Consider the following 72,089-nt stretch of genomic DNA (forward strand, 5'->3'; position numbering starts at 1 on the left):
CCACTTAGCTTAATTTTAAATTCGCGCGAACTGATTGCAACTTTAGTCTATAACAGTACAGTAAATAGTTTTCACTAGTAGGGGCATTCCAAGGTATTTTTGACATTTATATAGAGTCCGTAACGTGACCTTTTTTGCCATAACTTTTTAATTTACTGTTTGATTAGCAAGTTATTTTATTTTGATCTTTTCCTACCAACACACTAGCTGAAATTAAAATAATTTGCAAATCAAACGGTAAATTAAAAAGTTATGGCAAAAAAAGGTCACGTTACGGACTCTACATAATGTCCAAAATACCGTGGAATGCCCTAGTAAATACGCTTCTTTTTTTTAAATTGAAGCCAACATTCAACGTATTTTGCAGCCAACAACATAATAAATAAGCTTTTAGAAGAGTCAAAAAAATGCGTAACGGTTTTGACAATAGATAGAATTTGAACACGAAATGAAAATAACAAAATACAGTACTTACATGATTTTTGAGCAGACTATCTGATAGAGGTTATTACGTTGAGTATATTTTCCACATAACTGTTCCATGTTCTATAAGTTTCCCAAAACAATGCTACTCAAGATGTCGCGTAGAAAAATGCAGTTACTGTTTTCAACAGTGACAACAGTTTGTACCATTTTCTGTTTTTGCTTGAAGAAAATTAAATGTTTACAGGATCCCTTTAACTGACGCGACTGTACAAGTGATGTTTAATTGTTTAGGTTTATGATGAAAATGTATTCTTTACGTAGATGTAGAATAAGTTCATTGCAGCCAAATCCAGCATTTCGAATCTTTATTTTTATCCTACTTGTTAAAGCTTGGAGCGCAGATGCGCCATCTTGAGTTGAATAGGCGAGATTTCTGTGTAACGCTTGGCATTTTTTTTTTTTTTTTGTACTGGGCGTCAAAATAAATGTAAAACTGTGTCGGAATAAAAATGATCATAGAAAATTTTGTAATAACTATGGTCAAACAGGGAAACAATTATTCCAGCAGTGACTTTATCCGAAGAAATCCGTTGATAAAATATTTTCAGATTGAAATCTTCACTTTAAATCTACAAAAGGGAAAATTGATAACGAGATAATGAAATGTGAACTTTGATAATTAATATTTAACGCTAGTTCTTAAATTTTCATAAAGGAAAATACTTTCCCGCGTAATGTAAAAATAATCAAAGGTGTTGCTTTTGGGAGTTGTAAAAATATTTTTCTAAAACTTAATAAACAAGCATCGTACGACGCTCGGATATGGTTGACTCAGCCGTTCATCCCTTCAGTAGGTCGATAAAATGAGTACCAAGCGTACTTGGGAATCAAACACGAGGGGTTCCGCGTTAGGCTGACCACCTAACCGGAATTGGTGGTAACCCATGTGCCTTGCACCCCAGAGCCCCTGGTCAGGAAAACTGAGTTGGGCAAAATAGGCCTTGGCCCTCACGGACTGTCGTGCCACAGGGTTTGGTATTTAAAAAGACGTTTAGTGATTTTTTTAAATTGTTTGATTGCAAATTTCTAGCCTTTTTGTGGGTCGGAACACTGACAGAGCTGTATTGCATACTGCATTGTGAACAATTCTACATTCGATACGGAATGAAAATGATCCTGGTCAAGAATTAAAATACATTGGAATTAATTTGACAGGAAGTTCTTCCAGAATTGAACGAGCCTACTCTCTCGCATTCCAACTTGAATGTTTTCGTAATATAGCTACATATCTGTTAAAATTAATATCCCAAACATTGCACTCACTTCCAAAAGTTAAACAATGAAAAAAAAAAAAAGATTAATTTCCGGAAGCAAATATGAATTAAAGAAGCTGCAATTTGCTGTAGAAATGAAGTGAGTAATGCATCTAGTGATCCGTGCTTTTGGAAGTCAGTTATCTTTTTGACATTTTCGTCGATTTTTTTCCCAATTATGTAATAAATGCAGAAAATAAAAGTACATTGTGAGATACTAATATACATAGGGGAAACAGGTGCTAGTGGGATATTAATCTTTTGGTTAAACATTTTAAGGAAGTTTAACTGTAACTTAAAGACACACAAATTTGGCCATATATACCTCCCGAATTCTCAGTTTGTATAGCTTTAGTAGTTTTTTGTTTAGGGGAAACCTGAAGTGAGAGAGACCACATCTTTTATTTTCGAGGCAACGCCGGGTAATGCTGCTAGTTACGTAATACAACATACAATGGATATTTTAACTTTTATTTGCTACATTTTGTGAAATGCACCTGAAATATAATGTTCGGGGCAAGAAATCGTACTAAAAATAGAGCTGAGCTTTTTGTTCATTTCTTTTGAAACCATTTCATGTGGTTAAATTGATCCTTAAACATTCAACTTGAAAAGGCATTGCTAAGAGTCGAGTGTGTTAGCGTCACATCCAAGATTTGAAAAAATACAAAATGGAAATGAAACACAAAAGTTACTTACAACGTAAGCTATAAGTATGACCTACATCCAACAGAGCAAGGAACGTTTCGAGTAAAAAAAATATACTTAAAGTAGCGAGAGCTAACGCATCATTGTCAGTTATTTCCAAATAGCGTGGAGGGAGATAGCAGGTTGAAGAGAGATAACTGTATATTATTAACTAATTGTCTTTGTAGCTGTACCAGAAAGAGTCAAATGCATACATGTATAAATAAACAAATTAGACGTCACATATGTTACTAGCACTACCCGCACGGCAATGCCCGTGCTGAGAAGTTAAAGGAAGTCCGTTGAACAAAACAAATCCACGCCTCCCTTCTGATGTGAAATGACCATTTTTTTTCAACTAAAATGCGTACACACCTTTTCAAAAGACCTATTAAAGTATCTTTGGAATTTATAAAACTATACACCAAAACACATAAAAATATTAATAGTAGCTTTAAAACTCAAAATAATCCTTCAACTATATAGTTCATCGCTTAACGCGCCAAACAACCACGCTACCGTAACCCAGCCCTTTAGCGAGTGAAGCGGTTTTTTCCCCCTACAATTTAAAGTGTTTCGCCAAATAAACAATACTATAATAAAAACGTTATAAAGAACAATCACAATTGAATACGACAAATCAAATTATTTACTTAGATAAGTAAATAATCTACTGGTTTTTGTATAACAAAAACAAATGTTACAGAAGTAAGGAAAACAAAACCCTTTACTAATAATAAAGCTGAAAGTCTCTCTGTCCGAAGGATGTCTGGATGTCTAGATGTCTGTAGGATGTCTGGATGTCTGTAGGATGTCTGTAACGCGCATAGCGCCTAAACCGTTCGGCCAATTTTCATGAAATTTGGCACAAAGTTAGTATGTAGCATGGGGGTGTGCACCTCGAAGCGATTTTTCGAAAATTTGATGTGGTTCTTTTTCTATTCCAATTTTAAGAAAAAAAATATCATAAGATGGACGAGTAAATTACGAAATTATCATAACGTGGAACCGTAACATGGGCACAAGCCAATTGGCGAGATACGAAATTATCATAACGTGGAACCGTAAGATGGGTACAAGCCAACTGGCGAGAAAATTCACCATACATTATTTGTTAATATACAGGTGAACCAAAAGACCTTTTGATTTTTCTATTACGGGCAAAGCCGTGCGGGTATCACTAGTATATAATAAATTACTTTAAAAATGAGTGTAATGTTTTTTGAATCATGATACCCCGCATGAAATATACAAAAAGATATAGTTGAAAAACTTGAAGGTCAGCTTTATGTTTGTCAAGCTACTCTGTTAGCAAGTATTTTTAGTAGAATATGACATTAATAAAGATAAACTATTAGTTTGTACGATTTCGTTTCGTAAAATATTAACGTTGCCTTCGCTGGAGAATTGCACATACCGTTTTTCCTCGCTTTTCTTTACTATTAACAGTAGTCAATGTGTAGATTTTTTTTTTCGACACGTTGAAATTATAGATTTCCTCACAATTCATTCAGCCCTGAGAAAAAAAAACTCAATGTGTTCGAAAATGGTCAAAAAGCAATGCTCATCTACCAAACACACACACAGTCTCTTTCAACAAATTTTTATGCACGCCTTAAATAATAATCACCCATACTATAGCACGAGTTGTTTTTATAAAATGCGTTACAAAAAAAAATATTTATTAAACTCGATTGAAGGGAATAAATACGCTTTTGGAATGCCGATTAAAAGCTGATCTAGTATCCCTTCCTTAGCTAGAAGTGTGTACTTCATTTTTTACTTCCTTTTACAAAAAAGGAAGTATTGTATTCGCGAAAAAATTTCACTCAAAAATCGGCCTTAATTGCCATTTTTCTCACCCCTAAATGAATGTTGAGTTTTTTTTCGACCCGACCACAGGTGGATATATGCCTAGGAATGTACAGACACCCGAAATATCCATTTTGACGACTCCCGAGTTAATTACAACGAATTTTCTCGTGACGTCCGTATGTACGTATGTATGTTCGTATGTGTGTATGTATCTCGCATAACTTAAAAACGGTATGTCCTAGAAAGTTGAAATTCGGTACGCAGACTCCTACTGGGGTCTAGTTGTGCACCTTCTTTTTTGGTTGCATTCGGATGTTTCTAAGGGGGTCTTTTGCCCCTTTTTGGAGAGAAATCATTGTTACTCTTCCTTTTACAAAAAAGGAAGTATTGTATTCGCGAAAAAATTTTCACTCAAAATCGCCCTTAATTTCCATTTTGCTCACCCCCAAATGAATGTTGAGTTTTTTTTTTTTCGATTCGACCACATGCGGAAAAGTGCCTAAGAATGTATAGACACGCGAAATATCCATTTTGACCATCACCGAGGTAATTACAACGACTTTTCTCGTGACGTCTGTATGTATGTGCGTATGTGTGTATGTGCGTATGTGCATATGTATCTCGCATAACTCAAAAATGGTATGTCCTAGAAAGTTGAAATTTGGTACATAGACTCGTAGTGGGGTCTAGTTGTGCACCTCCCCTTTTGGTTGCTTTCGGATGTTCCCAAGGGGGTCTTTTGCACCTTTTTGGGGGGAAATCATTGTTAATTTCGATGTAAACTCAAGTGGCGTTATAATTTGTCGGACACTTGGCGATATATCGCCAGTCTTTTGGTCGCCAAGTTTTGTCGCCAACTTGGCGACAAATTTGGCGGAGTTTTTTTTTTTTTTTTTTTTTTTTTTGGGTTTCAATTTGGCCATTGTTGGTGATATTTAGAGAATAAATATTGAATCACATTAAAATAGCGAATAATGGGGAAATGACATTAAATTGGAGTAAAAGGAAGTCATGTGATGCACACATCAGCTCGTTAATTTCGATGTAAACTCAAGTGCTTTTATAATTTGTCGGACACTTGGCGATATATCGCCAGTTTTTTGGTCGCCAAGTCTTTTCGGCAACTTGGCGACAAATTTGCCGATTTTTTTAATTTTTTTTTACATTTGGTTTCAATATGGCCACTGTTGGTGATATTTAGAGAGTAAACAATTGAATCACATTAAAATTGCCAATGATGGGGAAATGACATTAAATTGGAGTAAAAGGGAGTCATGTGATGCACACATCACCTCGTTTTTTCTTAAAAGAGTTGAGCATGAATGGCCACTTCAACATAGCCTGCTATGTTGCTAAATAAAAATAAATGAGGGTCATCTCAGTTGCTAGGGCCCAAACACTTTTTTTTAACAGCAGGAGAAATACGCATTAATGAACATATTTATGGGCAAAACAGACTTCAGCTATTCTTATTTAGGATGAAATCATAATTGCCCTTTTCCACTTATAAAAGACAAATACTAAAATCCTCTAATAAATGCTAATTCCCCGTGTTTTGAAGTAAATATTATAAACAGAAATCCATAGTATTTTCAAAACAGAGTGGAAAACTTTGTGTAATACCAGAAAACAATCACCTCTGCTACCAACGGAAGCTTTTCTCTTTCTCTCAAATTCATTTTTAAAGAGATTGAGCTCTCATTCATTTCTCAACGACGTTACTAACCATTTAATATGCTTCACGTATTTGATAATTTTATGCACAGTTTTACAATGTTTTCGCTCACACTTTAGGCCACACTTTACTAACACACATAATGGCATGTAGCTGCAAAATGTCGATCATTTACACAAAAAATGGAGGCCTATCTTGCAAGAAATGCAGAAGATATAGTTTTCTCATTCGAAAAAGCTCAAATAAAAACTCTTAGCCCACAGATTCGTCTCTAGAAATAGAATCAAATGGCACTGAGGGGAGGGGAGAGAGTGCGGTGATGTCATTAACAATTACATAGTATAAAAATATTAATATATTGCAAAACCATTCGCAGAATATGCGATGACAAGTAAACTGAAGCAAAACTCCGAGACAAAAGCAGGGGATATCAGGGGTGCCCACCTAGGAGAGTCATGGTGTAGACAGTCATTGAAATTTTTAGTGGGGGGATGTCTTGAGGGGCAAATTTCTCTTCTTAGGAGGAGGGCTCTCGCTCTTGGGGGGGGGGATCCTCGTGATATCTGGGATGCGCCCTTGCAGTTGGGGGGGAAGCACGCCTGGGGGAGATTGAGGGGGACATTTTGTTTTTACCAAAATTCGCACTCGTGTTTTCAAAGAGCTGAAACAGAAGTAGTGATAATTTTGATACTCTTGCTCTATAACTGAATCCGCAATAATGAAATTGATCACTAAGAACATTTTAGTAAAATATAAAATGTACCTCGTGGGCCATTAGCAGGAACTGGAATCACGATGAGCTCCCCACCAAAAATGTAATTGAAATTCGACAGGGAATAACAATATTTTGTGCTTCTATTTTAATGTTGATTCCTCATCGACGATGACAGCAAGATGAAATCTTGTCGCAAACTTCAAGCGAACGTCATTGTTTCTAAATAACTCAGTGAATACTGTAATGAGTCAATCGACAACGCAAAGGCCTTTTATCTTCTATTCCTTCGGTAGCAAATAAAAACTTATATCTGAAGACAAGTGTGTTTGAGTGGGACTGCGTTCTTTTAAAGTAGGGTAATCTTGATCAGTAAGTGGACACTTAAGCTCAATTTCATTAAACTCCATAATATTATTAGTCACTGTAGTATTTGTTACAGGACATCAAAAACTATTGTAACCGATACGCGTAATTAGTAAAAATAAACTGAAGAAAACTATCTGGTTCAATTTCAAGTTTTTGGGGGGATTTAAATGAAATGTGATGCAGTAAAACAGAAATTGCATAGAAGAAAATTACTGTGGCCAATTCATGTAACACGAATAGTGTAATAATGAAACAAATTGAAATAGGTAGCAACACAGACAGTTTTTTGACGCACAAACATTTTGCTCTCGTTCCTCCCCCCCCCCCCTCCTTTATCGAGATGAGGCTTTTAAGTCAGCCGAATTTTAAGAAAAGTCGCCGAATTTAAGAACTTGACAAAAAAAAAAAGGAAGCTACCACAGGATTTCACCTTTTGCATGTAGCAGAAATCCGTGTTCCATTTCTCACCAAAACTCACTGAATTTGGCGACTTTAAATTTTCGCAGACTTTAAGATCTCGTATTTTTTGATAACGGAGACACGAGGGCAAAAACATTATGCGTCCAAAAACATATTTTACTATACGTGAAATACACCGCCAGCTCAGTCATTTCCAGCCGAGGATCGTGCACGAAACTGCAGTCCTCGGCTGGAAATGACTGAGCTGGCGGTGTATTTCACGTATTTCTGCTTTAGCCCTGGCTAATGGGCGGTAATTTACTGAATATATTTTACTATGCTCTTCCGATTGCTACTTATTTATTTTGTCGCATGGTTTTTTTTTTTTTTTTTGATTGGGACAACTTCTGGAACTTTATTTTTCAACACAAAAAGTGAAGACCTGATTATTCATTGGGATGTGTTCATTCATTGGTAGGACGACCCTAAACACGAAACCGGAATACACAAGAAAAATGATTTTTACAAATTTTGCAACTTAACTTGAAGTCGAGAAGAAAACATTTTATTCAACACAACAAATGGACTAATAATGCAAAAAACATTTATCAACTCGAAAAACAATGGTAAAAACGGACGTGCATAACAACTAGTGACAAACACCATTTAGTCCTGGGGTTCTTGACATTTATTGCAACCTTGCATATCTTCCCGATATTCTTCAACTTGAAGTGTTAAATCAAACACACCCAAATCTTTGCGTATGATTCTTGAAGTCTTTTTCAGGATGGTAATTGGGTTCTCTCCTTTCGCTGCAAAGGACAAAACAGAGTATATCACTCAAAATGTGTATAACATTTCAATTTTGGGTATTATTTCGCAAAAAAATTATGTTGTACCAATGCCCAATAAAATATCGTTTAATAGAGTAATGACAACGCAAAGTCTAACCGTCTAAGTTGTACGAAACTAACACACTATTCTTAAAGTATTTTGCTAAAAACACTATTTTCAAAGAAAGTTTGATTCTCCTACAAGACAATCACGACTCCCACCTTTCAAACGAAGGACTTGATTACTGTAAGGAAACTACTATACTATTAAAAATAATAACACTACTGTCTTTCCCACCACATTATAGCCACAAGTTGCAGCCTCTCTATATGAGCCAATACGGCCCATTGAATTCTAGAGTTTCCAATCCCAAAATCCCGATCCCACAGAATATTTAGCGGGATTGATCCCGCGGGATTCCCAATACCGTAAATTTTTTCCATGCAAGCGTTTTCCTGCTTTTGTCGCTCATAAAACTAAGATTTTTCACTACCATCATCTAAATTTTTTGAATCACCTTCCTCGTATACCTGCAAGAAGAGCAAGAAAAAGTTTGTGTCTCATATGATTAACGGTGGATTTACCATTTAAGAACACAATAAAAATAGAATATAATATCAGAGAATGAATTGGTAATGGTATTCACATTCGAGGTTTCAGTTTTCATACATTCAACAATTGAGAAAATGCTTAAAATTTACAAGCCATTTAAAAAACCGTTACTAAAATTTAAAATGCAGTAAATTACGCTTTAGAAAAATAGGAAAAGTACATAACAAATTCCAAAATCCGCTGCAGTAGCCTGAATGTAATGTTGGAGCACTTCTGTAAACATAAGGAATACACGCATAACCTTTAAGTTATAAAAAGTGCACTCCAAAAAAGAAAGCAATCAAAAACATGCTATATATTCGGCACGACTTAGAAAGAGGCGACAGAAACTTGTATGAAACCCAGGATGACTCAAATGGCAGAGGAGTAAGTTCAGATGCTTATGTTTTTGAATTTAACTTTAAAGTGAGAGTTAAAATTAGCGAAGTTATCCAAAAACTTTTGTTGAGACTGCGACTTGGTGAAACGGTGAAATCAAGCAGTATTCACCCCTTGCTGTAATGAATGAAATGCACTGATTCAATGACCAACGTTAATAAAGCAACAAAGGTATTATCAATGCAAGTTAAATTTGAAACGGCAAAACGCATATCCAATAGACATCGTTTTCGCCAGAAATTTGCAGTTCTTGAGCAAAAACCAAGCATAAGAAAAGAAAAATCTAGTTCAGAAGGTGATAAAATTAATGGGAATTTTTTTCTAAATGTCCACCATTATTTAGTTTCAGTAAAACCAACTGCAATGGAGCCACAGCACGTGTTTTTATCAAGTGCATTATTTTTAGAGCAAAAATGCTTCATCCCATTCGAGCAGCACACTCTTGCTTACCAAACAATAATTGCTAATTAGGATCTGACTTTGTAGTGCTCTACAATTGGCGTATGGAATTCAAGTAGACTACTAATTCAAGTAATAAAAGCAGTATTCCCTAAAAAGCACAAAGTTTTCGATTTGACATCAAAATTTAATTTTTAGAAGAATAAGAGTCAATCCCGCTAGTTTACTTTAATAACAAATGTGTCATTTTTACCCCAAAATGTCAAACAATATTAATTTGATAAAAAATACTTGCGGGCACTTCTTGCTAGGCAACGTAGCCAAATCACAATGTCCCTTTCATAATGTAATATAAAAGTTTGATTTTGACTTTATACTCGATGAGTGCAGAATTCTACAGCCGGATCTCGTACTATAACCCTTGTTGTTGTTGTTGTTGTTGTTGTGTCTGATGACGTGCAGAGTTCGAAAGGTTTAGATGTCTCCAAAAGTCTTGATAACAACATCTACTAATTCAGGAGCCCGATGGCTGTACAGGATTTCAATTGGTGGTGCTCCAAGTTGGAGGAGGGAGCGAATAATGGCCTGACAATTAAAAACATGATCCGGGGTAAGTTGTAATTGGGGACAGAGCTTGCAGGTGGGATAGGATTTATTATTAGTTGCCTATAATCCTTATTACTATAAAATGTCCTACCATACTGCGAAAAAATCTCATTGATTATTTTTTTTTGTTCTGGTAAAAATAGCAAAATCAACCTTTACCCCTGACTTTCAAACCTCTTGGAAAAGCTAAACTTTGAAGGAATAGAAACTTTTTTCTTCTTTTAAATAATGAGAACAAATAATCATTGCCATCCCTCCCCCTAAAAAAAGAAAAAATATGTTCAATGCAATTGTGTACAAAACCAAAATAATATTTAATTGAATGATAGGAAAGTTCCTCAGTTTGAATAATTACTTTCGGCTTAAAATTTCAAGAAAACACATCTGCTTACCTATAACAATGTGAGCTGAGAGAGCAGTTTTATCCATGCTCAGGGACCATATTCTCAAATTATGAACTTTCACAACTCCGGGTATTGTATAAATTAACTTCATTACTTCTTGAAAGTTCATGCCTTTTGGCATTCCTGAAAAGAAAAGAATATCAATAAAGTAATAGGGAAGTTGCAACCTATTAAATGTTCATACTTTGACTATTGGATATTGTTAATTGATCCTCCAAACTAAAAAATTCACCGAATTTTAAAACACCGTGATTGATTTTAAATGAATTTTTAAAAATCCACGCGCAAAAGTGCGCTCTTCTGAAACGCCACGAGCTTACGTGTTACGTCACAGGGCACTAATGGGCAGCCTCCCGCCGAAGATCCTTTGTTTTCGCTACGGACATTTTGAGTGCGCTGATATTTTTTTTATTTTTAGAAATTCAATAATCCTTTTGAACACAACATGGAGGCCGGATTTGTTAAAACACAATCTAATAATCTTCCTCAAGTAACATCAATGATGGTATTCGAATATTTCCGAGAGGGATGAGAGGTTTAATGTTCCAGAAACGCGAGGAGTTTAATGCGAGGAGGTAAGCTTTACGTTTCGTTTTCGAAACCAACTGCACGTCCTTCGGCTTCTCCCGCGGCGGAAGAGCGCATGAAGTCACTTCCTGTGCCATTTGACGTCACAAGCCCTTGAACTTTAAAAATTAATTTAAAAAAAACTACTTATCGTATCGCAAAATTTTTTTCACCTATGATGTTCATATATGTTACTCTATCATATAAAAATAAAATTGAAAAATCGAAAACTTCCTTATTACTAAAGAAACCTCCGTATAAATTTTTGCACTCATTTCCGATTTAAAATAGTCAATGACAGTGATTAAAATGTGCTATGATTACGTTTTGCATTTTGTGTATGAATTTCGTTTTCCGTCAACTATTTCACAACAAATGAGTGTTTGAAATTTCAATTTTAAAACATTTTCAATAGATAATATGTTAAAATATTGTAGCTTTGGATGATACAATTTGCTGAATGCAAAATAAGCATGACCCATTATTAACAGGTGCATTACTAGGGTCTTTTTCATTCCCAAAACAAATTATATAAAAGAGCACAAGATATAGTAATGAATTATATATATTTTTTAAAAACCAAGGTTACTGTAATTCATCAACCCATTTTTTTCGCAAAACAGTTAGCAATCAAAAAAGAACAAGACAAAAATGATTGAAAGAATCTTGTAGATGATTTAGAAAGATTTACCAATCTTACCTTCCATGAGAACGTTCAACGTTTCTCTCAAATGGCAAATGTCGTAATAAGCACCAAAACGGAGAAAAAGAACGTGCATATTGGATCCACAATAGCATATTCTTCCTGAAAAACATTACAGAGGTTCAGAAAAGAAACAAGACAACAATGCTTACATATTTTCCAATCATTTCTTGAGATTGAAAATGGTTATTCATCATTTTGTACGTAATCGAAAAAATGATTTGTTTTTCAATAATCAAAGATGTAATTAAAATCATCCTTTTCAAATTTTAATTTCTAACTCATGAGGAAAAAACCATTAAAGTAAATTGATACATTGCTACGTAGGGCATTTTAGAGCAAAGGCTATAGTAACCAATTACTTCAAAATAAAATTAGTTCATTCTAGCTGGTGCATATCATTCAGGGTAGCTCGGAACTAAAGTTTTAGGGAGGACAGAAAGTCTCAGTTTTCGAAATGGAACTCCTAATTTTGTGAAGCATGAAATTCGGGCATGCGCACATAAGTACCACATCTAATGAAAAGGAAAATTAAAAATTGCAATGTTCAATTTCGTCCTCAAATTTGACAAATTGACAAAATTTGCCATTTTTGGGAGGTCACGTTGACCTTCCGTGACCTCCCATTGGGGCATCCCTAATCATATTAGTCGGTGTGTAGCCCAGGGTAAAAGCAAGGGACTTGGAAGGTTCAATGTTTGGAACCCGACGTTACCAAACACCAATCGAATACATGCGGAGTACGAGCTCGTTAAATCTCGGGGTCCAAAAGTCCATTGGTCGGTCTCAAGCAGTTCTCCTAGGTGCAAGAGTTGTTAGAGACATCGGTTCCGAGTCACAACTGACTACAACTGCATTTAAGTGCCTTGCCTCCATTATTTTATATACCGATAGATGGCAGCACCATCACCGGATCGAACAGTTAATGAGAATTTAGAACTAGACCAGGAGCTAATAGCTACCTGGTGCTAGCACCCCCTAGAGGTATCGTTTCACTTGGAGAACATTGAGACCACGAGCATATTTAACGTCGCCCAGTCCCCTTTAATGACGACGGTGGATCGTCGACCATCGAGGTTTGAACTCAGGACCCTCCGGCCCAGAATCCGACACTCTACCGATCGGGCTACCACGGCCACTGTTAGAGACTTAAACTCACCTTTAGAACTATGCCTTTGATGCGGTTGTGGTGATTCCGTCTACCGAGGCCCAAAGACCCATTTGGAAAGCGTACTTTCTTAAGACTCGCTCTCTTCGGCCTCAAACCCTAACTCGCTGCTCGAATAGGGTAGGTAAAATAGGGTACTTTTGTTCATTGATTGAAACGAGATAATGTGTGCATCACATGACTTCCTTTTACTCCAACTTAATGTCATTTTCCCATTATTGGCAGTTTTAATGTGATTCAATAGTTTACTCTCTAAATATCACCAACAGTGGCCAAATTGAAACCAGATTTTTAAAAAAAAATTTAAAAAATCGGCAAATTTGTCGCCAAGTTGCCGAAAAGACTTGGCGACCAAAAAACTGGCGATATATCGCCAAGTGTCCGACAAATTATAAAAGCACTTGAGTTCACATCGAAATTAACAATGATTTCTCTCCTTTGTGTGTGCAAAAAAAAAAATTAATTTGAATTTTGACATCTTGAATTCAAATTATGTTTTCCGCAATCACGAGTGTGTGTATGTAGGCATGTGTGTTTGTGTGTGTGGGGGGGGGGGGTTTGTGTGTACGGGGTATGTGTGTTTATGTCTGTGTGCTGGCATAAGTGTGGGGGAGGGTATGTGTATAGGTGTGTGTGGGGGGGGTGTGTGTATGTGTGTGTAGGTTTGTGCCTGTGTGCAGGCAGGAATGTGTGGGTAGTTGTGTGTATATGTCGGCATATGTGTTTGTGTCTGTGTGCAGGCATGAATGTGTGGGTAGTTGTGTGTATGTGTGTGTATGTATGCGTGTGTGTTTGTGTGTGTATGTGTTTGTGTGTGTAGGTGTATGTGTGTATAGGTGTATGTGTGTATGTGTTTGTGTGTGTGTGTGCAGGCATGAATGTGTGGGTAGTTGTGTGTATGTGTGTGTATGTATGCGTGTGTGTTTGTGTGTGTATGTGTTTGTGTATGTAGGTGTATGTGTGTATAGGTGTATGTGTGTATGTGTTTGTGTGTATGTGCGCGTGTGTATGTGTTTGTGTGTACGGGGTATGTGTGTTTATGTCTGTGTGCTGGAATAAGTGTGAGGGGGGGGGTATGTGTATAGGTGTGTGTAGGGGGGTATGTGTATGTGTGTGTAGGTTTGTGCCTGTGTGCAGGCAGGAATGTGTGGGTAGTTGTGTGTATATGTCGGCATATGTGTTTGTGTCTGTGTGCAGGCATGAATGTGTGGGTAGTTGTGTGTATGTGTGTGTATGTATGCGTGTGTGTTTGTGTGTGTATGTGTTTGTATGTGTGTGTATGTGTGTATAGATGTATGTGTGTATGTGTTTGTGTGTGTGTGTGCGTGTGTGCGTGTGTGTAGTTGTGTATGCATACGCGTGTGTGTAGGACATGGATGCAACCTGGAGACGGCTTTCGCTAGAGGTGCAGCATCGTGAGGAGCCCGCCTGTCCACGGTGATGGTGCAGAGGGTGGCGGTGGGAAAAATCAAATTACGTCAAAAACAGTCAAATAAAAGCAATAAGCAATCGTGATTGCTCAAAAATTGTCCGAAACATCACTTGAGTTTACATCGAAATTAACAATGATTTCCCCCTAAAAGGGGGCAAAAGACCCCTTTAGAAACACTCGAATGCAACCAAAAGGGGAAGTGCACAACTAGACTCCACTAGGAGTCTACGTACCAAATTTAAACTTTCCTCGACATTCCGTTCTTGAGTTATGCGACATACATACGCACATACGTACATACAGACATCACGAGAAAACTCTTTGTAATTAACTCAGGATTTGTCAAAATGGTTATTTCGCGTGTCTGTACGTTCTTAGGCCGTTATCTACATGTGGTCGAGTCTAAAAAAAAAAACTCAACATTCATTCGGCTGTGAGCAAAATGGAAATTAAGGTCGATTTTTGAGTGAAAATTTTTTCGCGAATACAATACTTACTTTTTTGTTAAAGGAAGTGAAAAGAAGAAAATACTTTTGAAAAGAACTAAAAAACTTTTTTACTCTGTCATGTTCAATGTGATGCAGCATTAAAAAAAAAATATACATAAATTTTTTCAGAGACAAATGAAAAGTGCTATATTCGAATGATCGATAGAACGAGACGCGTTACTATTTTTATATGTATTCATGCATTTGCGATCTGCATTCGCAAAGAATTATTTGCATTTATTAAAATAAAATAGTTGTTTCCAAACAACATTATAGCCAAATCAATATTATCCCAGTATTTTTAAAGGTTGGGGGACATCTTGGAACAACGAATACTTCACATATTTGTTATATAATAGGGAAGTTGCAACCTATTAAATGTTCATATTTTGGCTATTGGATATGTTAATTGAGCCTCAAAACTAAAAAATTCACCATCGCCGAATTTTAAAACACCGTGATTGATTTTTAATGAATTTTTAAAAATCCACGGGCAAAAGTGCGCTCTTCTGAAACGTCACGAGCTTACGTCACAGGGCACTAATGGGCAGCCTTCCGCCGAAGATCCCTTGTTTTCGCTACGGACATTTTGAACGCGCTGATATTTTTATTTTTTAGAAATTCAATAATCCTTTTGAACACACTATGGAGGCCGAATTCGTTAAAGCACGATCTAAATAATCTTCCTCAAGTAACATCAATGAGATATTCGAATATTTTCGAGAGGATGAGAGGTTTAATGTTCCAGAAACGCAAGGAGTTAAATGCGAGGAGATAAGCCTTTTACGTTTCGTCTTCGAAGTCGAATGCACGTCCTTCGGTTTCTCCCCTATCGGAAGAGCGCATGACGTCACTTTCTATGCCATTTGACGTCACAAGCGCTTGAACTTTAAAAATTTATTTAAAAAAAAACTACTTATCGTATCGCAAAATTTTTTTCACCTATGATGTTCATACATGTTACTCTATCATATAAAAATAAAACTGAAAAATCGAAAACTTCCCCATTGTGATGACCCAGAAAATAACATTTAAAATAGAGTCAAAGAAAAAGAAATCTAATGGAAAATAAATGAGTGTTTTAAAACGTGCTCGAATGTACCATCTCTTATCTTACATCTGTTGAAACGACTCTTGGAAGGATTGTTTCAGCATGCGGAATGAAATTAAATGCGCAGTTGAGCGGAGTGAAAAAAATCAAAATCTGATAAACGCTAAATAATAGTATGGAGAAGTTTCTTTTTGAAGAAACATTGTAGTTTAGTCACGTAAAAGGATATTAACAGCAAAAAATATCTTGAGCGTTCACTAGCGCCTTGAAAATAAGCTTTATTACATAAAAAAATGGAAAAAAGTTAAAAATTTCTTCAAAACTGAAAAATTTTTAAAATGTAGTGTAATGGCACGTAAGAATAGACTTTTAGTGTAAGTTACACACAGCTTTCAATTTAAGCAATACATGAAAGCGGAAAATATTTAAAAAATGACAAGGAAGAAAAATTATACTATATTTCAATTTTTAAGCATCCAACTTTGGTTAGAATGCGAACTTTTTGCACCCCATGAGAGAGCAACTTCAATATTCATTTTAAATATGGTTGTGAGGGATCCATCAATAATTATGCAAGACAACTGTTCATGAAGTCTGAATATCAGTGTTGATCAAGATTTAAAGAAATTCTTACTTTGTAATAAATGACAAAAGCTGCTACTAAAACTCCTAAGCTCTGAATGAAATCTCCAATGACATGAATGAATGCAGCACGGACGTTGATATTGTCCTTGCCTGCGCCTTCACTGTGCTTGTGACCATGCTTCGGCACATCGCCCGAATGACTGTGGCCATGAGACACGCCTCCTGCTTGCAAAGCTACGCCCATTCTGTAAGAGAGATCGAAGATGGAATCGAAAAAGATTCAATGCTGTCAAAGCAGCATACAAGACCTAATTGCAGAATTTATGCAAAAAGTATATAAAACAGTTAAATAGAAAAAATACTGTTACAAATTCTGTAAATAGTAATTATTTTTATGATTAATTTGTCGTAATCTAGCTAAATCAGGCGTTTACTAAATTATCTTTCATCTAAAATTATTGTAGCAACGTAACCTGTAAATAGTTTCTTGTAATGAATATACAGCCCCCGTACATTCAGCTGAAGTATACGGTCCCCTCATTTCTGAATGATAAAATTTGTGAATGGAAAGAAATAAAATAACGGTCTACGATTTTCTGGAATCTTTTGGAATATTGTGGAAACTTGGTCTATAAAAGCCGTTACGCATGATAAAAAGTCAGTCTCGAGTTAGTTTTTGCTTGTGAATCGTTGCAGCTGCACGCTGGAGAGCATGTATTGCTCTGTTTTGTGAAGCCTTTTGAGCTGTGTTTTTCGTATTTGGATGAAAATACGTGTGTAACCGTTGAGCTTACGGTGTTCATTGATATTTGCTTAATTGCTGATGATTAATTTAGCAGTTGTTAACGATCTTTCCTGTACATAGTGTAAATAAAGCTCCTGTGTTTTTCTCAAGAACTGTGTCTTCCTTTCAAGAAAGTTGAAGTCGCACCGGAACCTTTAACAATACATTCAGTTGGCTCTCTGTTTAACGACTTTCAAGGGACCACAAGAAATCGTCCTTTAGTAGAAAGCGTCCTTAAATAGAATGCTTTTTAAACTACAGTGGACCATCTGAGACCGTGAAAAGCCGTCTTTAAATAGAGAAAGTCGTTAAATAGAGCGTCGTTAAACAGAGAGCCAACTGCATATTTCTTCTAACTGTCGTAAAAATTACGTTGTTTCTGAAGTTGTTCAAACCGAATTGCTTTGTTGGACCACAAGATGGGGGGAAAATACATATACAGCAAATAAAAGAGCAGAGCAAAACATGCGTTTGGATACATAAATCATTTGCTTCATGTCTTCGTAGTCGAAATAAGAGGTTTCAAAATCTGCCAAAATTTTACGAAAAATCTCCAAATTTAGCGAGTTTTGGTTGGTAATAAAACACATCCGTCATATGCTTTGATGGTGAATGTCTTACCACATGCAGACGGTCAAATCTCGAGGTGCATTTAACTTCTCGCCAAGTCTTAAAACTTGGCACTTTTTTTACAATTTCTCCACTTTTAAGACCTTATGTCTCGATAACGAGGACAAGGCTTCTTCAATTGCTGGCAAAATATTTTTCGTTGTTACCCTGTTCGTGTGTTTCTCACGTAAGAATGAACATCTAAGTTCATATTTAAAGCAGTCGTCGTGCACAATCAACAGTTACCTTCGATGTCTTTGCCATATGCGGGGGGGGGGGAGTTTCCCTACTTTCAAATGTTAGTATCGATTCTGAAGCTTAGAGAACAAAGGTAAGTGATAAACCAAAAAAGTCGATGGACCAGTCGACCTTTTGAGGTGAAGTTGTAGCTCCAGAATTCATACAAACATTTGAACACTCCGCTTATTTACCCCGAATATTGTAAAGTCGCTTCGACTTTCGGTAGTTAAAATTCAAAATCAGATTAACATCTCTGATCCGACATTTGGTACATTACGAAAAAATTGTTTAATACTATAATCAATCTTTCTTTCAACATCTCCTCAATACATAGTTGTCTTCAAATGCGAATATTTCGATTTATCGACGAATCTTTCTGTGATAACTTTTCTGTAATAGTGGCTAACATTGAGAGCTGAGGATTAGAAACGCCAGCGATGAGTTCCAACGGAGCAAATACACTGAATAGAATACTTTTGTGTGCGTCATATTCATTTTTAATAAAAATATTAACGAGCTCACAGATTAAGTAAATAAGTGATATCAATATAAATCTAAATAAACAAAAAATAGTGGAATGTAATTTCAACAGGCGTTGCAAAAAATACATACGATACGGTAAATGCCCTAGTGATGGGCCATGGTTAAGGGTTTTCTTTTAATTTGGATTGTTGTTGAACTGTGATGTTGAAGTTCTAGTGCGGAACAAACTAATTCTCACGGTGTTAGAAGTTTAAAATTTTCATTAGTTTTAATCTGCAGTTTATACAGGGTGTTCCGTTTTAACCTGCAAAGACCTTTACTTTCGCAACCGTTAGTCTGAGATGTATACTTCCAATTTCAAAAATGTTCAAAATCAGATGCAGAGTTAAGACATTGAAAATTTGAAGCAAAAATAAAAATGAGTCAAAAAGTACGAAAGTTGACTTTTTATACTGGCCCTAGTTCCCCTAAGTAATATTTAAAGATTTCTTAGAGATTGTTTTCTCTTTTGAAAACTATTACTAACACAAAAAACTTGACATTTGTGCGACCAAAACTCAAGGAGATATTCCAGTTCAAAGTTTTAAGGGACCGTCCAGAAGATGAGATTGGAACTTGTAGCCCTTTCAGAAGAATGACAGGTCGTCAAAAAAAGAAAAACAAGGTCTTTATATTTTTCATTGCTATTCAAAAGCAAATGCAAATGTTATGCCGTGACACGCAAAAACACTCGACAAAATCTCGAATGATTTGAAAAACCATACTATGCACACATGAAATTTTAAATACTTGTTAACCACTATATTTTCCCCATAAAAGTTATTATTGACGGCGAGTGAAAAGTGATGTAAGTCACAAAACGCTGCTTTTAATATCTCGGTGAATATTGGTCGTACGAATTTGAAACTTTTTATGTTGTAATTATTTTTCAATGGAGAGTATTTCCCTAAACATAAGTTAGGGGACCTGGGGCCCGTATAAAAAGTTAAATTTCGTATTTTTTTACTTATTTGTATTTCACTTAAAACTTTCAATGTCTTAACTCTGCATCTGATTTTGAACATTTTTTGCAAGTGGAAGCATACATCTAGGACTAACGGTTGCGAAAATAAAGGTCTTGCAGGTTAAAATGGAACACCCTATACATAGATATTATATATTTGACATAAATTCGAGTAAACTGGTTTGACTAGTTATGGTCACACTCGCTCAGTTACAGCCATATTAAAAAGTAGTAATGGTGATGCTAGCTGAATTCAATTAGTTTCAGGAAACACAGAAGAAGAGTATTCAAGGAATATTCAACAGTATTAAAACACTTATTTTTCTTACAATACTCAAATTTTAAAATATCTTGAGTTACCAATTCGAGCAACATAAAAATCAAAAAATGAGTAACTGATAAATCGCTTTTGGAGAGGTTCGTCTGACAATTAAAATAAATTAGTAAAGAAAATAAACAGAACTATTCTACTGCTGCACATTTTATTTATCGTTTGTCAAATTTAACTTATCCTTTATCATCAATTCTAAACAATAAATTTGAGTAAGAATGGCCAAAAAATCAATTATGGTCACATGTGCTCTTAACTGAAACACTTCCTTTTTAATTGGCTAGCTTCGGCACATTAACTTGAAATAATCTTAATTTTCTTAATAAATGATAAACATATACTTATATACTTAAAATACACCACCAGCTCAGTTATTCCATCCGAGGACTGCAGTTTCGTGCTTTTTAGAGCACGAAAGTTATATTAGCTACCAGTTTGTTTGGCTCTCTTGGCTCCCTTAAGAGGTTTTTCGCCTCCAGCTCATGTGATTCCTATTCCGGGCTGAAGAGTGATCATAGGAATAACTGAGCTGGTGGTGTATTTCAAGTACTTCTGCCTTAGCCGTGGCTTAGGGTGATAACTTACTACAAAATATACTTATATGATGGTAAAAAGCCAAAGAATGAGAACGTAGTTATAAAACTGCGATCTGATAACAAGTGCAATCTCAGGTCCTTAAGAAAGAAATCCTTCATAAACTTAAATGCAAAGAAAAAGCACTACTGGTGACTGAGGAGCATTAATATAATCAATTACAGTAAACTCCCGATTATCCGCGGAATAGGGTGGCATGGTAACCGCGGATAAGCGAAAACCGCGGATAATCAGAATAATAATTAAAAAACGATACTACTGTATACAATAGCTAAAAAATATGAATAACACTTACACATACATTTACATTTTTGTTAAAAACATAGCTACATTCCATTTGCTAACATTGAAAGTAAAAAATATACATATGTAAAATCTAAAAACGAACAATAACACGATCAAAAGTTTTAAAAGCATTTAATGACTGTTAAAAAAAATAGTGAAAAGACCCGCGGATAATCCGAGCAGCGGATAACCCGACCGCCGATAATCGGGAGTTTACTGTACAATGCAGATAAAAACTTATGTTTGCAAAAAATGTGGTGGGTGTGTTCTTGAAAGATGCCATTACGAGAATCCACTGATTGTGTTCCTGGAATACCAATTGCCAACTTGATTTTGACAAGATAAATCTGCCCATTACTAGTTGGGTCCTTTGATTAGTCATTTACCTTGTAAGAAATGTAAACAGCAGAGTTAATCCTAGAGTTAGGTAACAGAGCTTGCTGTCTGACTTTCCTTTATTAAAAGAACTTCCAGCCATTCTCCAAGACTGCTAATCTATATTGTAATTGATTATATTAATGCTCCTAGTCACCAGTATACTGCTCTTTCTTTGCATTTAATTTTATGAAGGGTTTCTTTCTTAACGACCTGAGAGTTATTATTGTTGAAAGGTTGTGTAAAGCAGAGATTCAGACAGCTGAACATAAACAAATACGTTTAATACGAAACATGGGGACACACATACAGCAAGACATATAGAAAAGTAGTGAAGGTCGATAAACAAGACTGCGGCTCTTTAAATAGAATAGAGGGCAGATTTTTAGTATCCAATGATGTTTCTCAAATAGCAATAAGCTTTCTCCAAAGTCCGATGGTGGATTAAAGAAGAGATTTCGCGAACTCCGTGGAAAGCTGCAAATGTCTCTTCCAATAAGATATAAGCACAGTTCTTTCTTTTAAACCAATGGAGAAAGCGATTACATTCAACAATCATTAAGGTGAAATATAGAGATGGAAGTTCCTCCCCTTTGTCTTCGTTTTGACTGTGGAACTTAATCAGTACCGAGAATCATCAATAACTTTCTTTTTTTCACTCTATTTTCTTTGTACAGTATTTTCATGGAATTGAACATCTAGTAACCCCGGAAAGTGCGAGAAATGTTTAATTCCGGATACGCAAATTATCCGAATATTTGAGCACTCAGAAAATTGAAGCTCATTTATAGATAATGAAGGTAATAATGTAAAATAAATCAGTAATGCATGGTTGGTACCGCCAAAGTGTAAGTCCCACATGTTTCAATCATTTTTCATCCATGTACGCATTCTGTGGAGAACCGAGGAAAATATGAAATACAGTCGAACCTCCATATATCGAACTTCCACATATCGAAATTTTCTATATATCGAAATCCCAGCAAATTCCTATGTTCATTATATAGAAAAATTGTCCCTATATATCGAAAAAATCTCCATATATCGAAAAAAAAATTCGAGACATTCGTAGATTTTTTTTTTTCCACTTTAGACTGTTTGTCTCATGAAAAATGAAGGTTAGAGGAGAAAATTACGTTCATTATAGGTTGCTACGGAACTCATAAGAAATCTGGGGTTGAAGGGTGTGTAGTTAAGTCATTGTTCCGTGTTCCGTTCTGAAGTTCTTAAATTCCCTCAAGTTTATTTCAAATCTTAACTGCAATCAGTAACACTGTAAAATCAGTTTCAAAATATCCTTTTTGTTTGTTGATTATCATTTCTAGTCTTCTTAGCTTCAGTAAAAATCATTCAAGTTAAGTAGATTGATTTTTTACTTTTCTTTCGATCAAATTGTTCAAACGAAAATCCCCTCATGTTGCGATCAAGTTGAATTGCCGAAGATTGCAGATGTATGGTTGGCGTAAAAATGCAATTTCTGTTAATTTTTTAATCATCAACTTTCATTTAATCCGACACTCGTATAATTTATAAATTTGGTTTCATACACGAAAATCAGCTTTTATTTTAATGTTTTAGGATACTTTTATGATAAAATAAGATCGTTCTATGTATCGAAATTTCTATATATCGAATTTTTTTCCGGCAATTTGCTACTTCGATATATGGAGGTCCGACTGTATGTAGTAGATTGGTATTACGTTTGCGTATTTGATGTCCCTCTTATAGTCTGATCATTTTGAAATCAAAGGAAGCAGCACATTTTCAGAATTAGCGAGAGGAGTTTAGTAGTACGGTAAAACCTGTAAAGCTGGCCACACTTGTAAATTAACCACCTGCCTAAAAGGACCTCTTTTCTCAGGTTCGTTATTAGAGCTATACAGTGAAACCTGTGTAAGTTGACCACTTATGGCACTGTACTTTAGTGGTCAATTTAAGGGAACGACTAATAGAGGTTTATTTATAGGAAATAGGTTTAATTATGTATCTGACAAAAGCGGTCAACTTATAATGGTGGTCAACTTTACAGGTTATACTCTATCACATAAATCAACCTTTATACGTTGACCACCGGTCTAAGTTGACCACTGAAGTACTGCATCGCGAGTGGTCAACTTTGACAAGTTTCACTGTATATAAAACACTAGCTGTACCCGACGCGCGTTGCTACGCCAATAAAAAAATACATCATTATACTGATTTTCATGACAATCGGTTGAACGGGGCAGAAGTTGCTACTCTGCAGTGCCACCTGGTGGCGAGTGGCTTCAATGAGCATATTATGCACCTTCTCCGTGGAAAAATACATATATATAGCAATTTTCATAATAATCGGTCCAGGTATCAAGTGAAGCCGTGACTATACTCAAATTTTGTACTCACGCAGTTTGCAAGATCAATCAATCGCTAAAAATATCAAATAGAAAAAGTTTTAAATCTCCCCGTTGCATGAAAAGCCATAAAACAATAAAGAAAGAATTTATTTGTTCAAACTCAAGAAAAATGGCAACAGCTAACTTCTTATCAATGAGATCTTTCATGCGAATTAATTTCTGCAGCCGATAATTTTATTCGTATTTATCCAATGGATTGTGACTTAAATTGGAATAAAAAAGGAACTATCGATCGGATTTTTTTCGAACTGGTCTATAAACATTCCCAGTACCAAAAATAACAGACGGTGGAAGTTTCATCCAAATCTGCCGGGTAGTTTTTGAGTTCATGGATGACATACAGATAAACATTCATTTATATATATATATAGATGTGGTTGTGATGATGTTTGTTATCATTTGTATTTCCGTAAAGCTATAGGATTTGGCAATTTGTTTTTTACTACATTTTCAGTAGAAGAAAAAATAGAAAATGATCCGTCATCACTTGCATGACATTCACTCCGACTCCAACAGCAGCAGTGATGAGCATAATGCGTGCTTCTATTTCATAGTCTTGATTTATAATTCTCTGAGCAGCCATGTACACCAGTACACCAGTCACCACCCAGATCAGCAGGACAGACGTCAACGCTCCGATAACCTCTGAAAATTGAGAGAAATTGCCCATAAATATTCCACAACACATTAAAAATTTTATTTTTACACTTACGATGGGTCCACTTTGACCAGTTGAAGCCTGACCTTGAAAGAGCTCATTCATTTTAAAGAGTCCAGTGAAAGTGAGAAGTGTTATTGTTGCCGAATTGAGTTACTTTGCAGTCGCGATTGAGACAATAACTCAATTCAATTCCGTCTCACTAACATGGTTCTTGCGACGTTTTGGGACATCTTGTAACATTTTTCTTTTTTTCTAACATTTTTCAGTGAACTCTCCAACAAAAAGAAACGCACTGAAAGTCAAGCTTCAATTTACTCGAACCCAACCACGCTAGTTTTTCAAGCAATATAGGGAACGAAACATTTAAAAAAATTTAGTTTCACTCAATTTGCTCCAGTGTTTCCAATAACTGAATTTGCCGAGGCGAATTCTTAACTTCACTTAGTTTAACTGTTTTTCATAAAAACAAAGATTAATGATTGGAAAAAATAAGTTCCGAATTCTGTATGACTCAATTATATTAAAAACCTAACCCTACTAAAAAAAATGCGCAATTTTAATATTTTATCATCTCGTGTATAACTGGGACAAAAGTATACACTGTTAAAAATTCAGGAAGATTTTCTGGTAATTGTTACTGTAAAATGACGGACTAACGCATAGCTGATTTTTACGGTAATTTATACCGGAGAAATAAGCGATCCCAGCGCCAATTGGTTGCTGCGGCCTACCGAGGATACCGTAAAATTTTACAGTAACATTTGATTTTTACGGTAATAGTTACTGGCAACATGGATGCCAGTAACAATTACCGTAAATTTTCCGGAAAATTTTTAACAGTGTAAACTCCAAGGCAATAAATCCTGGATAAACGGTATTAAGTTAATTCGGATCCAAAACATGCTGTAACGTTAAAGATGTGATAGTTGCTTTTTTTTTAAAAAAAATAATGACACAAACATCAAAACACACTGCTAGACAAATTTATAAACTCAAATAGTTTTATCTTTTTAACGTAAAGATAAATAACAGAGTACTCCGAAATTCAGTACAATTTTTATTTTACCTAAACAATTAATGAAAATTTTAAAAATAGACAACTTCAATATCTTATCTTTACGTAATACATGAATAAACGAGCTGATGTGTGCATCACATGACTTCCTTCTACTCCAATTTAATGTCATTTCCCCATTACTAGCAATTTTAATGTGATTCAATAGTTTACTCTCTAAACATCACCAACAGTTGCCAAATTAAAACAGATTTTTAAAAAAAATTGCCAAATTTGTCGCCAAGTTGGCGACAAAACTTGGCGACCAAAAGACTGGCGATATATCGCCAAGTGTCCGCCAAATTGTAACACCACTTGAGTTTACGTCGAAATTAACAATGATTTCCCGCCAAAAAAGAGCTAAAGACCCCTTTAGAAACACCCGAATGCAACTGAAAGGGGAGGTGCACAACTAAACCCCACTAGGAGTCTACGTCCTAAATTTCAACTTTCTAGGACTTACCGTTCTTGAGTTATGCGACGCACATACGTACATACAGACGTCACGAGAAAACTCGTTGTAATTAACTCGGGAATCGTCAAAATGGATATTTCGCGTGTCTATACGTTCTTAGGCACTTATCCACGTGTGGTCGAGTCGAAAAGAAACTTATTATTCATTCAGGGGTCAGTAAAAAGGAAATTAAGGTCGAATTTTGAGTGAATATTTTTTCGCGAATACAATACTTCCTTTTTTGTAAAAGGAAGTAAAAAGATAAAACCAAAGTTAACACTTTCCGGGTTACAGTAAAATTATGTTCGAATAAGTCCTTCCATTACATGAATCGATATTACACGTAGCGTTCATTAGGGTTGTCTTTTTCTTTCAAAATTTGTGATAAAAAAATAAAAATATGAATTAAAAATGAAAATTCTTAAGTATGAATTCATAAATTTCCGGTTCTCTCCTCATAATTTAATACAACAATCTGGCCATTAAATATTGTTATTTTCTTTTTTGTAATTATGTAAAACGATAAAATACGACTTAAAAAAAAAACATTTTGTTGTCTGATTTAATTTTAAGAATTGTTTGAGGTTTTTAAAGCCACATTTTCATGAGTAGTTAAATACTGTTCTAGCATTGATGTGCCTAAATTTTTAAATCTTCCTGAATGTGTGGTAAAAAACTATTGCCTGAAGAGATATTGAAAAACCGGAATACCAAAGTCTGCATTTTATCCCAATTCTTCGAAGCATAACTAAAGCAGCAATTTCGCTTTTGGGTTTTTTAAACATCTCTGATGGTCGTAATTTTTAATCAATTCTTGTTTTGTAAACAGTTAAGACTCTAGGCATTTCAAAATCCATTGAACTTCAAAGTAAGAATATAGTGTAGTAACTACTTAACAAGATAGAAAACATGTATTTAAAATTTTAAATCATTCTCTGACAGCAAAAAAAGGGTACAAAAAAGGGGGGGAGGAAATAACAGCTATATAGAAAATAGCAATTTACTAAATTGTTTGGTTCAAGTATTTTATCGTTTGACGTTAAAAAAAAAAAAACTTTTAATGACGCGACTAATTGTTTTATTTTCCATATATAAAATTCATTTTCGAGAAGAAAACTAGAAATTCAGAATTTTACAAATAAGAGTTGTTTTTAATTCATATTTTAATTGCTAGGAATTAATTTCAAAAAACAAAGCAGCGAGCGATCACAAATAACAACTTTGACTCATGCTATGGTTTTAAATGGACTTATTCAAAAAATAAAATTTAATCCACGAATTTTTACCTTTGACTTGATATTTTTGTCCAGGTTTCACGCAAGAAGGTATTAAAATTATCTATTTCTTAAACTGCATTAATTGTTTTATGAAAGTTACGAGTTATACTGTATTTTTGACTATTTTGGCAGTTATTCATCTTTACTGAAACAAAACATTTAACTGGATAAATTTAAAATTCAAGCAAAGTTTTGAGTTTTGTTCAGCAGTGCATTCCAATGGTTTGCATTAATTTTGAAAAATAAAGTAACTACCTATCACTAATGGCAACAATAGATCATAGTTGTCTTTAAATAAACTTATTCGGATAAAACTTGACTGTAACGCAGGATTTTTTTACCTTTGAGTTCATACTTTCGACCAGGTTTCACATAATGATAAAATATTAAAGTTGCATATTTTTCAATAACGCTATTTTAAATTTAAGAATCATTTTTAATTATTCATCTTTATTTTAATGAAAAAAATTAACTGAGTTAAGATTAAAACAATAAAAAAATTTTGAGTTTATTATTTTATCTACCAATGTATGTCTAGCGTTTAATTAGTGTTAAATTCCGAAATCTGATTAATGTCGACAATAGCCAGTGAATATCAACATTCATATGCCAGACACACCGGCAAAAGACAGAATATTTCCGATCAATCACCGGTGAAAGTCTACATTTTCCAATTTCGGTCTTTTGCGGTAACATTTAGATTTCTATGATAGTTTTGGTGAAAGCTGGAATTAAGTTTACGTAATCTCTTTACAAGCAATGTATTGAAAATATTTTAAAGGATAAGTGCCATCGACCTACTATCGCTTATTTTGAATCTTATCGATCTGAAGAGCCTGTATCATGACTTTATGACCGAGTTCATTCAAGGGCGGTCAAAAATCTCGGTTAAATGCCAACTGCTAAGAAAATGTTATTTTCTGCTAATCACTCCACTTAGATCACGAAGTCTTGTCTTGAACATTATGTACGTTTTGTAATTTTTCCTCAAATCATTCTTTATCGAAAAATATTGGCGAAAATATTCGACAGAAATTCAACATATAGATTATTGATGGACTCAATTTTTAAATAGATGACAAATAAACATTCTTTCAGGAACAAAGTTTAAGTACAGTGAAGCACCGTTTATACGTTTTTGAAGGGACTATATGAAAAAAGCGTACAAACGAAAAAACGTATAATAGACATAGGTTAAAAAAGCTCAAAATTTCGTCATCGGAAGGCATTTTTAACACATTAACTGCCAGGGCAATTTTCAGAAATTTAGCCAGAAATGATAATTCGATTCAATCACATTATATTATTAAAAACTCTTAATTCTAGTGCATAGTTATCATTAAAAAGCATAAGAGAAGCCAGCCCTTTGTGTCGAAGATTGTTTTAAGAAGTTCCACAAAGAGTAAAATATTTTATTTCTTGCATTTGAATTCATTTTTATAATTTTGTTCGTTGTTTAATAAACTCTCTGTTCGTTCGAGCCGGCATTGGTTTTTTGTTCTTTTCCCAGAAGCCATCTAACGATGTTAGCAATGATGTATTTCGAGTCTAATCGTAGCTGCACAAAAATGGCAAGTAAACAAGTTAGAGAGAACTCGGTGTTGGCGTCATAGAAAAGAACGAAATCTACGAGTTACCTCGTAGATGGCAGTGAACGTGTTAATTAAATGCACGTTTACGACATTATTTGAATGTCGTAAACGTAACTAATGGTTCATTATTTGAATGTCACCATCTTTTTCATCCCCTTCACTAAATGAAACTCCTCCACACATTAGCCTTCGTGTAAAGATAATCCTCAAAAATCAGTTCACAGAAAGATCGTGTCATCAGTCACGATCCCCAAACCTCAATCCATGTGACTTTTAGCTTTGGAAATGTTTGAAATATCTCGTAAATCGTGATGTTCTTAGAATTTACATAATCTTAAAGACAGCATTGCACGACATGTTCGTAGCATTTCCGAGAACACACTGCGGTCAACTCTAGAATGCGTTGTCTTACGATTCCAGAACGTAGCCGAACATGTTGCATATATATATATATATATATATATATTCAAGAATAATCAATGTAAATAAAATTGAAGGTGCAAAACACAAGAACATACAAATGTAAAAGGTGAACCAGGGACCAACACTTTCTCAAGGGGAGGATTAGGCCCTAAGTTCACAAGGCCCTATCTGTTTAGCAAGAGGGAAGGTCCCAATAACTTGCTACCCTCCCCGAGAGCTTTGGAGGCAAATTGAACAAGAAAACATACCTTTTTCATTTGTATGTTCTTATGCTTTGCATCTTCAGTTTTATTTAGATTGTTTATTCATGAATATGTTTGTGCTGTTTTTGTTTCTTGCAGTTTTGCGCTGGCATTACAGTAGATTTTAGTATTTATTCTTTTGTTTTTTCAACGTCTTTGAATTTATATTTAAAATATGTATCTCATGTTGTATATGTATATATATATAGACATATATACATTCTATTCATACGGTTGCGAGATGACAAATGTGCTACGCATTGAAAAGTATCCTCTGGTGACGAAATTTTAAATTAATTCTTCTGTTCGCTCAAACTAACTCCTACCTTTTAATTATGTTCCATACAAAATTTCAGTAATTTCTAATCAATTACTTCGTCGCTAGACTGCTTTAATGTACGGTCGCTCATTTACAGCCCCCCCCCCCTGTACTTGAACATGATTCGAACAGTAAATAAATGTGTTACCTGCACGGTACCAGCCAAAGCTCATGCGTTTAGTCGCAGGTCTCGAGGCGACCCAAATGGCCATCAAACTAATCATAAAACTGGCAAAATCTGTCAACAGATGAGCAGCGTCTGTAGCGATAGCCAAACTGTTTGCCATGATACCTCCTGCAAAAGAAGTTCCATGATCAATTTTCATTGTCCGTACAGTGATGGCTTCATTTGTTACGCTTCAGTGTATCTCTGGCGGGAACTGCAGATTCATTTTCTGGATCAATGAAAACTGAAAGCAGTTGGATAAACTCTTGGAGTTAGCTCGGCATTTTTATGTCATAAATGCCGAACAAAAAGTTACACTATAAGGCTTTGCTTCTGATCATGCAGTTAAATATAGCAGTTTGAGAAATAATTTAAAAAAAAAGAAGAAGTAATTTTAAAAAATGAACCCGACGACAGCAAAAAACACTAAAAGGTAAGAAACAAGGTAGGTGCTGGTTGATATCATCCTCTTACTGAGTAAAACAGGTGATTTGATATGCTAGATGTTCCTATTTCTTTAGTTCTATGGAAATCCTCTGTCACTTTCACATTAATAACATACAGTAGCAGGGCCGGATTTGGAAGTGTGGAGGCCCCTAATCAGGGTTCGAAATGATCATCATATCTTCGAAAATATCCGATACTTTTATATATATCCGAATGTTGTGATATATATGTATATATCCGATATTTTCGACCCGTTAAAGTTAGGATATTTTAAAAATTTTTATTGTGGGGGCCCCTTTGTTGTGGAGGCCCCGGGGCAGTAAATATAGCTGCCCTCCCCTAAATCCGCCCCGCTACAGTAGACTCTCGTTTTACGCGGGTTTATTTTACGCGGTTTAAGATTTGACACCTTTATTTTATTTTACGCGCATGAGTTTCGGTTTGACGCGGATGCGGCAATGCAAACTGATGAAATTTAACCCTCATTCAAAATCCAAACTCCTAAAGATTGCAGATTACGCGTAATCAACTGCCTTTTGGCGTGCTAATAATCGAGCTTGGACCACTGCAGACATTTTATGCGTTTGGTTCCAGAGCTCTTTCCAGAAGTAAAGTTATTAAACTCACTCAGTTCAGAACTCACTGGAAGAAGAGCTTTTAGGAGTGACAAAGGTGGTCAAAACCAACGAGGGTGCCGACGTTGGTGACGCACAACCAAAAACGTTCACATTCAAAATTTTGAGCCATTTCTAGACAATGGAAATGATTTTTCTGATTTGTTAGTGAAGGAAGATTCTATCATGGAAATGACGCAAGTGATCATGGATGCGTTAATGCTCTGCAAAGAATTAGAGAAAAATTCTTAATGACTTCCAAGACTATCATATCCAGCTCCTCTTTATAAAGAGAACACGAAATTCATTTATGTTTTCTTTATGCGTGTTGTGCATGAAAGTCGATATAAGCGCACATTAAACTTATTATACAGTTAGTCATCACTAGAATGAAGTATTTTTTTATCTACGGAACCAAACCCCTATTTTAGCACTATTGTTATTCCCCAATTTACGCGGTTTCGATTTACGCGGCATTTCCGTGGAACTTAACCCCCGCGTAAAACGAGGGTCTGCTGTAATTCAATTCAAATGCCTTTGTCGTACGTTGTCAACAACATTTTTTTTTTTATCAACGCACGACAACGTCAACGGAAAACGAGTGATAAAAAAGCGTGAGTTATACACACTTACAAGTAAGTTTCTTAGTTCTATATACAGGAATGGTAAATTTAATTAAGATTTTACTATATCAAACTGATAGAAAATATTAATTATAAAAGATTAATTATATTTAATAGGGCTTTAATAGTAATCAAAAACTATCTGGATTCTTACCTTTTGGCGTTTTTCTCGTATTCGGGTTTACAGTTTTTAATAAATTTATTTAAAATCCGCGCTAAAAAAAAAAAGAAAATAATGAATTCGGATGAAATCTGGATTTACAAGGTAAAATCGATTCTTCCTATTATTGAAGTCGTTTAAATGTAACCTATGTTACCAAGGTTAAAATAACGAATCGATTGACACCTTATTCATCAAAATCGGATGAATAGTTTAGGCGCAACGGTGGAATATAAGTGCAAACATACAGAGACTGCTAAAATCAAAACCTTTCTTTTTGGTTTCGTCCTCGGGTAGAAATACTATTTCTAAACTAAACGAGCTGATGTGTGCATCACATGACTTCCTTCTACTCCAATTTAATGTCATTTTCTCATTATTGGAAGTTCTAATGCGATTCAATTGTTTACTCTCTAAATATCACCAACAGCGGCCAAATTAAGAGCGGATAAAAAAGAAAAAAAAATTTAAAAAAATCGCCAAATTTATCGCCAAGTTGGCGACAAAACTTGGCGACCAAAAAAAAAAAGGCGCCATATCGCCAAATGACCGCCAAATTATAACACCACTTGAGTTTACATTGCAATTAACAATGATTTCCCCTCAAAAAGGGGAAAAAGACCCTCTTTGGAGCATCCGAATGCAACCAAAAAGGAAGGTGCACAACTAGACCCCACTAGGAGTCTAAGTACCAAATTTCAACTTTCTACCACATTCGTTCTTGAGTTATGCGACATACATACACACATACGCACATACATACGTACATACAGACGTCACGAGAAAACTCTCTTTAATTAACTCGTGGGTCGTCAAAATGGATATTTCGGGTGTCTTTACGTTCTTAGGCATATATCCACGTGTGGTCGGGTTGAAAAATAAACTCAACATTCATTCGGGGGTGAGAAAAACTTCTCTACCTCGTAAAACATTATCTAGAATTGAAGCTATGACATCAATTCATTCAAGACTATTGGCGTTTTCTCAACTTAGGATACTTAATATTATTTTGAGTTATCCTCGGAGAAATTTGTTTTTGAAAGTTTCCGATTACCAGTACCTCTATGAATATAGAACTTCAGTGCCCAGCACTTTTCTTAGCTATACCTATACTCTACCTATTAGAATCACGCCTCACCAGGAAATCAAACGATAGTGTGTATTCTAAAAACAACAATTTCAAAAATGCCAAAACAGTACTCAATATTGAACACATCGCCGAGTTAAACTGGCTCCAATTATGTGGTATTCAAATTTGAAGCATTGAAATACTCATCAAATACTCAATTCAACATTTGCTCATTTTTTATGTATTTGTGCTCATTTTTGAGTATGTAATAATTTCAAAATTGAGTATTAAATGCGTTATGTACTCGTTTTTGAGCATGAAATAATTCACACTATTTGAAACCATGGGTTCTCATATTTGAAAGAAAAAATTTCAAGAAAATTTTAAAGCATGAATGTGCTCATTTTTGAAAACCTTATTTTTCTCAGTGTAGTCATGAAAATCTTCTAAATGAATTAGTAATCTAAAGAGCATAGTTTAACATGTTTTTTGATACATAAATTTATTTTCCCTCGTCTCCCTGTTATCAAAATAGGAGGTCTTTAAGTCGGCTGAAACTTTAAGTAAAGTCGTCAAATTTAGCGATTTTCGATCAGAAATAAAGTTCCATTCTTGTCCAAATCTTGAAATTTGGCGACTTTTCTTAAAATTGCGGCAGATTTTAAGACCATATGTCTCCATAACGGAGAGACGATGGCAAATACAGTGTGTCCAGCAAAGGACTCCCTGGTTTCAAAATTAAATATCTTGAAAACAAAGGACGATATCGGAATAAAATAAACGCCATGTTTATTGTGAAACCCATAAAAATCCATGTACGTAAACTTGGAAATTAGTTTAAAAAAGTGCCAACAGGTGGCGCTGCACACTGTAATTGCAATGGAATTCTCCATAAATAGTGCTACGAAGAGGTTGGACGATAATTTCTAGCGTATATGTATGTATATCTGAGAGACTACACTACTGCTGAAACAACTAACCTCTTCGCAGCACTATTTATAGAGACTCCTATTGCAATTACATTGTGCAGCGCCACCTGCTGGCAGTTTTTAAAACTAATTTCCAAGTTCCTGTATATGATTTTTATGGGTTTCAAAGTAAACATACTGTTTATTTTATTCCAATATCGTCCTTTGTTTCCGAGATATTTAATTTTTAAACCAGGGAGTCCTTTGCTGGACACCCTGTACTTTATGCGTCAAAAAATATGTGTCACTATGCTCTTTCGATTGCTACATATTTAAGTTTTTATTCTCATTATTGCACTGTTCGTGTGGCTCCCCGGTTAGAACTTCAATGCCGCATGACGCAGTGTAGGAGACAAGACTTCCCTCCGGGTACAATTAATAAGCTTAATTATAGTTTTTTAATGCGAAATTCTCATAAATGAAAGGCCTCTACCTAAGCAAAAAGAAGTTTCTAGTATTCACACTCTCCAAGTCAAGCATTTTACTTCTCCCCCTCACAACTCCACATGACTACCTTTTACGCCCTTTTAACGATTTTGAATGAACACTTTCAGAAAAACCCCAACGCCATAACTTTGATTCCGGCGAATCACTCACATTAAGGAATCTAAAAACCTTTCAAATATTAACTAAATTATCGTGAACCGATGCAAAAAAGCATTTTACAGAGACTACTTTTCCCACTATCGGCGCAAAATTAGAACCATATTCGAAAAAAAAAAATGCCAAATTTGTCGCCAACTTGGTGCTATATCACCAAGTTGGTGACAAAAACTTGGAGACTAAAAGCTCTGCGATGTATCGCTCGCCAAGTGTTCGCCCAATTCTAACATCACTTGAGATTACCCTGAAATCAACAATGATTCCCCCCCCCCCCCAAAAAAAGGTAAAACACTCCTTTAGGAGCATTTGAATGCGACCAAAAGTGATGTGCGCTACTAAATTCTACTAGGAGTCTACATACCGAATTTCAACCCTCTACGGCATACCTTTTTTAATTATGCCAGATACATACGCACATACAGTCGTCCCAAGAAAGCTTGTGGTAATTAACTCGGGGATTCGCAAAATGGATATTTCTAGCGCCCATACGTTCTTAGGTACATATGCACGTGCGGTCGGGCCGGAAAAACAACTCAACATTTATTCGGTGCGGAGCAAAATGGAAATTTAGGCCAATATTTGAGGGATTTTTTTTTTTTTTTCGCGAATACAATGCTTCTTTTGCACAGTGTGTGAGCCGTTCTCTCTTTACACCCCCGTTGACCAATATGCAACCGCTTTTGACGGTGATGTGGCTGCTATCCACCAAGCCCTGCTACAATTGCAGACCCTTCATGATTTTGCAAAGGTAGTTTTCCTTTCTGACTCCAAGGCTGCCCTCCAGGCTGTAGATTCACAAAGTGACTTGTTCCTCAACCGCAGATCAGTGCTATGATCTCCTCATCTGGGGGGGGGGGGGTGACAAAGTTGGAACTGGACAAGGGGAAAAGGGTTTGTGATTCAGTAGATTCCTGCCCCCTGCGGAGTTCAGGGCAATGAAGCTGCCGATTTTCTGGCTAAGAGGGGAGCTTCTGTACTACAAACAACTCAATCTGCCTTGTCTTTCCTCCCTCTCTCTATCAAGTCTATTGTCAATAAAACCTTCAGGACTTCCTTTTTTAAGGACCTTACATTCAGAAGTAAAAATAAACCATGGATCAAACAAATTCGTAAAATACCGGAACGGCCCAGAAAGCGATCTGTGGCAATTTTCCGTCTCATTACTGATCATGACTGCCTCCCAAAACACCTTCACCGCATCAATGTACTCTTTGCCCTCTACGTGATCTTAGGGAGGATGTGACCTGTTAACACCTCCGCAAATGCCCTGCTCTTCCTCAAACTTCAATTTGGGAGCGTTATAGGGTGGAAAGAGCTGCCCTGAGTTCATAAATTTTCTGATGTCGCTTTTAACCTTGTTTTACGTTTTCTGTGATTTTCAGTTGTCTTGTTACTTGCCATTGGGAAAAAAATCCTTTACTATATAAAAGGAAGTAAAAAAAAAAGGAAAAATTAATTTGAATTTTGACATCTTGAATTCAAATTATGTTTTTCGCAATCACGAGTGTGTGTATATTGCGTGTGTGTTTGTGTGTGGGGTATGTGTGTTTGTGTGTAGGGGTATGTGTATGTGTGTGTAGGCATGTGTGTTTGTGTCTGTGTGCTGGCATAAGTATGTGGGTAGTTGTGTGTATGAATGTGTGTGCGTGGGGGCGGGATATGTGTATGTGTGTGTAGGCGTAAGTGTTTGTGTCTGTGTGCAGGCATGAACGTGTGGGTAGTTGTGTGTATGTGTGTGTATGTGTTTGCGTGTGTGTATGTTTTTGTGTGTTTGTATGTATGCGTGTGTGTATGTTTTTGTGTGTTTGTATGTGTTTGTGTGTGTATGCATGTGTGTGTGTAGTTGTGTATGTATGCGCATGTGTGTAGGACATGGATGCAACCTGGAGACGGCTTTCGCTATAGGAGCAGCATCGTGAGGAGTCGGTCGACGGTGATGGTGCGGAGGGTGGCGGTGGGAAAATAAAATGATAGGACGCCAAAAACAGTCAAATGAAAGCAATAAGCAATCGTGATTGCTCAAAAAAAGAAAAGAAAGAATAAAAAAAGCTATAGGATAACGGCACCAGTCACGGACATGCTTAAGACATCGCTCTCAAGTTAACTCAATTTTCTACGCCTTTTAATGATTTATAATTTTTGAATTTTTTTTTTCTCTCACGCAACTACATTTCATCTGACGCTTTGCTTCTGGAGCCTCTGAATTAGTTAATTCCATTTTTATTCGCTCAATTTCGAACAAAGGTTCGACCTCCAGCACAGACACCGAAAATTCGAAGGATAGACAGTAACAGAGGAGGTGAGGAAAGGATGGGTAACAGACAAAATTCCTTTTTTCTCTTCAAAATGTGCCGAAGTTCTTTATTTTAGGAACTATAGCCTTACTAAATTCAAATGAACACGAAACACCAGCATGACCTCGTGGTAGCTGTTCATAACCTTCCACCACTGCCTTGTAAATACCAACTGGCTCATAAATTCACTCTGAAAACACTAGATGATTGCACTGTATTCATGGGTTACAGCAACATCAGTTTTACCCGCCTAAAAAGCTTATTATTCAAATCCGGTCTGACCGTGCCGGCATCTTTCGTTTACTAGGCACTCTCCTTATTGCATGAAATACACCGCCAGCTCAGTCATTTCCAGCCGAGGACTGCAGTTTCGTGCTTATTAGCACTCATCAGGCCGGCATAGGAAAGTGACTGAGCTGGAGATGGAAAATCTCTTAAGGAAGCCAAGAGTGCCAAACAAACTGGTAGCTAATATAGAATTAGCACAGACCAGACGAGTGACCGAAGCAATGGTTCGGTTCAACTCGAAGATTGAAGGCAAGGCATGATATATTCAGTAAATTACCGCCCATGAGTAAGGTCTAAAGCAGAAATACATGAAATACACCGCCGCTTTCCTATGCCGGGCTGATGAGTGCTAATAAGCACGAAACTGCAGTCCTCGGCTGGAAATGACTGAGCTGGCGGTGTATTTCATGTATTTCTGCTTTAGCCCTGGCTACTGGGCGGTAATTTACTGAACATACTTTCCTTATTGCCAGCAATTTGAAAACTTTAAACGAAAGGAGTCGATTGCTCGAGCTAAAGCGAAGATTTTCCTCGGCTCTTCTGTAAATGATTCAGATGAATAAAGAAGGAAATAGGTTCACGTTGGAAGATTAAACGGGCGTGCATAATGCAGTGCAGTCCACTTACCGACAGCTTCTCCAATCATGAAGAGCAGACAAAGAATGCTGGCCATGACGAGACGACGGCGAGCCACCCGATCGATGCCAATTTCCTTCTCGTCATGGCAGTGGGAGTCCGACTGTGAACAAGAGAGAATCGGATTCAAATCATGATCGCTAAATTTACCAATTCTGCATGACCAGAATGTTAGTACAGAGAACACTGTTAAAAATTTTCCGGAAAATTTACGGTAATTGTTATTGGCATCCATGTTGCCAGTAACTATTACCGTAAAAATCAAATGTTACTGTAAAATTTTAACGGTTTCCTCGGTAGGCCACAGCAACCAGTTGGCGCTGGGATCGCTTATTTCTCCGGTATAAATTACCGTAAAAATCAGCGATGCGTCGGCGATGCAATTTTACAGTAACAATTACCAGAAAATCTTCCTGAATTTTTAACAGTGAACACACGCCGAGATTCAATGATCCATGCCGTATTGACCATATTGATCCATGCCGATATTGACCGATCAATCCATGCGCACGGGTGTGGCATTTTTGCACTTCATCATTGGAATTTTGAATTTTGGCTTTACATTTTTTTTAAATATTGAAATAGGTTGGACATTTATGTATCTCAATAAGAAGTATCTATTTTTAAACTAATGATTTGTATGTGCTAATCACACCCGCCACACATACAACCCATTATTTTTACGTCCAAATTTTGTTTTACTTCATAGTATGACACATTATGGTTCCTTATACTGGAGTATATCCCAATTAAAAGCTTAAAATTCCGGGAATAATGTGCAACTATACGAGTAAAAATGTCACTCCCATGCAAGAAGGTTGGGCAGTGTACAAGGATTACTGTCACCTTCCTACATTTAATTTGAGACGAGAGTAATTGTCGAAAAAGTGGGGCCTAGATAGACACTTCGGCACTGTTGACTTAAAGTCTAACCTTGAGAATTTTTTCTTTTTGGGTAGTTCAGTGAAAAGGGAAGTATTATTGACGCTTATTTGCGCTCAATGACCGTCACTATAGTATTGGAAAGATAACTCAGCCAAGTCCCAAAAACACTTATCCGTTTTTCCGAAGGAGAAATTAACTTTCTCAAGGTCAAGCTTCAAGTAACCGGAGTCGAACTATAAAGTGGCTATGCACAAACACGATAAGATCAGCAGCATTGCTTCCTGGGGGAAAGAAGTTGTGTTAACGTTGCGATATTGAGAATGGTATTGACTATGACAAAAAAATATTAAACATTAAGATAATGAAGAAATTAAAAAAACACAAACAGAAAAAAGTTGAGTCCCGAAGATCTGGTCTAATGTGGATCAAAAAGTGGCTCAGATTGAAAATACCGGTTTATCAAGAACGCACGCGAAATGCTGGTTTTTCGTACAAGTATTTTTCTTCCAGCCAGGGTGTGGCCGAGTTTTCGGGATTCAGCCTAGTTATCGAGTGCCGAGTTTTTGGAACTCGGCTGTATTTTCTTCTCGCCGTAACCTGGAAGTAATTGCAGTGACAAGTTAAAAAGCCAATAAATTGAACTTTTATACTGTTGCACGATTTTGACCTAGGTCTTGCAGCATTTACCATAGCTAACCGAAGCGTGTTGCTGAAAAAGTCTAATATTTCCGCAAATGCGTTTTTTTTTCTTCCTGATATTGAACACAGATGTAGACCAAGAAACTTAGAAAGAGTTGTAAATGGTTCTTTATAAATGGTCTAAACAAAACAGGGAAAGTTATTGTAACTTATCTTTTCGTAGCTTTTTGTGAATTTTTCTAGACATTTTTATCTGAAGATATGAAGGGCTGGGGGCAAGAATGTGATATATCACATGATGTGAATTTTTCAGTAGGCCAATTTCCAACTTATAAAAAAATATGTAGTATTTTTCATAGGAATTATACATTCTATATTCTGCAATACTAAATCCAGATATGTTTATCTCCAAATGACATAATTATGTTTAGTTCAATTTTAGCTATGAGAAACAAAAAATCTGATCAAAAAGTCACTCCTTGTGGCTCGTCACACCTCTAGCTTTCCAAACCCTTCATATGAGGCAGTGAGAAGTCAAGTGGACGTTTTCAAGTTTTGAGTAAAACGCGTTTAAAGATAACATCCTAGGTAGACTTTCATTGAAATTTTTTTCTAAATCATGCTGTATAGCAGCAACTACCATGGCTACTAGTACCATTTCTTGCCCTAAGACAGAGGAGAGGTTCACCTACCATGTGTACTGGTCATAGACTAATAATAAGAGTAGACCGAGCTTCCCCAGACTTGCTGATGAAAAAATTGGTTCATGGATACATCATGTGACTAGTGGAAGGCTCGGCGAAAACTTTGGCGGCATGGTTGCCAGCTGGCAGGATTATCTATAGTTAGGCACTCGGCATGTATTTTAAGACGTAATGTGTTTTTATTATAATTTTTTTCCCAGGTGCAGAGATGATTGAACTGTTTTTCTTTTAGTTATGCATTATTTTGACATTAGTAATTAGTTTTTGATCGCAGTTTTCAGTAACTTTAATTTCATTCGGAACTACTACATCAGCGTTGGCGTAAACGTAATGGCGTAAACGTTTTGCGTTAACGCAAAAATGTACTAATCGGTATCTTAAATTGAAATTGTAGGTAAAAATCTTACCGTTTGCCGATTCTTTTAGGGCGCTTGCATCTTCAATTGCTTAGAGAGTTATTAAAATTGAATAAAGAAAATGCACAATACTATCTAAACGAAAAACTCACTATATTAACAAAATATTTACAACTTAGAATAACAAATTTACAAATCAGACTCCATAAAAGATAATTCTTCCGTGTTCCATCAATTCTATTTTATTTTATTTCTCGCTCGCGTTGATCGTCTGCTACGATCAACGTCCGTTGTTGCTAGGATATCCACCAGTCACATGGTTTGGTTTATGAGCAGCAAAAGGGTTGCCATAGCTCGGTCTACTCTTATTATTAGTCTATGGTACTGGTTATCTCCAAATTTCCAATTTTGCCACTTACATCCCTTTGCTTCTTTACTGCCTCATATGTACTTTTGCAGCCATACGCTTCCATTATGGCTGCTGAAAGATTATTTGTAGAAAGCACTGGTTATTCGACGAGGGAAAGAAACTTACAAAAATGCTTTCCGTCCTGCCTTTAGGTGAGGTAGCGGACTGCGAGTCGCCGTTGTTGCAACACTCCTCGGCAGCGTTCCCGTGGCAGCAATAGATGATGGAGTTATCACGGGAGACCAGAGACTCGTATGTGCCCGAATGGTGGTCGCTTAGGGTCCTGCAAAAGAGTTAACATTGTCATCTCAGAAAAACACTTCCTTGAAGGAGTGATAAAAATTTTGTTGTTGTGTCCTGCAAAGGAGTTAACATTGTCATCTCATAAAAAAACACTTCCTTGACAGAATGATAACAACCTTGTCATTGCACTGTTAAAAATTCAGGAAGATTTTCTGGTAATTGTTACTGTAAAATTGCATCGCCGACGCATCGCTGATTTTTACGGTAATTTATACCGGAGAAATAAGCAATCCCAGCGCCAACTGGTTGCTGTGGCCTACCGAGGAAACCGTAAAATTTTACAGTAACATTTGATTTTTACGGTAATAGTTACTGGCAACATGGATGCCAGTAACAATTACCGTAAATTTTCTGGAAAATTTTTAACTGTGTGTGTTCTGCAAAGGAGTTAACAGTGATGTCATCCCATAAAAAAAACACTTCCTTGACAGAATGAGAACTATCTTATCGTTGTGTCCAGCAAAGGAGTTAACATTCTGCCATCTCATAAAAAGAAACTTCCTTAACAGAATGATAATCTTGTTATTGTGTCGTACGATTACGTAAACAGTCTCTTGAAGCAATGGGTAAATGCTTATGACCAACTTTGTTGTTCCTATAGGACCAACATAAAAATATAATCTGGTTCTATTCACCTGACGAGTGAAAACGATAATATTCATTTAACCAAGGCTGTCATCTCTAAACCCATTCGTGCGATGCGAGAGTAGCGTGAATCATTTAAAACGTATCATTGAAACATGCAAATATTGAGCCAATTTAGCCAGATTGGTCACCCCCAAAAAAGGAAAAAACTCGAATTGATGCTGATTTAACCAATAAACTCCAACCCATCACAATATTTTAGTAACATTGAACTGTTTATTTCGAATGAAATTTTACTCAGTATTCTCAAATACTAGCCAATACAGTAGAACTTCTATTATTGTAACAATAAGCATTTGCCATATAAAGTTCAAGTCAGATGTATAACATAAATACACAGAGAACAGTGTCAAACAGTTTTTTCTTATAAGTTTTAGCCTATTTTCAAGCTAAAGCTAAATATTTTTTTTAAATAAAGACAAAAATGTATTAAAATTAATATAGGCCTTTAACCATTCAACTAAAACTAGTTTTAGTTGAATGGTTAAAACCGCTTAAACAATAACCACTTAAAAAAGTTGAAACCGCTTATTTATATTTTGACCGCTAGTCAAAATATAAATAAGCGGTTTCAATAAATACTTTTAAATAAAAATTCGAAAGTAGAATTATGGGGGTCTAAGGACCTTTAAACTTCAAAATTTTTGATTTTATGGAAAAAAATATATGTTATGCACAGTTTAATTCTGAACAATTTGATACCTTATTTATTACTATACGCCAAAAACTTTTCGAGTTATTGTAAAAATGCCTAAACTTTCCCCATAGAGATTTATGTTAACAGTAGCTGTTTAAGCTTCTTTTTCTCAGGTGCCGATTTCTTCGGTTTTCTCGTTTTGCGCGCATGATATCTCAGAAAGTTTTTTATATATGTCCGTAAAACTTTTAATGTATGTTTATCTGGTTTATATTTATGACCTGAACCTAAATTTATTTATTTTTTTAAAATTATTTATTTATTTTTTTGAAATTTGGTAAGTTAATATCAAAAATTTCCAAAATTTTGGGTAAAAAAATATTTATTTTTAAATATTAACTTTAATTTTTTAGTTGAAATTCAGGTTCAGATCGTTAAGATGTATCAGACAAATATGCATGAAAAGTTTTACGGAAATATATGACAAACTTTCTGAAATATCATGCGCGCAAAACGAGAAAACCGAAGAAATCGGCACCTGAGAAAAAGAGGCTTAAACAGCTGCTGTTAACATAAATCTCTACGGGGAAAGTTTAAGCATTTTTACAATAACTCGAAAAGTTTTTGGCGTATGGTAATAAATAAGGTATCAAATTGTTCAGAATAAAATTATGCATAACATATATTTTTTCCAGAAAATCGAAAATTCTGAAGATTAAAGGTCCTTAGACCCCTTATGAAATGGATAAATACATGTCAGTCGGTTTGCATCTCTACCTGTCCCCGATAATAACTTTTGACGGAATAGCTCAAATGAATTATTTTTCTTTAAATTTCAAGCAGTTCAGAAAAAAATTTAACGCATTTCCGTAAATCAGGACTCGACTAACGTAAGTCGAAAAACGGCGATTTTAATTTTATGACTGCATTGTATTTAGAATCTTATTCCGAATTACGCCATAAAAACGTAATTGTATTTTTTTTTTTTAATAATCTTTTATAATTATTTATTAGTGTTATAAAAGCGCAGGTCCGAGCCTTTGTATGCACCAGACAAATGTTTCTATTTACGTTAGTGTAGCTTTCAGCAGATTTGTCTAAGGGGAAATTTGTATCCTTCATAAATCATGATGTTGTTGAAGAATCTGCTTTTGACGTTAATTATATTGAAAGTGATGTTTTTATATAAAAGGTATTGTTAAACAATGAAAAAAGTTTAACCGTATGGCCTACGGGAGATATTCAAACCGTTTTTTTTTTCCTTTTTGAAAACCAACACTAAAAATTATTCTTTTCAAGTGCAGAAAATCAAGAATACTGTATATTGAACTGTTGAATCTTGCTGTGTTGCTTTAGACGTTTAAATATTGTACAATAGAACTTCAATTATCTGTACTCCAACTGTGGGAATCGCTTTCAGAATTTCAGAAAAAAAAAACAGTTTGCTTATTTTGTAATGAATATATTTCCGTTATGAAAGAGCAGTGGCGTAGCTAGACCCGACTTTCGGGGGAGGGGTTACTTCTTTTATATATATATATATATATATATATATATATAATCGCTTGGAATTTTTTCCTTTTCTTCTTTTTTTTCTTTCTCTTCTCTCTTCTTTTTCTCTTTTTTTTGTGACTAACTTTTGGGGGGGGGGGGGGTTGTCCCCAACCCCCCCCCCTAGCTACGCCCCTGTGAAAGAGTACTATTTAAACCGGCAGTATGACGTTTAGCATGCTCCCAAGATGGGCGCAATCCGAGGACTATTTTGACTAAACCAGGATCAAGATTTGAAAAAAAACGAGCTGATGTGTGCATCACATGACTTCCTTTTACTCCAATTTAATGTCATTTCCCCATTACTGGCAATTTTAATGTGATTCAATTGTTTACTCTCGAAATATCACCAACAGTGGCCATATTGAAACCAAAAAAAAAAATGTCAAAATTTGTCGCCAAGTTGGCGACAAGACTTGGCGACCAAAAGACTGGCGATATCTCGGCAAGTGTCCGCCAAATTTAACACCACTTGAGTTTACATCGAAATTAATGATTTCCCCCCACAAAGGAGCAAAAGACCCCCTTAGTAACATCCGAATGCAACCAAAAGGGAAGGTACACAACTAGACCCCACTAGGAGTGTAAGTACCAAATTTCATCTTTCTAGGACATTCCGTTCTTGAGTTATGCGGCATACATACACACATACGTACATACAGACGTCACGAGAAAACTCGTTGTAATTAACTCGGGGGGGGCTCATCAAAATGGATATTTCGGGTGTCTGTACGTTCCTAGGTACATATCCACGTGTGGTTGGGTTGAAAAAAAAACTCAACATTCATTTGGGGGCTGAGCAAAATGGAAATTAAGGCCAATTTTTTTCTCGAATACAATACTTCCTTTTTTGTAAAAGGAAGTAAAAATTAGAAAATCGTCAATCCCACTCGAGACAAAATGCTGAAAAAAAGAATGCAGTGTTTAAGTTCGTAGTTTCATTTATGAACAAATTACTAAAAATCACGCTGATGTTGAGTTTGTAAAGCAATGTATGGAATCGACAGCTGAAATTTGATTTGTCCCCCCCCCCTCCTCCCTCCCTAAAGCACTTGTTTTCAAAAGCTTGCTTATCTGATACCGTGACTTGAAGAATCTGAAAATTGTCTCAGGATACTGAAAACACACTAAAAAACTTGGCTTTAAAGTTTTTTTTTTTTTTCTTATTGTTACCGAAGAGTAATAATTAAAATACATAAACCCTTTCTTCGGAAAAAATCCAATTATCCGAATTTTCGATTTTCCGAATGGAATCCGATTCTCATTGATTCGGATAATTGGAGTCTACTGTATTTGAATTGTGTTTCAGGAAGCATAAACAGAGATACATTTGTACGAAGACTTCCCACTGATCTTAGTTAGAGATTGACTAATTAAATCTAACGACCAAACGGCGCGACCTTGAGGGTCACGGATTTGGACAAAATTCTATATATAGGTTCATTTTTACTAGATATGAGCCCACGTAAAGCGGTTTGACTGCATAGGGCCTAGTTTGGTTGAAATGAGGTTCAAAAGTTGCTATTTTGGCACCAGAAATGCAATGGCATTTCCATTGGAATTTCAGACTTCGACACTGTGTTCGATGTCCCTACATATTTGTCATCTTTTGTTAGTACAACGAGTGGAAAAGAGAACACCTATTTATTTATGAGCATTATTTAAGTTACTCGAATAATCGAAATGATCTTGTATTTTTGTTTTTATATGTGCCATGTGCACATACAATACGCTACATAACAATCAGAGCTTTTTCTCCTTCTCCCAGTTTTTCCTCATCATTGTGGAACATCTTTGATAGCAGATGATAAATATGCAGTTAAAGTAAATGTTTTCATTAGCAAACGATAAATACTTTTTACTACGAAAGGATTGACATAAAACGAAAATAATTAGTTTCGTTTGAAAACGATAAATATCCAGCAACTATGTTATTTTGGCATTCAAATTATTGAAATTAAAAGTACAGTCAATTTAAATTTTAAAACCACTTAATAAAAATTGGTATTCACTGTAATTAGTTAAAAGGTAAGTGCGTGCAAATGGCTCATACTGAAGTACAACAGCAGAAAAGGGGTAAAAATGGGAATTCTAAAGGAAACTCCATTGTATTTCTGGGTCCGAATTATCAACTTTAGACCTCCGTTGCAGCCGAACTAGGGCCTATGCAGTCAAACCGCTTTACCTGGGCTCATATCTAGTGGGAATGAACCTATATATAGAATTTTGTCTAAATCCGTGACCCTCAAGGTCGTGCCGTTTGGTAGCAAGTAAAGTTGGGAATTCAAAGTACTTTATCTGAATAATTATAGGGACGTAAAATTTGTACTTTCATTTTTCATGTATTTTCTTCTTTTGGTAACGATTAAGAAATAAAATAATTTTCACACCAAACTTGATCTTGTTAGAAGTAAATGTGCCCATCTTTCTGATTTTTTTTTTCCTGCTCAGATTTGAAAGTTCTATGTCTATGGACTATTCTTCACTAAATTCAGTTCTGTAATTTCTTTTTTCCGCTTTTTTCTTTAGTACGGCCTTCGTACTGGAAAAAAAAAAGTGGTTTCATTTAAAATGTTTCTATTTGAAAACACACTCAATGATCGGAATCAGCTGAAGCATCAGAACTAACAGTTCTAGCGGATGAAATACTGAGGGAAGTTACAGATATAGAAAATCGAAGTGAAATAGTAGGCGCATGTAAATCTAGACGAATTTCTTGTTAGCTCTATGTTTGGGGATAGTTGCTTTTCTATTTTTATAGAGAAAGGGCTTCCAACTAAGTTCTTAAAATAAAAAACATTTGAAAGCAAACATGGCATGTTATAAATGGCACAATATTATGAAAAATGATGCATTATACTTACAGAGGAATCTTTTCATTATCTTGAGAAGACATCGCTTTTTCCCAAGACTTGAGTTGAACACCTTCAATTGTATTCTAATTAAACTCTCTTATCTGAAAAAGATTTGTAAAAGAAAAAAGCAATTTACATCAGGTCTATTAAAGGGTGTCCCAAAATTAACGCAAGATTTCAATTTGCCGCCATTTTTTCAGTAAATTGCTGGCGAGCCTGAAAATAGAACAATGTGATAGCTGAGATTTTAGGGTTAGTAAAAATAGAGGTTAAAACGATACAATAAGGTTGTTTTCATTATTAACAATATTTTGAAAATTATAAAAAAATGAGGTTGGTCATAAACAGTAGCTGCTCCTGGTGTTCGATATAGCGACATAGTTATGCAAGAGTGGTTGTGGACTTGTTGACATAGACTTTTGACTTCAAGAAACCCCTTAAGAAGAAATCTAATGTAATTAATTCACTCGATATAAGGACCAAATTCTGATCCCCGATAACAGTTACTGCTTGACGAGCCTCAACTTTCATTAGTTTTGAAATATTGTTTAGTAATGAAAATACGTTGTTGTATCGTATAACGCGGCATTTTCATTAACCCTAAACTCTCAGCTGTCAAATTGTTCTTTATTATGGGTTACCAACAATTTACTTCAAAAATAGCGGCATATTCAAATCTTGCGTTAAATTTGGGACACCCTTTACATCAACTGTACATCCAATAAAAGTAAATTTTCTAGCAGTAAGTAACCAAAAACATTTCCATCTAAAGTTTAGAAAATAAGGAGAAAGTGTGGTAAGATGACGATATTAAACTTCAAAAAAAAAAAAAAAAAAATTCACACTTTCGAATGTGAATTGAAATTTAAAACTTATACCCTCAACTTCTTAAAATTGTTAGTCTTTATTTTTAAAAAATTGAAACTACGATTATCCCCTTCAGAAATACGAAAACTGTGTGATAGAAAAGCGATAAACGTTTTCGTCATGTTATCCTACGCATGGGATAAGATGACGAAGGGAAGTGGGTAAAGCCTTGGTTTGCAAGGAGCTAACACGCCGATCGTTGGCGTCGCTCTTCGCCGTGGCGAAAACTTGATTCTTCTGCGCATGCGCGCCCGAGCTAAATCGACGTCGTGAATATTGAAATTAACAATGATTTCCACCCAAAAAGGGGCAAAAGACCCCTTTAGAAGCACCCGAATTCAACCAAAAGGGGAGGTGCACAACTAGACCCTACTAGGAGTCCACGTACCAAATTTCAACTTTCTAGGACATACCGTTCTTGAGTTATGCGACATACATACACACATACATTCATACAGACGTCACGAGAAAACTCGTTGAAATTAACTCGGGAAACGTCAAAATGGATATTTCGGGCGTCTATACGTTCTTAGGTACACATGTACGTGTGGTCGAATCGAAAAAAAATTCAACATTCTTTTGGGGGTGAGCAAAATAGAAATTAAGGCCAATTTTTGATTGAAAATTTTTTCGCGAATACAATACTTCCTTTTTTGTAAAAGGAAGTCAAAATGAGCTTGTTCGGCCCACCCTATCGGACATCTTTATATATACGTATATATTTCAAAAGCATCAGTAGTATATGAAGCTTAAAAATACTTTTCTGCATAAATGTTGAGGTCCGCTTAGTAAGCTATTCAGTCAAAACCTATGCCGCTCCTAAGAGTGAATTCAATATTCTTGAGTCTCCCAACTCTCTACAAATGTGCACGCTTTAGAACTTTTCACCTCACAAGTCCCTCAAAAGAATATTAATGGCTAATATAATGCTCCCTTCTCCTCCAAATAAATCGCTACAAAACTGTCGAAAGTAGGAACAAATTGAGGGCGCTGTCTCTAGAGCAGGGGTTCTCAAAAGGTGGGTCCAGTGGGTTCTCGAGATATGGAAGAAAAGTTTAAAGGAAATTAATTTATTGCTGTGTTTTTATTAAAACGAGCTGATGTGTGCATCACATGACTTCCTTTTACTCCAATTTAATGTCATTTTCTCATCATTGGCAGTTTTAATGTGATTCAATAGTTTACTCTCTAAATATCACCAGTGGCCAAATTAAAACCAGATTTTTTAAAAAATGCCAAATTTGTCGCCAAGTTGGCGACAAAACTTGGCGACCAAAAGACTGGCGATATCTCGCCAAGTATCCGCCAAAATATAACACCACTTGAGTTTACATCGAAATTAACAATGATTTCCCCCCAAAAAAGGGGCAAAAGACCCCCTTTGGAGCATCCGAATGCAACCAAAGAGGAAGGTGCACAACTAGACCCCACTAGGAGTCTACGTACCGAATGTCAACTTTCTAGGACATTCCGTTCTTGAGTTATGCGACATACATACACACAAACGTACATACAGACGTCACGAGAAAACTCGTTGTAATTAACTCGGGAAACGTCAAAATGGATATTTCAGGCGTCTATACGTTCTTAGGTACATTTGTACGTGTGGTCGGGTCGAAAAAAAAAACTCAACATTCATTCGGGGGTGAGTAAAATGGAAATTAAGGCCGATTTTTGAGTGAAATTTTTTTCGCGAATACAATACTTCCTTTTTTGTAAAAGGCAGTCAAAAGAGTCGATGTCATGATTCATCTTCGTTTGTTTCTTTTTCGTGCTGCGCGCAATGCTAGAACTTGAAGGAGCGCAAGGTCAATAACTGTCAGAAAACTACTGCAAGATTATAAAATCAGTAAGGTCTGATACTGTCTCTCATAAAATAATTCATGACACAAAAATTAAGTCTAAAAAGGGGGTCGCAATGTCTAAAAGCTTGAGGCTTGAAAAAACCGAGAACTCTGAGGGGGGGGGAGGGGTATACGACACCTGCTTCTCGGTTTTCGACAAATTGTCTGAAAAAAATGGTCTTTTTGATTTCCAAACATCAAAAAAAAAAAAATCAGAGCAACAGCAGAACATAAGCGTCAATAACTTAAAACAGCTAAGCAGTCAGTGATTACCCGATCAAAAATCATAACCACATTTTTTTTTTAAAGCCCCGAAATCAACCCTTTGAGAAAATTGCTCTGGAGTAAGCCATTACTTTCAATACTACGCAATTATATGCTTGCAATACTTTATATAGTTATAGAATTCTTGATCTAACAAGAAAGAAAATCTTCAATTGTTATATTCAAAATAAAACGCGATAAAAAGTTATCATCCAACGCTTTCTTTGAAGTCGCGTAGATGTTAGGTATGTATGCATTGAGAAAGCTATTATCTGTTATTGAGGCTATTCGATAACATTCGATTATTTATTGGAAATAAAGACACTAGATCTAAACAACGCCAAAACTTTATGGCATTATCAGCATAATTTCGATTACCCGAATACAAAAGGTATATGTAATTGGAAATAATACAGATTTATTCTGGAACTCGATACTAAATTTCGATTTGTGATTTCTCGGCACCCGAGCAGAAACAGGACATTTTTTTTTAAAGGAAACGTTAAGACTAGATTTTTTTTTCCATATGATATTTTGAAAGGATCGTAATGGATTGCAATGATTAAAATCCTACAAACTATGCATCTGGGATGCGTAAGAGGCGGATTTAAAGTGCGATTTAAAAATATCTTCATTTAACCTAAAAATTGTAGGGTGACCTCTACACTAATTTCGAAAAAACTTAGTATTTGGCCCCTTAAAGCTGCATTGTTTATTCTACACTGTTAAAAATTTTCCGGAAAATTTACGGTAATTGTTACTGGCATCCATGTTGCCAGTAACTATTACCGTAAAAATCAAATGTTACTGTAAAATTTTACGGTTTCCTCGGTAGCCCACAGCAACCAATTGGCGCTGGGATCGCTTATTTCTCCGGTAGAAATTACCGTAGAAATCAGCGATGCGTTAAGTCCGCCATTTTGCAGTAACAATTACCAGAAAAATCTTCCTGAATTTTTAACAGTGTACGGCCCCTTAAAGCTGCATTGTTTATTCTACGGCAATCTCAGTACGTGCTCGTAAACTCCGTGAATTAGAAAGTCTTTGGGACTTTCCCTCCCCTTCAGTACCATGATGAAATTTTGGAGGTCTTTGTGAACCATTGACTGTAATTTGCCGTGGCATTTAAACCCGATAAACCAATTACATTAGTAGGTGTGGGGGATACTGGGGTGGCAAGACTGTGACACTAACGAAGATTTTCCAAAATGTGAGCAAAGACCCTTTTTGGTACGTTGGAATGGAACCAAATTGCACAATCCATTAACACATAAAGGCCCTGCACTGTTAGAACCAGAGGTTCCTAACGGGTGCAAAAACTGTGCATCAGGGTGCAATGGAGGCTAAGAAATGTGTTAAAGATGCCTTTTGGTACCTTACTGGGTGATCGAGGCTAATAGAGGTGCGAAGTGACAACGGAATACGGGTGACTCGTTTGCGCATGCGCTCTGACATCGTTCAACCACTTCAATGGTGGACGAAGGAAGTTGGAATTTAAAGCACTTTCACATTGAATCAAATTCAAAAATAGATTAAAACTGGACACTTCTTGGATTACTCTCCAAAATCTCGCGTAAGTACAGGCATTTGATCAAAGTGTAGCTTTTAAGACTTTCGAACGTATTTAAAAGTGTTTCAAAGTACGTTGACTACTTATTGTTCAGTTTATTTGCTGTTTCCATCATACATTAAAGTTACTTGCTACTATCTATCAACATTTTCTTACATACTAGATTAGCAACACTTAATTATCAAAAGCAATTAGGAAGTTTTAGAAATATGCTAAGCTTTTTGCTGCGAAAAGACGTGTAACAAACAGAACACAGCAAAGAAAAAAAAAACAGTTTGAGAAGGAAATATTTTCTCTCTGTCTCGCTTTTTTTTTTTTTTTTTTTGATTCGTATCGTGCTAACGTATAGCTTTCGTTTGCGTTATTGCATGAAGCGAGTGAAGTATCTTTTATTTTACTGGTATTTTTTGTGACTTTGACCAAAGCATTTCTTTCGTCAATACATCAGTTAAAATAGATCGTTAAAAATTTCTTTTGATTTTTAATTTGTCGAAAAACGTTACATTGAAAAAAAAAGGTAGGATATTTCAATGTTAAAATATATGTACTATTAATGTTACTCTAGATTAAAATTTTGAATTCGATGTTATTTCCCCTGATTGTAATATAACAGTATATTTTTGGTTGTTCTCTTCATTTTCGGTAAGGATCTTGCTGTAGTAAATACCAATAAGGTATTAAAATTACTAAGCAATGCAAGTGGATATATACGAAAGAACCGACGAATTCAAGTCAAAAAAACTTCTAAACTACAGGATGGGGCGCGGAAGCAATCAGTAGATAATAAGAATAAATTATATAGGTAAAAAAAAACCCTGATAATATAGTTATTCAGAAGTAAAAAGAGAAAAAATGACTTTACCCCTTTTGGAACAAAACTGATCGGGTCTTTTGGTTTAAACAAATAACGAAATAACTTTTTTTCATAGGAAAGTTATCAGAGTATTTTTGATTTTTCATGTAAACACGGCATACATTTAAGAGACATCATTTTCGAAAGCAGTTACCTCAAATCTTGATTTAAAAATTCTATTTCTTCATTGTTTTCAATATGAAATTAAGCGATTTTCATAGTATTTCGCCGTTAAATAAAATAAATATTAACGTAAATACGACATTTTTTGCTCATATATTAATGGAGTAGAACTCTGATGTAGCTTCTCCGCATTTAACGTTTCCACGCATTTAAAGTATTTCTCGTTGGTCCCGAATTTCTTCAGTACCGATAGTGCTATTTCTTACCGTATATACAGTCTCTATTTTCAACGCATTCCCGCTTTAACTTACGTTTTAACCAAAAAATACTCGCTTGATCCTGTACAAAATTACTACTGAAACTTATTTGAAACCAGAAAAATGATTTAAGTCACTTCTCATTACTGCTTTGTGTTCAGTCCACTATGAAATGCATAAGAAATAATGTGTTACAGGCCCAATGCGCTTCATATCTTCTGCGTTTAAAAATGTAACACAAAACTGCAACGTTTATTGTTTCACGACCTCCCCCCCCCCCAGAAAAAAAAAACATCGACTCAGAGGCGTAAGGCAGTACAAGTGAAGGGGCGGTTTTTCGCTAGTTTTTTAATCGACGGTTTTCAAGATCATACTTTCGTGCTTGCAAAGTAGAGCAGCTGAACTACTTTTGCAGCATCGTCGTACAAAGGGAAAATTATCATAATTTTCGAAGGAAATAATTTAATCAAGATTTTTTACGCATTAGTAGTTTTAAGTGATTTAGTCTCAAATATTACAGTACGCAAATATATATATATTACAAAACAATAAACACATAAGGGATTTACAAAATTAAACAAATAAGAATACTAAAACTAATAATAAGACTAAGTTGATGAAGCCAGAACTCCTCAGCAGTGGAACCATCCTAATGTCAACAGACCCAAAATTTTAAAAACGAAAGCGAGGATGTCCCGTTCCGAAAAAGCTAGCATTCAGTAATACGTCGGGCTAAACGCACCGTATGCGAAAACTGAACAAAGATTTTCTGGAACTAGGACCTAAAACTATACACTAGGGTTTCGTCTCGACTATTCGAAGCCAATGGCTATCAATAATAATCCTCCACCGTACCACCAGCAGAAATTCAAAGGTCTTCAGTTTTCGCATACGGTACGTTTAGCCCTATATGTACTACTGAATGCTAGCTTTTTCGGGACGGGACATCCTCGCTTTAGTTTTAGTTTGAAATTTTGGGTCTATTGACCTTAGGATGCTGAGGGGTTCTGGCTTCATCAACTTAGTCTTATTATTAGTTTTAGTATTCTTATTTGTTTAATTTTGTAAATCCCTTATGTGTTTATGGGGTACCTGGTTGTTTGTTTGGCTGCTTAGCGCAACATTGGCCTTTTGGTTTACTCCATTTTATTTTATTGTATTATTTTCTAATTTTTTTTAATTTGTTTCAGCATATATATATATATATATATATATATATATATATATATATATATATATATATATATATATATATATATATATATATATATATATATATATAATTCTCTTACGTGCCGGCAAATGAAGGGGTGAATTTCTAAACCTCTGTTGGCAACACTTCGCCGATAAATCATGTAGACAAACTTCTACGTTGTTTTGAAATCTTGAATCACAGAATACTCAACGAACTTTTTTTTTTTTTGAGATGAGTTTGAGTCGGGCTGTGGCCCATTTCAACCTTAATCAGCAAAGAAAAGCTCAAAGAAGGCAGGAAACCGTTCTTGAATCCAATTTAAGACGAGCCATTTCCAGAGTTGTATTCTCTGATTCGCTGCCGATAATTTTTAGCGGCTGGGGAATTTTCAGTCAGCAGTTCCTTCAACAGATCAGGTGCGTCACACAATGCCGGTAACCGCACCTTTCCGTCATGGCAACATTTAGTATATTTATTTGCAGTATTACGCTCTTTCTGCCAATAAAGAGCACCACAAAATTCGCATTCTTCACACATTGCTCCACAATCATGTTCATCGGCAATGTTGTTTTGAACGCGTAGGCGCTTTGAGCGTCGTCTATTCTCTGCTTCAGTACGACAGTTCAGTTCAAAATGAATAACCGAGAAAGAATTTACTTTATTCCTTTTATTCTCAGCTGAAAGGTTTCGCCAAATTTGTTTAGGGTTATAGTAGTTTTAGTATTGTGCAAGCAAAGTAGCCTTGGCGAGTTTTCGCGTTTTTAGTTAAACCATTTTTTGTTCGTGACGTGGCAAGGATTCAGAATAACAACAAGAAGGACAAGCGTTTGAGAAAATATGTTTGGTGCTCTCTGAGTCTGTTTTTAGTCATGGCCAGCTCTATGTGGCATTATCAAGAACAAGATCTTTTGAAGCAGTGTCAGTTGTGGCTCCCAAACGGGACATTTTTAATTGTGTATATGAGGAAGTTTTCTCAGATTAGAATATATAAGAGTGTAAATATGTAAATATATATAAGAGTGTAAATAATGTAAATACATCCCTCGGGGGAGCCTGTAACCCCTAGAGGGCGCGTCCCCAGGTGGCGGATAGGGGAATGCCTTCATTGGTTTTCCAATGGGTGGTAGAAGGGAAATAAAATACCTTCCGCGGACCAACAGGTAGAAGTGCAATCTCTCCAAAGCAATGACAGACACTTTTGTATCTATAATGGTAAAGTTGTGCACATTGCCAAGGCAGTCATCTTACATACAGCAAAGTTAAACTGTCGAAAATCTGGCTAAAGCAGACAAATTAACATTATGAACGTAATTTTCATATTGGTTAAATGGATGGTGACCTAAATGCAATTACCAACTTTAATTTTTACGGAAAATTTTAGCTAGGCTAATGTATTGGCATACAGCGAGCGAGCGAAGCGAGCATGGATCGCGAAGCGATCCACAGGGAACTGCGTAAGCAGTTCCGGGGGTTGGCGAGCGATAGCGAGCAGGGGGCGATAGCCCCCTAGTATATATATATACGGTGTTCCACATTAAGCTGCAAGACCTCTATTTTCGCAAAGGTTAGACCTAGATGCGTACTTCCAATTTCAAAAATGTTCAAAATTACATGCAGAGTTTAGGTATTGAAAGGGTTAGGCCCGCCAAAGTGACATTCCGAATGATATGCAGGCCCCTACGTCCGCCTATGCTGATTCCACCACATACCATCCAAACAGCTCGTCGGTTTTGTGACCTTTCACGAACGAATGCGGGGTTATTTCGAGTGCCCCTGTCCCTCCACGTCGAACCGTCCAGAACACGTCGGGTGTCACACTCCAGACTGAATCGCGACTCGTCTGTCAACAGCACTTGGCTGCAATCATGTTGCTCCCAATCTCAATGTTCAACAACCAATCTTCTTAGGGCCGCACAGTGGCGTGGGGTCCACGGAATGCAGACCATTGGCCTACGTGCATAAAGCCCTCCCTCATGAAGCCGATTACGTACTGTTTGGCTGGCCACCTTTCGTCCTGTAGCGAAGCGCAACTGTCTTTGCAGCTGCGTAGCATTCTCTGTTTTGTTTCGACGGGCTGTAAACCGTATATACCGGTCATCAGTTGCTGTAGTGGAGCATGCCGACCTTTCCCTGGTCGGCGTCTAACATTTCCTGTTTCTTGGAATCGATTCCACAGCCTTGTAACAACACTTCTGGCGACTCCAACAGCGTCCGCGACACTACGTTGTGTTTGTTCGGATTCCAGTGTGCCTATAACATGCCATGGATTCCGGTATATCACGTTGTTGAGACATTCTCAAGTAACCTTATCTCAAAAACAAATACTGCGCAATCGAATTTCAGTTACAGCAATAAAACAGACGTTTTTGCATTATCCCGATTTCTGCCCTTATCTCCTTTTTCTGGTTTTTGACGTCATGAACTTTGATTTACATATAAAGTTTTCTTGTTCCGTTTCCTGGTAAGCATTAAGTTATGGATGATTCATTTTATGTTACTTATTGGTATACATCTTTGCGTAATTTTGTTAAAACCATGTGCTCCCCTAATTGTTTTCAGCAGTGTACTTCACACTTATTATCATCTAGTTTTCACAATTCCTAATCTTGATGAAATTGTGGTTATTTTCATTCGTTGCACGGGCGATACTTTTTTTAATTGACTTCAAAAAGGAGGCGGTTATCAGTCCATACCGTATGTTTTTTTTTTTTTTTTTTTTGTCCACTCACAGCATCTCACCTAGTGAACCGATTTTGACGATTCTTCTTTTAATGGATAAGGGAATGGTTACTTCATTTGACGATAGTTGTTCATTAGAAAAAATGTTATGATTAAAAAAAGTCAATTTCATGCAATTGTTTTTTGTTTGTCCACTCATAGCGTCTCACCTAGAGAGCCGATTTTGATGATTATTTTTTTTAACGGATAGATGGTGGTTCAACTTAGGTCCCATTACTTTTTTTTGTTGATATTTGTTCATTAAAAAAAGTTATGAGTAAAACAGTCAATTTTATGCAATTTCTCTATTAAAAAATGATTAAATATAAACAGTGGTGTATCCAGACTACAGTCAAACCCACTTAATATGATAGCCAATTTTCCGCGAAAAATTATTTTAATAAGCGGGACATTCCATTAAACGAGTTTAAAATAATAGACATCAAAGGTTTGGTACATTGCAAATGTATTACATTAAGCGGGATATTCTTTTAACCGATATTCTAATAAGCGGGCTTGACTGTATTTCGGTGGGGGGGGGGGACGTTTTTTAGAAATTATGTTCATCGAGGATGTATGAAATATGTTATATTTTTGAAATTACAGTAGATTCTCGTTTATCCGGCCCTCGTTCGTCCGGATCATTTTTTCTGAAGAAACATTTTTATCGTTATTTAAATAAATATTTTAAATTACGCTAGCAATAACATAGCTATAATACGCCAAACATTCGCTTTTTTTTTTCGTTAAATGAAAAGCTCCTGTACAGATTTTACAATAAATTAAATGATTATCGTCAAACATCGCATTTTAGACTTTTTTTTTGGGGGGGGGGGGGGGGTAACGTAAGTGGAAGACAAGAAGCAGTGTCTTTTCTCTGGATTTTTTGAGCAATCACGATTGCTTATTGTTCTCACTTGACAGTTTTTGGCGTGCTAGCATTTTATTTTCCCGCCAGCACCCTCTGCAGTATCACCGTCGACCGGCTCCTCACGATGCTGCTCCTATAGCGAAACGCGTCTCCAGGTTGAATCCATATCCTACACACACGCGCATACATACACAACTACACCTACACCTACACACATATACATAGACAAACACACACACCTACACAAGCAGATAGACACACACACATACACACAACTACCCACACATTCATGCCTGCACACAGAAACACACACACATACACACAACTACCCACACATTCATTCCTGCACACAGAAACACACACATATGCCTGCACACATACATATCCCCCCCCACACACACACATTCATACACACAACTACCCACACACTTATGCCTGCACACAGACACACATGCCTGCACACGCATACACATGCCCCCTACACACAAACACACATATCCCACACACAAACACACATATCCCACACACACGCCTACATACACACACTCGTGATTGCGAAAAACATAATTTGAATCCAAGATGTTAAAATTCAAATTAATTTTTTTTTTTAAATTTTAATGTAGGGGAATATGGGGCAAAGTGAAATAGTGAAATACTTACTCTTTTTTTTCTTTTTTTTTGAAAATTTTGAAGTTACTGGTGACGTTATGGAGTCAGGGGCTTAATTGGGAGGAGTGTGACTCTCTTCTAAAAATGTTTTAGAAATATATTCTCTATAAAAATGTATTTTTAAAGTTATTCGTATCGATATTAGGAAGGGGTGTGGGAAACGGGGTTTTCTCTCCGAAATTTTGCAAAGCAAAAGAACTAAAAGTAAAGTTTTAAGATTTCTTTGGTTTCTTAAGGAGGTCATGACATCCTTTTGGCACCACGCTTAGACTCTTATCGATACACTTGAATTTGCCACCCGAAGCAAAGGTCCTGACTGGCTTACCCCGGATCCGGCAGTGACTCAGACTCAAGGTATTTTGGAATATTTTTATGCAAAGATTTCCCTGGCAGTGATAATTCACATTTTTCGTCATTTACTGAACCTTCTTTGATAGGGTGGTTCAGTTGTGAAAATACATCAATTACACAGTCCCCCCCCCCGCCCCCATCTGAGACAAAACCCTCAGAATCTAGGATTTTGGAAAGGGAACTTCAAGTTTCCGCTTCGTAGATCCCCCTCCCATAATAAAAACCCATTACTGCAAAAGTTTGTTACCATATAACAGTAATATTAATAAGTAATTGTTATGAGAATGTTGAATGAGTGAAGGCTTCTCTGAAGCATGCTTCAAGTTTATTCCCCGCCACTGCTCTATAGTGGGGGCAAACTTAACCTGGAAACGAGGAGAATCACCTATGCCAATAATTGATATTAAAGCTAGTAAGGAAATATGGGATTGCATCACAAGCAACTTGTATGTTGTGAAATATAAATTAGTTTGGGACACCGTTTATATTTAAATGGTTATAATTAGATTAGCATATAAATGAATCCCAGAAAGGAACAAGGACTAATTTTTAATGCCAATGGCTTAAAGTTTTTTTTTTCTTTTAGTACGGAGCTTTTTTCAATAAGGTGAAGTTTTGTGACGTTAACTTTGTACTATTTCTGAAATACATTTACACTAAAAAGAATGAAATAAAATAATTTTGAAAAAAAAAATAGAACCGACCTCAAAATTGCTGTAAAAAAGTGAAAAATAGTTTTATTCTTTGAACACCATCGATAATACTTTTAAACGTAATTTTTGAAGTTGGGCAAAAATAATAGATAAAATCATTTGTAGTCATAATTCAACTAGTACAACTACAAATTCAACTGAGCCCAGTTTCTTCAATACAACCCGCATTCATTATGCATTGATGACAGTATATGTGAGTAACGGTATAAATGCTTCGTTCCTAACTTAAGATGATTTTCTAAAAAACTATGAATGAAGTATGGTTACACGTGATTTTACTTTTTGCGCCAACTTCAAAAATTACGTTTAAAAGTACAGTAGGCGCCGCTTAATGTGATCACGGTTAATGTTATCATTCGCTTAATGTTGTATCAGAATCATGAAGTCCCGGAACTCTTGTATGTAAAATGTGTTTAAAACAGATATTGTGATCAGTGTCTTCGTTTATTGTTATCACTTTTTCATAAACTTTGATTTTTTCCCCCCTTATTTTGTTCCTCGATCAACAGAAATGCAAATGCAAACACTGACAAGTAGTTTCCGGGAAAATAAGTCCCCTTCTTATCAGTAAAGCAGAAGAATTTTTCTCCCTGTCCAGTTAAGCTAAAAACTTCAGTCTAAACGGTCAAGCAGTTTAGCCGTGGAGAAAAAGTGCAATGATTTAATTTTACGGAAACGATTTAAAACATTTTGTCAAATTAACCATGATGAGTCAAAGCAGTACAACTAAAAATTTCTCAGTCATTACATTGTAAGTTACAAAACAAAATTAAGAAAAATTAATTTGAATTCTTAAATTTTGAATTCAAATTATGTTTTTCGCAATCACGAGTTGCGACAGGACCCTATTCATTGGTTACTACTTTACTCACTTGTTTCTAGACACGGCTCCTGTCCCTCCAAGTCTACTCTCTTGTTGAACGGAGACGTGTGCATAAGTTGTGTATGCTTGTGTGTGCGTAGACCTGTGTGTATGCACGTTGGCGTGTGTGTATGAGTGCGTATGTGTATGAGCGTGTGTGTGACTAGGACATGGACGCCACCGACTAGGAGCGGCTACCGAAGGACGGAGCCGCGCCAGCAGGTGACGGTGGTGGTTGAAAAAGGCACGGAACATCAAAGACGGTCAAATGAGAACAATAAGCAATCGTAATTGCTCCAAAAAAAAAAAACACGCCAAATTTGTCGCCAAGTTGGCGAAAAAACTTGGCGACCAAAAGACTGGCGATATATTGCCAAGTGTCTGACAAATTATAACACCACTTGAGTTTACATCGAAATTAACAATGATTTCCCCCCAAAAAGGGGCAAAAGGCCCTCTTTGGAGCATCCGAATGCAACCAAAAAGGGAGGTGCACATTTAGACCCCACTAGGAGTCTAAGTACCAAATTTCAACTTTCTAGGACATTCCGTTCTTGAGTTATGCGACATACATACACGCATACATACGTACATACAGACGTCACGAGAAAACTCGTTGTAATTAACTCGGGGATCGTCAAAATGGATATTTCGGGTGTCTGTACGTTCCTAGGCATATATCCACGTGCGGTCGGGTTGAAAAATAAACTCAACATTCATTCGGGGGTGAGCAAAATGGAAATTAAGGCCGAATTGTGAGTGAAAATTTTTTCGCGAATACAATATTTCCTTTTTTGTAAAAGGAAGTAAAAATCGTGACGAGATTGAAAACAAAGTAAAGCTAAATGAAAATTGAAACAACAAGTGAAACAGTGCTGGAAAAGATGGTGAACTTGAATCTGCTTTGAAACTGTGGTTTCCGAATGCCAGAGAAAAGGATGCGCGAGTAAACGGTTTGTTAATGCAAAAAAACTTTTCTTTAAAAACATTTTTCTTGCTTTTAAAATGGGCAAAAAAGACTTTGTAGCATCAGACGGATGATTTAATTGACGGAAAAAAAGTCCTATTCCATTCTGATAATTTATAATTTTAAACTGCGTTTAATTGAGTCATTGTAATATCAATTTGCTGTTGTAAAAATAAATGCTTCTTCATTGAAGAAAACTTCATTTCGTGCGTCCTGGATTCTTTTCGGCTATTGTTATAAATCGGTTATTGTTATCAAATTATATTTGTCCCAAAGTAAACACATTAAGCGGCGCTTACTTGATTACCGATAGTGTTCAAAGAATAATTTTTTTTTCACTTTTTTGAGCAATTTTGAAGCCGTTTTTTTTCCTTTTTTTTTTTTTTGAGCTATAGCGTTCCGATTGCGAATGGTAGCAACCGTGTACATGTAAAGCCACATACCCAGTTAAATATTACAGAAGTTTGAATGAAAAAGTCGAATTATTCTGATTTGTAAGACACCCCAACTCGCCAGCTAAGGGTTAAATATTGAACATACGAAATTAAAGGGTTTCGAGGTTGGATCCATACCTACTGAAAAATGCGAGCTGTGGTTCCCTTTCGGGAAATTTCAGCCCTTAAGACACAATTTTAGGCTATGTTTTGGTCAAAACGTTTGATCTGTTCATTTCGTTAGAAGAAAAAATTGAAAATATTCAAAGAATTTTGTTTTTACTATAGTTCAATCAACTAAAAGGCTTATTAGTATATTAATTTCATTCACTATTTCAATCAACGACTAAGAAATGACCGCAACATATATTTTGACAGCTAAGTTCTATGTCATTCTTCGTGTTCCCGAAACGCAGCGTTTGAACATTAGAAACAATTTAGTCATCTCAGTGAAACTCCTTGAATTGTGATATTTTTTACAAAGTTCTTGCTTTTCTGCTTGCAAAGCTTGTATTTTACTGCTAGCAAAATATTGCATAACTTTCACTTGACTGGTTGTATTGTTTGATTCGAATTTTAGGCTCATTTATCAATATTTCTCAACCCGACTTTTTGAATTTTGTGTGTTCCCTCCAACCTAATGTGCAATTAATTTTAATGATTGACTCATTCTGTTTCTTTTCTACACACGAACCATTGGTTGGTTATGAAGTCATATCCATATCATTTCAATCCAAAAACCACTACGGCGGTGCTGGATCTTGAAGTTTAGGGTCAGACACCTGCGTAACAGAATCACTTTCACACACTCGATCAAGTAGCGAGGTGTTCAATATTTAGAAAACCAGCTGGCAGCTATCAAGATCATTTGAAGAAATAGATATCGCAGATCGAATATCCCAGCATAACTAAACGTTATTCCTAAACATTATTGTGTCGAAATTTTCACGATCTTTGCTGCTGACAAGTTTTCATCGCAGTATCTGACAATTTCTTAACTTCGTTTTTTTTTGAGGGGGGGGGGGGGATATGTCTAAAGTATCAGTAAAATTAATGCGATTTCAACTTTTTCATAATCACTATCAAAGCTGGATACAGATTTCCTATACAAGTGCATGGGACCGAATTTTCCTGGGCATGAAATTCACGGAATATTTTAAACCATTCGTTGAACATATTACTCACCGTTGTATATATATGTATATGACAAAATAATAACATTAAACGGCGAAAAAAAGTCAATCAAAAGCGACAAAACCCATAGCAGGATCGAACGTATGAGCTTCGGGTTTCCAGCGCAACATTCTATTCAATTGCGAAACTGCATCTTTAGCTTTCGAATAAAAATCAGGAAAAAAAACGGTTTTTTGAGGCAAAAAAATTTTTTTTAGGCATCGGGTCGATTTTTCGTGAACAGCCGGCCCAATAAGCTTTAAAATGAAGGGTAAATCATGGAATTTGACAAATAAATAAGGAAGCTCCCGCGTGGTAACCGACAATAGGATACAGAAATAATAAATAAGACTAGTCGACCTGTGCTAACTCCGCACTGTGCTTCAAATCGTTTCATAAGGCATTTCGCTCTTTAAAAATTTCAGAAAGAAAATTATAAAGAAGAACCTAAAAGTAAACGGAAAAAAGTAAGCGCTCAAGAGAAGGCATGTAATTTGAAGACATCAGTAACAAAACCTCGTTAAATACAACGTTATGATAATTTGATCATTGCTCACCTTTTGATTGTACATATTTTCAATGCAAACATAAATATCATTAAAAGTGTGGCTGAGCGACTCGTGAAAAAGCAGTAATTGTGAATGTGGAAAAACAGGTTGTGGCAAATACATTCCTACCCATGTGAGCATCTGACGGGAAAAAAAGAAACATTAAAGAGATATTTATTGGGACGGATTCGAATTGGCGCCATTCTGATTAACAGCACGACACCCCAACAAACTTACAATTGCGCCTTCCTTTTCGAATGCTATACAATGAATAGCATTCATTAGCCAGCATGCGTCTATGTTTTGTCATTAGCCAGCATGATACGATTTAAAATTATTCGTAAAGCATGGAATTTGGTTAAAGAATGAGGAAGATCTCACGTAGCGATTGAAACAAACATTCTAGAGAAGTAATAAATTAGATTGAAAATAAGTGTTTTTTTTTTTTTTTTTTTTGAATATTGAACTATTTCCCACAGCAGGCTGCTTTAACCGTTCCAGCTTAAATGCCCGCACATGCTTCGCTTTTAATCGAATATTTAAAATTCAAAACCGAAACCAGTTGAACTGAGTCCGATTTTTAAGTGTAATTTTTCGAACGTAGACAAAATGTTTTTTTTTTTTTTAGCCGAAAGCAGAGGAGTAGAAAATGACTTCTTACTAATGAAATTGTAAATAATTTCAATGTTTTATATCGTATTCGAATAAAAAATTAAATGTTTACTGCGTGAAATTCGTAGTTTCAATTTGGCGTAATATTTTTTCATTTGTAAAAAATGTCGAACATTTCTATTAGAAAAATCTACATTTCAACATACAATGAAAATGTTTTTCTGCACAAAAAGGATTCCCTTGAAGTAAATCTAATACTTTTTTTGTGCTTACAATACGCTTAATGGTCTGGACGAAGTCAAAACTTTAAAAAAAAAGGAAGAACACCCTTCGATTAACAGTCAGCTTCTCCGAATGATAACTGTAGCCGGCATAAAGGAGTCGATACACCAAGTAGCATTCCCATTGCATTTATTTTATTAGGTGTGTTATCTGTTGTATGTTATGAGTACATGTAATGCGTAATATTAATCTAAATTTGCTATTAAATGTCGGACACCCCGAAATTGCCCGAAGTTCAGTTAGTTTATAGCCGAACGCTCTACGGAAGAAAACTTATCAATTTAACCGAACAACTAAGTCCAGTGCTTTTAAGCTTTATTTAAATACACACACACAAGTTAATTTTATTTTTTCTTCTTGGCAAAAGCGACGCAAAAAATTGCAAAATTTTATTAGAACTTTGCTTTAAAAAAAAAAAAAATCTGCATAAGAACTTCAGGCTGCATCAAGGTTTTACAAAAGCAAGGGGCGTTTTCAAAAACTTGATTTTTCGACCTAAGTCTACTTTTCGTCATTAGCTGGCCTGATAAATTTTAAAATGAGGGGCGAATAATATATCAGATATTGAAGAGAAGTGCTTTTATTTTTGAAAATTTTTACAACTTGTTATCGCAGGCTGCTTGAACCGTTATGACTTAGATGGCAGCACGTGTTCATCATTTAACAGCACGGTTAAAATACAAAATAATTTGAACTAAGTTTTTTTTAAGCATAGCTTTTCGAATGCAGTAAAAATGTGATAGGATATTTGCTTTTTACAAAAAAAAAAAAAAATGTAGTTTACCCTTCAAATTGAGGTAGTAATTTTTTTACTTGTACAAAGAGTCAAAAATTCATTAGAAGAATATATATTTCAATATATGATTTATTATTTTTTTCTGAACAAAGAACAATTCCATTGTAGTCTGAAGTCTTAAACCTTCAGACTACAATGTACTTACTAAGTACATTGTAATAAGCTACTTATATATTCGCTTATACTATGCTTTAATTTTCTTACCGGAACCAAAGCTTAAAAAAAAAATAGCCTTACAATTAAGAATGAATTTAGCTCCACGTTGCATCAAGTTTTCACAACAGCAAGTATCGTTTCCAACATTTATACTACTCCCTCATATTTGTTATTCATTGATATTAAGTGCTTGTGTAATGCGCGATATTTATCCAACTTTTTGATGCAGATTGTCCGGACGTGGGCCCGATCACGCATTCTCCTGGTTACCAGTCGAACGCTCTGCCAATCAAGCTATTCAGCTCCGTCGGTCTCACTGCAAGTTAAAGCTATAAATGTAACCCAAAACCTCATTCTGGTTCTTTAAAACCGGTTTTTTGACAGAAAAAAAAAACATTTTTTAGACCGTGGGTCTATTTTTCGTCAGTAGCCTGCACGATTAGCTTTAAAATAACGTGTAAATCAAAGAAATCGATCAAGAATTGAGGAAGATCTCGCGTAGAAAACAAAAACAGGCTACAGAAATAATATATAAGGATTGATACAACAATTAACAAGGCTGTTGGATATGATGGTACAGCGTGCAGCAACAAATACTGAAGTCTCTAATGGATCAACTGTTTTACTTGAAAATGCCTTAAACGCCAAGTACAAGCAGTAATTTGTCTGTTTTATTTAAGCGAATTGTCTCTGAGGACGGTTTGCGACAACCAGCTAAACCAAAAACTTGGGTTTGTAGCTGAAAAAGAGGGTTACAATTGTGGTGCTCAGCTTTCACTCTAAAATAAATCATCAAGATAAATGAAAATGAAATCAGAAGTTATTTTGAATAACGTTTTTTCAAATTCAATGTTTAACAGAAGAAACTGCTGTATTTGTAATATTTTTTTTATCTAAATGTTATTGGTTGATTTTTTTTTTTTTTTTTTTGTTACTGGTTAAACGTTTCTGATGTCATGACCCCTCCCCCCCCCCCCCCAAAAAAAAAGAGACTAACAAACTAATTTAAAATTAAGACAGGAATTATTTGCTTGGTTTCTGGAAGTTTATTGATGCAAATAGTAGCCTGGAAAAGTTTTAAACCGACAATCAAAGAAAATGAAACTTATGGATATTCGATAGATTATTTAGGTTTCTTAATTGGGTTCTGGGGAGTTTTTATTGTTAACAACAAAGATAACTTTTTTAACGTCTGATGCCTTTCTAAACTTTACATTTAGCCTATATTCATATAAAAAAAAATCGAAACATTTACATTTTACGCCGAAAACTTGAAATTTAAAACTCATTCCGGAAAACCTAAATTTTTTTAATTTCAAAAATGTTTATCAACTAGAAATTAAATTACACAGTCGCAGCAATAACCAACTTGCTTTTTTTTTTTTTGCTTGACGGGACGTAAAAAAAAAAAAAAAAGAAAAGAAACGAAGTAGTTATAAATATCTGAAAATATGACAAACAAAATCACTGAAGTGACAGTTCCATCTCTCGTGCAGGTAGATTATATGTGCAACAACCAGAACTTTTGTTTATTCTTATCAAAAGACGAGATTTTGAATAAAAATTGCAGAAGAAAACGAAGTATATCAGCATTTTCTTCTTTGGCGATTCTAAAAAAACTAATTTAAAATATTTCTTTCGCTTTTTTCCGTTTATTTTTTCATGGTGATGCAAGAATCCAAATTTTTTTAGGATGGCTTCTCTTTCAAAAAACTCGTTGCCTCATAGAAACTCTCAAAAATGCACTATCTACATTGCAGTTATACAAATTGAATTTTATAGTTTCACATACAGTGAAAGTTTCTTGCGAAATATCAGTGCAGTTTACATCTTCCAAGCTTATTGTAAAATATGGATATAAATCTAATATTTAACTCATTGAAGCTTAAACAGAAGGGAATGCAGATTAATGCAAAATGTAACGTTGTTCAAATTAAGCGAAAATGTTATTTTCTTTCCATGTAGTCAATTTTATAAAAGTGGAGAAGTAAAAAAAAAAAAAAAACGTGGAGGCAGAAAAATGTGCAATACAGCGAAATCCCGTTACCACGATCTGCAAGGAACCGCAAATTTAGTTCGTTGTAACGGGAATTTCGTTGTAACAGAATTCAAGCAATGTATGAAAATTAAATCGGAAATGAAAATTTTCTTCGTTTTATTGTTATTCGTACTAACTGGATTTCACTGTATATCCAAAACGAACGATGTGACGAGGCGCGATACAATATGCAAGTTACTGCTTTTACCTTTTCTGACTTCAGTTTTTTTCCTTCCACTTTTCATTCTTTCAGTTTATATGCATGCACACACATCTATTTTTGCTTCTTGTTTTTCTTCTAATTATTTTCAAGACACCTACGCTTTCACATTTTCTCATTCCCCCTCAATTTTATTTGTGTTTACTTTTTTAATCTTCTAATCATTTTCTTAGGTATAAGAGTAGAAAGGACCTAAGGCTACTATATAAGAGGACTGACCTATCCGACATTTTGGTTCCAAAATTGTTGGGCGAAAAAAAATAGTATTTGTACAAAAACCTCATTGCAGAAAACTGGTGACCAAGCTTAAGATGTGTTGCCTGATTGATGCTTGATTATTTTATTCTGTAGATGAAGACGATTTAATTATCACAAATTAAAAACAAATAAGGCGTGAAAATGAAACTTATTACAGTAAACATTTCCCGATACATTTTTGTTGAATTTGTGAACTAAGTTATCTTTCTAGATTCACCTTAAGTGACATTTAATTCAACTTACATCAATTGTTTTACGATATAGCAACCAGCAAATAACATAACGTATTTATAAATACTAGAAACGAAGTTGGATCCAATTTTGACTTTCAACCAAAATGTCGGATAAGTCAGCCTGTCCTTTTCCTGGGGCTCTAATAGGACCTATAGCCCTGGGCATTGAATTTTTGAGAGGCAAGAAAGTTTAACATATCATCTAAATTCCGTTTTAATAAATTGTTCCAATGTTTTATTTTGGACAATAGTGAAAAAAATTGTTTTAAAAATGCATTTTTTTTAAGTTCATTTCAATTCAGGTCAAATTACACAAGTCACTACATTTGGAATCGGGTCTCTATTGTTCCGGAAAAAAAAGCAAAGTGTGACGTCACTAGTCTGTGCTTCATCTGCTGAGCACCAATTTCAATCAAAACTGGATTATATTTTATAAACTCCATATAACATACTGGTACAAGGTGTAAGAAACATAAGTATACACGTTACAGTTACGTTAACGTGATTAATACGATTAGTATTACTAACTACCGTTTATTATTAATAACCATTCTAACTCTTCATAACACCAATTATTCGTTATAAATAACTAATTATCACATTGACCGTAACATATAACCAATCAAAGTGGGCTACACAATTTGATGAGCCCTAGACACGAAAACTTGCAAGTCAGGTCCTGATGAGAAAGAAATAAGAAATTCGACTAGACACGCAAATACATCTTTGAAAGACTCACTCACCTGGGAGCCTTAAGACGTGAATGGCTTCTTCCTTCCGCTCAACTGAAAAGTTTCTTATCTCCAAAGAGCCAGCAAAAACAGATAAGTAACATTACAAGCTTTCTAAAAAGATAAAATAATCGGTATTACCAAACACTTAATAAAATCATTTTGCCGATTGTTTCGTATTCCTCTTTCCTGTTACAGAAAAGTTGTTCTCGCAAAACTGTAACAAAATCTTGCCAGATAGATGAAAATGGAACACAGCTGCAATTGATTGTCATGAAACATGAAACTATGCAAATATGTGTCGCTGAAGAATGATTGATTGTGTCAAAAAGCTTTAATAATCACGCGCAGTACGAGTCGGATTTTTAAAATTCTTAAATTCCTAACAATTATATTTATTCGAAATTAATTTTTGTTAGTCATTTCCCTATCTGGATGTACTTCTAAGGCATTCGGTCATAATTCCCATTATACTTGAGGGTAAAACATAACGCAATTGCGCGTAATCAACTCGCAAAACCACTATTTCTTGATAAAGCTTGACCACGGAGAGATGACGGATGACCTTTAAAGAGGAAACATTTGTATAGCTTGACCACGAAAAGAAGGCGGATGACCTTGAAGCAAAAACACCATTTGTATCATTTGTAATGGGTTGTTTGTTATTATTTTGGAATAGATAGGATTAGCAAGACCATGCCTCTTACTATTCGGTGCTTTCTGGCAGATTCTACCAATTACAAATGATACAAATGATGTTTCGCTTCAAGGTCATCCGCCTTCTTTTCGTGGTCAAGCTTTAACAGGTTGTTTGTTATTTTGTAACAGGATAGGATCGGCGGGAACGCGCCACTTACTACTCAGCCCTTCTGGGTCTACCTATCTATACTAATAATATAAAGTTGAAGAGTTTGTTTGCACTAATCTCAGGAACTACTAGTTCGAATTGATTTTTTTTTTTTATGTTGAATAGTCCATTTATTGAGGAAGATAATAGGCTATAATTTACATTGATATTTTAACTCGAAAAAAAAAAGTTATTCAATGTTTATGTGATTTTTAGCAGTTTTTTGTACTTTTTACCCCACAGACCCCGAACTAATTGCGACAGCAAAATTTTTTTGTATTAAAATGCAGGAAATTTATTTTTAAATATGATGAAAAAAATAAGCAGTCATTGGACTGCCGACAAAAGTGAGAACTTAAAAAATACAAAAGAAATTTGGTATGTTTGTACGTGCGCGCGTGCGTGGTGTGTGTATAATTTTCATTTAAAATTGTAGTTTCAAAAATTAACGTTTTATAATTTGTGGATTCAAAATATTAGCAACAGTCTAGTTTTTACGTTTATCAGCAATGCGAGCATCAATTATCTACATTTTGGTTGGTCTATTTCAGTTCGTTTATAAAATAAATACTGATGCAAATATAGGAAATAGTAGAAAATAAATTCTTAGTTTGTGTTATTCCGTTTTCCATGCCATAAAAATAATAAACAATACACATACTGGACTTTAAACACAATCAATGTACTGCATCAACCCTCTTTAGCTGACTTGCCGAAAAGAGCTGATACGCCGTGAGATTGCCCAGCAAATTTTGAGGCATACCAGATAATTCGGGTTTCATTTCAGAAAAAAAATCCGATTTAAATTTTACAAAATGTGTTATAAATTTTTTAAAAAATCCATTTTTTTAAATTTTTTCAAATTCATAAATATTATTCATATTTAATATGATTTTTTATGCCATGATCATCATCATTTTTATTATTATGTTCCAAAACTGATACTATAGGTTCGTGGTACCTAATCAAAATAGGAAATAAGGCTAAGGTTGCAATCATTGGACATCGTTAAATGAAATTATATATTTAAAAATTCAATTAATGGTAGATTTTTATCATCTGCCAAGTTGATGTTGAAATATACCCACTCAAAATCATTGGCAAATCATCAAAGCTCTTCCGAATTTTATCTTAAAGTAATGCAAAAGCGTGAATAAATCAGTTTTCATACAGAAATTCTTGTATTGCGTTTGAAGAATTATCCGGTGAAATTTTAACCTCAACCATAACAATTAGCTGTCTATTTTCAGAGTGGCAACGGCAAACACAATGTCTCACCGATATCAGAAACATTCTTTTTCCTCATCTCAAAAAATACCCAGCGAAAACCTTCAGAAAAATTATATGACGATCGAACTCAACAGCCAGCTATTTTGCTTCTTGAGACTTACGCGCTGCCGATCGTGCCACTGAGCCTCGCACTCTTAACGAAAAAATCGCAGCAGAGAAGCCGCGCATGTGCTGTATTTCGGTGTTGGTAAGGTGACGGCTTTTCGGTGTCGTGAAATGGATGTTTTTTTTCCCACCTCCAAAGTACTCAACGCGCCTAAAGAAGTTTTCACTTCAAAAAGTTTTGGCAAATAGAGCGATTTTTGTAATTCTTATGAATTTTTGAAAAAAAAAAACACTATTTCGCATTTTTTCCTGGGTTTTATTTTTTCTAAACACATCCCGCAAAAAGTATCAAGGCCTTTTCTCTGAAATCTAACTATGTAATAGTAAAGCCATTTCACCTTCTTCAAAAAAAAAAAAAAAACTACGAAGTAGTTATTTTTTTACAATTTTTTTAATGCGGAGTACGCACAATTTCCAATCATAGCTGAAGTTGTGTCAATTTTCAATTTAGGATGGTCATTAAGTAATGGAAATGACGTCATGGCCACGTGATGCAACTGCAGCGCTTCCTTTTGCTTCTTTTTTTTTAATTTCCATTTGGGAATTTTATTCATTTCTCCCCCCCCCCCCCCCCCCTCTGTCCCGCCATTGCTTTACTGTTGTTATTTAACGTTACATATTTGTGTGCGTTTGATTCAATAAAAGCAGCGATTTTTTTTTTTAATCTTTTGAACACTATGGGGCCCAGGGAGGTTTTTTTTCCCTTTAGCTTTTTTAATTATTTAAAGCGCGTGGTTTTTTGCATGATCTTTGTGTTACATACATAGAAAAAGATTGTCAGAGGTAGATATGCATAGATCGTATAGATAGATCGATAGATAAATAAAGATCGATATAGGTAGATTGTTAGTAAGAGAGATAGGCCCGTATTTAAGGAAATTCAACGGATGACCCATGCCCCCCCCTCCTCTCCCTTCCCCGAATTTGAAAAAATAAATCGTTCACATAAAAGTGGACGTGCTTTTTGTTATTTTCCGACAAAATAGGCATGGAGAGTACACCCCCTCCCCCTATGCTGCTTGCATAGAAAGGCGAACCAGTTGGTCGTCGCAGAAGGCTGCTATCTTTTTGTGTTTTGGCGAGTAGTTTTAAATTCCAAGGAGACTTTAATAGGTTTTTTTATTTTTTGAAAAGATGTATACGCATTTTAGTTGAAGAAAAAGGATAATTCCACATCAAAAAAGGGGGGGGGGCATGAATTTTTTTATTCAATGGACTTCTTTTAAATTCTTAGCACGAGCAACGCCGTGCGGGTACTGCTAGTTACAAATAATGTTTGCGCTTCAAGGTCACCCGCCATCTCTCCGTGGTCAAGCTTGAACATTGGGAAGTGTTAAACAATGGTTACGGCGCATCCCTAGAACTATAAACAAACATTACCACTTCGTTATAAGCATACTTATTTTCAATCTTCATTACATCTGTGAATGTAATGAAGTAAATGATGTAAATATAAGTACTACGGGAAAATTCTTGACTGAAGATCAGCGATGCGATTCGACCGCAACATGCGATGCTTCCAAGATTTTTCGAAAACAAAAAGGGGGGGGGGGGGCGCATGGGGTTCGTACGAATGAAACAGACACTATTTTATACCAAAATTAAGGTGAAAAAATTGGAAAAATTCCCACAAGAAAAAGATTGTTTT

At 35.6% G+C, this 72,089-nt stretch overlaps 2 protein-coding genes across 2 annotated transcripts in view; both read right to left on the minus strand.

The window, feature by feature from the left end:
• LOC129219420 (SEC14-like protein 2) overlaps positions 1–667 on the minus strand; it is a 218,835-nt gene extending 218,168 nt beyond the window's left edge. The window contains exon 1 of the mRNA XM_054853817.1: positions 476–667. The gene's annotated coding sequence lies outside the window, so the exon portion shown is untranslated. The remainder of the gene's footprint in view (positions 1–475) is intronic.
• A 7,285-nt stretch (positions 668–7,952) lies between these two features.
• LOC129218571 (proton-coupled zinc antiporter SLC30A2-like) lies at positions 7,953–55,211 on the minus strand. Its single transcript, XM_054852881.1, is given in 11 exon segments — positions 7,953–8,208; positions 10,618–10,752; positions 11,897–11,929; positions 11,932–12,001; positions 16,673–16,868; positions 24,212–24,365; positions 29,891–30,037; positions 37,602–37,713; positions 40,730–40,886; positions 46,604–46,695; positions 55,179–55,211. Coding segments are annotated over 10 exon segments (1,182 nt in total). The 5' UTR covers positions 46,636–46,695; positions 55,179–55,211; the 3' UTR covers positions 7,953–8,062.
• Between the last annotated feature and the right edge of the window lie 16,878 nt (positions 55,212–72,089).

Source organism: Uloborus diversus, chromosome 3, assembly GCF_026930045.1.
Source record: "Uloborus diversus isolate 005 chromosome 3, Udiv.v.3.1, whole genome shotgun sequence".
NCBI classification, from domain to species: domain Eukaryota; kingdom Metazoa; phylum Arthropoda; class Arachnida; order Araneae; family Uloboridae; genus Uloborus; species Uloborus diversus.